The 72,089-nt window shown below is 38.8% G+C and overlaps 2 protein-coding genes across 2 annotated transcripts in view; both read right to left on the reverse strand.

The window, feature by feature from the left end:
* Positions 1-535: 535 nt before the first annotated feature.
* On the reverse strand, positions 536-43,624 carry cdh1.L (cadherin 1, type 1 L homeolog). The gene is made up of 16 exons (XM_018257950.2): positions 43,353-43,624; positions 40,711-40,819; positions 14,220-14,431; positions 12,718-12,852; positions 12,276-12,431; positions 12,020-12,161; positions 11,741-11,916; positions 9,668-9,799; positions 9,035-9,217; positions 7,753-7,997; positions 6,931-7,073; positions 5,062-5,286; positions 3,987-4,208; positions 2,859-2,989; positions 2,598-2,738; positions 536-1,360 (listed from the first exon to the last, which is right to left on the reverse strand). The coding sequence occupies exons 1-16, from the start codon at positions 43,407-43,409 to the stop codon at positions 1,154-1,156; spliced, it is 2,616 nt and encodes an 871-aa protein (XP_018113439.1). The 5' UTR covers positions 43,410-43,624; the 3' UTR covers positions 536-1,153.
* A 13,731-nt stretch (positions 43,625-57,355) lies between these two features.
* Positions 57,356-72,089, reverse strand: part of cdh3.L (cadherin 3 L homeolog) — a 34,217-nt gene continuing 19,483 nt past the window's right edge. The window contains exons 4-16 of the mRNA XM_018256905.2: positions 69,756-69,902; positions 68,785-68,940; positions 68,525-68,669; positions 68,127-68,302; positions 67,392-67,520; positions 66,630-66,812; positions 64,116-64,360; positions 63,608-63,750; positions 63,221-63,445; positions 62,575-62,793; positions 60,868-60,998; positions 60,604-60,747; positions 57,356-58,639 (exon numbers count right to left, since the gene is read on the reverse strand). Coding sequence (XP_018112394.1) covers positions 58,421-58,639; positions 60,604-60,747; positions 60,868-60,998; positions 62,575-62,793; positions 63,221-63,445; positions 63,608-63,750; positions 64,116-64,360; positions 66,630-66,812; positions 67,392-67,520; positions 68,127-68,302; positions 68,525-68,669; positions 68,785-68,940; positions 69,756-69,902 — 2,262 coding nt within the window. The 3' untranslated portion in view covers positions 57,356-58,420. The remainder of the gene's footprint in view (positions 58,640-60,603; positions 60,748-60,867; positions 60,999-62,574; positions 62,794-63,220; positions 63,446-63,607; positions 63,751-64,115; positions 64,361-66,629; positions 66,813-67,391; positions 67,521-68,126; positions 68,303-68,524; positions 68,670-68,784; positions 68,941-69,755; positions 69,903-72,089) is intronic.

Consider the following 72,089-nt stretch of genomic DNA (forward strand, 5'->3'; position numbering starts at 1 on the left):
CAGCACCATCGGAATAACACTGAATACACAAGTGCTTTTAGGCCAAAATCTGCCCGTATACAGTGACAGAAAGATGTTTTTATCAAGTTTACAGTTTGTGGCATTCGTCAATGAATAAAATGAATGAATAAAATATCACGTTATATTGGCCTAAAGCAACGCAGTGCTTTTGCCAAATACTAGAAAATGTATTCCTTTGATGAAGCATTACAAAACTGGTAACGATCAAAATACAAAGTTAAACATTTTTTTCCAAGCCTACAACACTTTTCACAATATTACAGAATGGTTAACCCTTATATATCATGGAATATACTGTGCTTAGGGGGCTTGTTATATTTTATCTGAGACTGTACTAGGGCATAATCCACAGCAACCAATTAGACCCCTGTTTACATTTACTTTATATAGCTTGTAGTAGCCGAATGAAAGCAAATGCTGATTGGTAAGCAATGGAAAGAATGAGAACATATAAATAAGCCATATCAGATACATCTGGATAAAGCTACAGTGAAAACAACTAGCAGCACGTTTGTTGTATATTTAGGTATATATTTTATTACAAAAGTATACACGCCAAGTCAAATACAAGTGCAGAGATATCAAAATTGTGCCCCATTTAGCTCATAAGCTGATTTTTTTACCCCAGCTATAATACATTTATTCAGTTTGACCAGCAAGCTCTTAAAATTCCAAATGTTGACTGTACTCTGTGTGTGTGATCATATGTATATGTATGGAAAAAATGCAAATCGCACCATCGAAACCCCTCCTGAAAAAATATATTGCATTCTATTTTTTCATGGAATTTCCTTCCAAGGGTCATGTGTCTGTAAACCTTTTAGAAAGTATCAACACATTAAGATCATTCATACTGAATCATACCAGGCTTTTTATATTTAGAAATAAGCAGATAAAGATCCTCTTGCATTACAAACTGCAGGAATATTAAAACACAAATAGTGCAAAAAAATACGTTTTTTTTCCTATATACATATAGATAAAATATTTCCGAACAATTTCACAAAAGCAATAGGAGTAACTTGTGAGCAGGTCTTAGCTCTTTAAAAACAAAGTGAATGCCAAAGTCTGCATACACGGGTATGGTTTTTAGTTTACTGTTTACAATCAAAATGGCACTGCTTTGCACATTTTAATCCTCATTTCCTCCATACATGTCTGCCAGTTTGGTGAAACGAGGTCCCCAGTCATTCAAAGCGCTGTAATCTTGATCTAAATCAGAGTTGGACGAGTTCATGGAGTTGAGTGATGCGGCCTCGGAGCCACTGCCTTCATAATCGAACACAAGTAGAGAGTCGTATGGGGGAGCAGTGGGGTCATTGTCAGCTGCATGCAAATTCTAAGTAAAAGAAGTGGGTTATTAACATTGGAAAGCGATTTCAAGTAACCATATCAATCATCTGCACTCAATATGGATTAGGCAAAAAACACTTTACTAAAATGCTGTGAACACCAAATACTTGCAGGGGCATTTTCAATCAAACGTATCCTTTTTCGTATAGATTTTAAAAGCACATGTTTTATTTAGCATTAGAGATTCAGATCTGTTATCCAGAAAACTTTTCTTCAGAAAGCTCAGAAGTACAGTACAGCAATTGCTAGCAGTGTCCTCATTATTTTTTTAAGGATCCATACAAAAATAACCATGCTTTCAGATATAATCATTTGGTCTCTGTGCTGGAATGATTAGTTCCAGTATGGCAAAAAACTGCCTGAATCATTAATAGCCACTTAAAGTTTCCCATGGAGACAAATTATTCCGAGGGGTGTTACAGACTGGTGCTTAAAGCAGTAAAAAAAACATCCTGCTGAACTGACATATTCACATGCATCTATAAATATGTTTACTTCTTAACACTTTCCTGTCGCCAAAACACTTTTGCAAGTCAGAATATGTTGTATAAATGTTTTAAAATCTGAACTGCTAAGATTCCTTTAAATTGTTACTGTTTAAATTTTAGTACAACAAAATTGTTTACAAAGTGTTCTTGCACTTGGTGTGCCAAATGTTAGGCACCCACAAGTTATTGTATTGACTTACCTGAAACCCCGGGCTGGTGCTCCTATCAGCAGAAAACTGCACCGGCCCGGGGTTATACCAGTGAGCACCACGGATCGATCTTCTTCCGTCTTCCTTATCGTGGCTGCACATGCGCAGTAGAGCAAAAAGTCGGCTATTTAGTTCTACTGCGCATGCGTCTGCCCCGGGAGGAGGATCGCTCCGTGGTGCTCGCTGGAATAACCCAGGGCCGGTGCAGTTTTCTGCTGATAGGAGCACCGGCCCGGGGTATCAGGTAAGTAAATACAATCACTTGGGGGTGCCTAACATTTGGCACACCCAAGTGCAAAAAGACTTTCCTTCTCCTTTAAGACCTGTTATAGAGAGAGAGAAAGACCTATAACCTTCAATGGAACCTGGAAAGAAAGTATCTACAGGGTTTGGCAATTTGCACCTTATCAGTCAGCAGCATATATTTTCTATGTGGCAGGTAAGCAGTTAATGGTATGTTGCAGTACATGAAGCTAGACTACTGTATATTAAAACTGATTAAAAACTCATTTAGGGCTCTATTTACCTCATCAATGAAATTTCCTATTTCATCTGGATTGGCAGGACGGGGTCGATACTGGGGGGCAGCTAAAATTGGAGCAACATCATTACGGATTACATCTGGACGAGCATCAAGGCCACGGTGAAGCTGGCTTAGATCATAATCCTTCAAGGAAAAATAAAGATACATCTGTCATTTGATGATGGCTACTGCTGCATTGCTGTAAATGTCTTAAGTCAGCAGCTGGCAAATTGCTTAAGTCCATATTTACACATAATTTATTACCTGGTCTTCCTCACCACCACCTTCTTCATCATAGAAAAACACATTGTCCCGAGTGTCGCCTTCTGGAGGTAGTAAAGGCTCTTTTACCACTTTCTTTCTACGTACAAACAGTAAGAGCAGCAACAACAATGCTACAAACAAAAAGAAATATTATTGTTAGGAACAAAGTTTACTGACACACACACACACACACACACACATGTGCATACATGTTTGACAGGAAGCACATATAATGACACATATTTGCACAATATTTTGTTACTTTTGCAGGTGATCCACAACAGTGTTGTGGGTCAACCTGCAGCCCCCGCTACAAAGCAAGCAGACCCTGGCTCCCTATGAGCAGGGTCTTCGTTCCCGACAGGCAAAGTAATTAGCCCCTATGTACAATAAGCTCCTTATCCTACCTGCGCCCAAAACCATTGCATTGGCCCAGGTGCTGCCACAGATTTCAGTACCCATATGCAAATTCTAATGTTCCGGTGCTGAAATCCACTGTGTGTGCCTACACCCAGGCCAAAACAATGTTTCCTGGTGCAGGCAAGATAAGATTGCTGCATAGGGGCTGCACATGCCAAGTTTCAGTCCTGTGTGGCATTAGCCTTAAAGTTACCAGAAGTGGCTCCCTGATCGATATCTGACCAAAAGTTGGGCAGATGTCGATCGGCTGGGCTTAATTATGTCGTTGGATTGAAGACAGCATTGGTTAGTTGATATGGCCCTCGATCCGACTGCCCGTTTTCTCCTTGTTATGATCAGTCAAACAAGCATGGATGGCGTATGCATGGCCAGCTTTAATGTCTTAGATTGCAATATTGCAATAGATTGCAATATCCTGCAATAGCCATCCAGTATGAAGCCAGAAGCAGCTTGTGGTCATTAGCTTACTTTATTAAAGGCAATGATTCTGTGTATTATTGCAAAGTAATTATTATGGCCTGTTTCATAGAAATGATTCAGAATGCTGCTAAAAACAAATGCTTCCTATGGTTGTAAGGGTAACATTGAGACAGGAACAGCATTCCTTTTTTTAGATGTATACATCTGAAATGTGACTAGATATAGGGCTGTGGACATGTTTTTTTTGTCAAACAAATCATTTATAAGAAACAAAGTACTATTACTTACCAAGAAGCGCTAGGATCCCTCCAAGGATTCCAACTATGGCTGATACACCAAAACTACCCGCTATAGCAGCCTTTTCCTCACACTGCATTTTGTTACCATCACACTGACAGATAGTGATCTGTAATTTTGTCACATTAGTTAGTCTCTGGCTGTCCAGCAGTGTGATCATCACATCGTATTGACCAATCTCCAGCTCCTTTTTAGGTCTCAGCTCAAGTACACCTGAAAGAATAAATAAGCAAGTGTTCATTACATTTTCTATGCAAGCAAAGCATGGGATTTATTCATGTCCTTGTATTTATATAATGCCGACACATTTCCGCAGCACTTTACAGAGATTATGCATCATTCTCATAAGTCGCTGCCACAGTGGAGCTTACAGTCTAAGGTCCATATAACATTCACACAGTACCGTCAGTTTTTTAGGAGCCAGAGGAAACCCAGACAGAGAGAACATTTTGGGGGTTATTTATTAAAGGTCGCATTGATTTTTACCCCAAAAAATTTGAGTTTGCAAGGGTGTTTTTCGGGTATAAAAAATTTAACTTTTTCTAGATTTATTGTACCCCGAACCTGGAAATAGCTACAATCCTGAGGACATGTCAATGGCAGAGGTTCCTTGAACCATTTGAAGATGGTCGGGTTTTTTTCCAGTGGATTTCATTAGAAAACTCAATTAATTAGAGTGATTCTAGTTTGTTTTTTTTGCCAAAAACTCGATTCTTCATGACTTTTCACGTTCTTCAACCCAAATTCACTGATTCGAGTTATTTCCATTCAAGTTTTTTTCTTAAATCAGAAAACATTTGAGTTGTGAGTTTATTTGAGGTATAAAAAACCTCACAAACCTTTGAGCGACTTTTGATAAATAACCCCCTAAAACGCCTTGCAGACAGTGCCCTGTCTGGAATTGAATTCAGGACTCCAGCGGAACCAGGGCTGCCGAGAAGCCAGCAAGATCCTGGCTCATTATTGTTCTATATATAGTAACTCACATTTTGAAGGCCTATGCAGATGTATTTTTTTTTTTTAGAAATCTATGCTCTGTAATGAAGAATTCTTATGAGGGACTTACTCTGTTCAGCCACTGTAGCAGTCCAGTTTTCATTGGTTTCACCTGTCAGCTCTAATTTATATGGGTATGTGTTAGGGGAGAGATCTCTGTCAATGATAGTAAATACACGAAAGCCTGGATCCTTCTGGCAGAAACTATCTTGTTGGGGCTCCAAATATGGGCCATTATCATTAACATCGCTGAGAATAAGCACAAGGGTTCCAGTCCCTGTAGCTGTAGGAGAGCCTAGAAGTAAACAAAGTGTTTGTGTCAGTAGATTTTATAACAAACAGACATTCTTATATTTAAACCAGGTTGCCAGGTTGAATAGTTTCCTAGCAACCAGATAACGACTGAAATTCCAAACTACAGAGCTGCCGCAGAAAAGTTACAGAGAACAAGAAATAAAAATAAAGACCAGCTGCAAATTGTGTTAGAATATCACTATTTGCATCATACCAAAAGTTTCATTTTAAGTTGAACTAGCTATTTAATCCTTACTAAAGTTTATCAGACATTTGTGTGTAGAGGATTTCCCACTGCGGTGTAAGTGGAAGAATGGTGGATGTGACTGTTATTTAATAGCTGGCAACTATAGGAGAATGTTTCATGCCTCCCTTACAGAAGCAGGTTTCCACTATTTTGTTTGAGGAGTATACTTATAGGCTGTATCACAGCAGAGAGTTTTCTAATCAATTAAAATAATATACAACTGTATGCACTGCCTTTTTATAACAAATGGAATGTATATAGCAGTTGGACGTTATCCAAAAAAAGAAAACACCTGCTTTGGTTAGAAGTTCAGATGCAAGACAGAAGCAGTATTAGCACTGATGCTTCACCATGAAAACCCACTGGTTGCAACACTAACCCCCCATATGTAACAAAAGGCGCTAAGTTTGCCCAGTAACAGATGTTTGCTTTTAAACAAGTGACAGGTAAATTTGCCCTGCTGATTGGTTGCTATAGGTTACTGCTCCTGGGCAAACATTGTGCCTTTTATTACATCACCCCCTAAGTATTGTGCTGAAGTCAAACTCCAATTTGTGATATTGTATTTGGGTCAATTTTTTTTTTTAACTAATCACTGTGATTTTCATGTGGATCAGTTGAACCTAGAAAACAGCACCCGAAGTGTATTATGTTTGTCAAAGTGGATGAAATCGCATGATCGCCATCTCTCACTAATTGCAATTTCTTGATTTTGCTTTAGCTGAGAGGTGTGAAGTTGTTATACATGGTGGCTCACATTGTGTTCTCCATAATCTATTTTTTGCTCATGTATCCCATTAATCACATGTCCCCCTACTGAATATCTGTCATCCAGTTGACTTTATGCTACAACAAAGGCACTACAAAGGCACTTTGGAGCTTATTTATCAAACAGTTTAATAGAGTTCACCATACTTCACCCATGGTTTTATAGCAATTATTTGGGGAATGATTATCAAAAGGCAAAACGAGAGTTTCCTCTGTTTTCATCGTTGATAGATATGCATCTAAAAATCCCAAAAAATTTCCTCTCAAATCTTCTTTGGATAAATGAACTACACTAGACAAGCTTTTTAACATATCTGAAACTCTGTCCATTCAAGTAACTCGTAGCTGTAAATGTGTCAGATATTTTTATATTAGGTTAATGTCACCAAAGGCAGTTTGTCTGGATTTTGTTATGAGATGTTCCATGCTTGTGGTGGTTAAGGCTCGCAATGGGAAGCGTCTGGCAACGTTGCCTAATGTTTAATTTATGATATTCCTCTGGAGAAAAGGTGCAGCTAACAATACGATGACTGTCACATGTGGAATTGCCCTCAGCGAAGTTAAAGCCTTGTTTCAATCAACAGGTGTATACTAGATGCAGAAGGTGGCAAATAACAGCTAAATCTTTACCATTGTCAACAGCCAGGATTATGACTTTGTAGGTGTTGTTCATCACAAAATTTGATTCCCGATCCAAATTTCCATTTCCCGTGACAATCCCATTATCTGGGTTGACAGACAGCCACCCTGCTGGGTCATTTCCAATTAAGTAACTGCAAAGAGCAAAGAGATAAGATGTCTCGAAGTATTACATTATTTAAATACATTTATAGTGTTTCATGTGATTTAGTGGATGTGAAAAACCATATCCTGTTTCCAAATAAACATCAATAGTTCAAAGTAGTCAGCACAAACTCTGAATATTGTATTAAAGTCCTGATGCAAGATTATACAAAATATGTGAACAGAAGGGATGGGCCACATCTCCCTCCCAAACTGAACATAATTTGGGCCACTTAAAGGAACAGTAACATCAAAAAAATGTAAGTGTTTTAAAGTAATTAAAATATAATGCGTTGTTGCCCTGCATCGGTAAAACGGATGTGTTCGCTTCAGAAACACTACTATTGTTTATATAAATAAGATGCTGTGTAGCAATGGGGACAGCCATTCAAAGGAGAAAAGACTTAGGTTACAAAGCAGATAGCAGATAAGCTCTGTAGAACATAATGGTGTTATCTGTTATCCACTATTTAGGGTTAGTTCACACGAGGAGATTCAGGGAGATTTTGTCGCCTGGCGACTAACCGCCTCTTCTTCTGGGCGACAATCTCCCCGAACTGCCTCCGCATGTCTTCCCATCTGCTATCATAATAATAATAAGCACACGCGGCACTTCGGTTTTTCGGTTGCCTCACGAGGATATCCTATGAATAAAGAGGTTCCACTTACGTTATCTTCTGGTTCTGTTCCTTGTCTGGATCCTGTGCAGTATAGGAAGCAACAACTTGGCCACTGGGCAGATCCTCTGACACAGGCACTTCTTTCTCCTTTGGTTGAAATACTGGGGCCTCATTTACATCTATGACAAGTACAGTGACCGTCGCAGTTGAAGTTTGCAGTGGAACAGAAAAGTTAGCTTTGTTTGTCACAACGACTGAGAGAATATACTGCTTCTTCAACTCATAGTCCAAACCCTGCAACAGAAATAAGAAGGTTTACATAAGTCATTTTATATGAATTCATTTTATAAGCAAGATGAATACATGTAATTCAAATATTACTCCTATAAATGCAAGGACTGTGATTCTATAAATATTAAATTATAGGGTTAGCTTTATGCTTCATAAGAATAATACAAAACAATGTTCCTAAAACAAAATAGTTCTTCCGGCTGCAAAACCCCCAAGCACCCACTCACTTACCCACCAACATGCCCATTGTTACACCGACTTTACAAGCGAAATTTTCAAACAGCTATGCACAATATGACGGCTCTCTAAATATACATGTTATTAATAATAATAATAAAAATAATAATAATATAGATAGTTAAATGGTTTCTGTAGAGTCCCAGCTCCTCTGCTGCCGCTGCCCAGCCACAAGTGAGCATGGGGAGACGGTTGGCAAATGGCTGTGGGTATGAGCCAATCCGGCCCTAATGTGGTGAGGCCTGGATTTTTTTACTGCATTTCTGTTACAGAAAGAAACCATACATTTTTCAGGCAAATACTTCTCAATTTACAAATAAAAGTGGATTGTTTATTTGTTATTTTTTTTTTACAAATTATTTTATCTCTTAATAAAATAACATTTTGTGACTCATTGAATTACGCTAAAATATCCTTCCTGTCGGAAAAAACAAAATAGGTGTTAAATAGAGTCGGTTGTGACCTGCTGATTTACATGGGCTGTAATGCAAAAGATAAAAAAAAACAAAATGTACCAAATACAGTAGTCAATTACTTTTGGTTATTCAAGTGCTTTTTAACACCAATGTCATTATTAAATAATCAACTGCAGACATGTCATCCATAAAAATGTTGGTTTATCCTCCAAAAATTTACATTTTGGCTTTGTGCCCATCTCAGCAACTTTATCTTGTATCCTCTTGCAATATATAAGGAATCTTATATAATAACGTATAATAAGAACTGTATAGGCCAGAAATGTACCAAATCCTCACCATCTCGATGAAACAGCAAATTTCAGCATTTCTGCAAACCAAACCCACCTTTACTGTCTTCAAAAGCCCAAAGTTGTTAGTGTCTGTTTGGATACTGAAATAGCCAGCCTCGTTTCCTTTAATGATCTTGTACACAGCATTCCAAGCATCTGTACCCTCAGTATCTGCATCTGTTACTGTAAGACGTGCAACCTCATAGCCAACTTCATTTTCAGGAACATCAGCATTGTACTGAAAAAAGAAAGGTTTCAGAAATGATATCCATAAAACATTTCCATTATTAGGGTACAGTATGGTAGACATCTGATGCTGCAGATTTCTAGCATGAAATCTTGTCCATACTTATGGCTCTGCACTATATGTTTTTGGCTGAGTTTATATGTTATGTGCATCTGTTGAATACATGTGTGTGTGGGTGTGTCACATGTGTTTCGAGTGTGTCTGCTTGGGTGTAGGTGTGTGGAAGCAATTACAATAAATGCTTCATAATTTAATTGCAGGGTGTTGCAAATCCTTCTTTTACAATTGTACCTAAATAAAGAAGAAGAAATTACTGCTTCACAATGGTCTAGGGAGTGAATCCCTTCATTGTGCATTCATAAAATGGATGCATATACATAATCAGATACATTTAATTCTAAATGCTTAAGTGCCATTACAATGAGTATATGCTTTTCTTACTTGTATGGGGGAAAACACTGGAGGATTATCATTAGTGTCTGTCACAACGATCACAGCTGTAGCAGTTGTTGTGCGATCTTTTCCAAATTCTCCATCTGCGGCTTGAATTGTCAGTGTGTACACTGGGTTTTTCTGGGGTAAAAAAAGTTATGTTATCTCTCTTAGGTAAAAACACATGTATCTGATAACATCTGATGAAGAAGTTTAGTATGAAATAAAACAGGATTTTTATATTTTTAAAAGTGCTTAAAATTAAAACGTACTGCCGTATTTGCTACAACCCAGACTAAAGTCTGCCATATTTGGGGCAACTGGGTACAATGATCAACCCACAGTGTGAAAGGACAGACAGACACACATTCTATGGTTGCCTTCCGATTGTAGGCAGTGAAGTGGAGCTGTGGTTCCTTTTCACATCCCCGTCTGCCCATGCACTGTGAACTGTCAATCATTAGTAAATGAAATGTTAAAACCTGCCCTGTTCCCGAACTGACAGATATCCATAGTACATTTATATTGTGAGGGTCAGTGTGCCATCATAGTAATAATCTTACATACCAATATCATTTGTAACTGTATGGCTAAGCTTTAGGAAGTAAAAAGGGGTACCTAGGGTATCAACTGCTCCATACATACATTTAATCCATTAGCATGCTTGTGGCTACCTAACCTAATGGTTATTAGGTCAAGAATATCCACTAGGCAATGGGTTCTCAAAGTTTTTACCATGTTTATCAAAATCACTACCATGTGTTGCCAGTTCATTTAGGGTTTGCAAGGTTTGCAACTGATACAATATCACATTTCCACCACAGAAAAAGCACACTGGAATGCAATGTTCTATTATAGAAGTACAGGTATGTCTGGGATACCTTATTTGCATTCAGAAAGCTCTGAATTACAGAAAGGTCATATCTTCCATTTTAATACATTTTTTCTAAAAAAAGCCCAACCCTTGTGGGTCCTTCTGAACCAGACCCTCTACCTGCCTGAGATCTGCTTGCCTTCTGACAACTACCCCAGGCCCTGATCGCAGCCACAAAGATAGAAGGTATACTTTGTGTATCTGTGTATGTGCGTGTGTGTGTGTGGGGGGGGTAGATAGTTCTGGAGGGGGTTTGTGGCTGGGCAGCAGGGGGGGGTTTGAAGAAGCCTGGTGGGCCTCAGACCCCACGTCCAACACTGTATTGTCTGATTACATGTTGACAAAAACAATACTGAGAATTTGTATCCACGACTAAACGCTGGCGACAAGTAGCATTGTGTGTCATTGCCCTTGGTGTTCACTTCGTTTTTAGGGCATGTAGTTGCATGACGAGATGTCCTTGGAGTAGTGCATACATGTAAAACTAATTGTGTGCAACACGCAGTGGCATTGATATATTTCATCTGAAAAAGTATCATCCCCCAGTAGCTGTCCCACCTACTCAACCCTAAAAATGGGCCTGGGCTTAGGACGTTTACATTTTAAATTCAATAAAGAGGGTTGCAACCTTGTTTAGCTGAAGTGGCCACACACTGGTTGGTTGTCTGTGGTAGGGTATGTGATCTGTTTTCTGGAAATCTGTTATCCAGAAAGCTCCAAATTATGGGAAGGTCATCTCCCATAGACTCCATTTAAATCAAATAATTGTAATCTTTAAAAACGATTTCCCTTTCCTCTGTAATAAGACCTTGTAATTATATAAGATATAATTAATCCTTACTGAAGGCAGAACAATCCTATTGGATTTATGTAAAGTCTAAATGATTTTTTTTGGAGATTTAAGGTATGGTGATCCAAATTACTGAAAGATCCCTTATCTGGAAAATCCCAGGTCTGGAGCAATCTGGATAACAGGTCCTATCCTGTATCTGACAGATTACCCTGGGGTCAAATGGATTTTTACAATATCAGTGCCCGTATATATGTGTATGACCACCTTCCAGTGGTCCAATCTATTAGCTCAAACAATCACAAGTGCAGATTAAATAATCAAAATAAATGACTGATTGGGTATTATATTTCTGGGACTCTTTTCTACAATACACATTAACCACTATACAGACTTCTTTTTTAGGAGATAAACCAACCTCTCTGTCTAATCCAGTTGAAACAACGCTGATCAGTCCATTTTGGGAATCGATAGTGAACATTTGATTAGTGGGCTCTTTGGGCTCTTGGTTGAGAATAGAATAAGTAATCAAACCATTGTACATGTCCACACGATCATCGGCATCTGTTGCAGATACTTTCATAACGGACGTACCTGAAATGATAGACATATGCCTGTTTTAATAGGTTTCTGTTTCAAATGGTGTGTGTGTTTTCAAATAAGACAGAGAACAGGTCATTTAAGATTCACAACATACCTGGTTTAGACCCTTCAGGCACAAAGCCTTCAAACTCCTTCTGTGTGAAAACTGGGTCATTATCATTCTGATCTGTCACTTTAATTAGGATTTTCATGGGAACTTCCACATCTGTCCCATTTGACACAGCACGGGAAAGAAGCTAAAATAAAATAACATTACAAAAAGTTTCATCTTTGAAATTGAAATTACATTATTGAGATTGAGATTAAATTAAAAAATACATACAATACGTTATTGCCTCTTAGTTACTTACAGTGTAATTATCAATGCTTTCTCTGTCCAAAGGTCGTGTCACATTTATCCATCCATCCTTCAATCCAATAGTGAACACTCCTTCTGGAGGGGTATCAGCACCCTGGCCTGTGATACTGTAATTAAGATTGATTTCTCTTGCATTACTGGATTTAATCTGAAATTAAAATGAATATTTTTAAAACTCTTCCCAGTCACCTAAATGGCTAATTACAAACTGTATTAATAAATAAAGCGCTTTGCCTCATATTTCTGAAATGCTCTACAAAGCATGGTTGCAGTACTGAAAAATACTTTTATTTTGTAATTAGCTTATCATGATATAAAGCGGAAAAGGTCAGTCCTTGAGTATCTTTTCACTGCTCCATAACGCTTCAAGTCCAGTAATTCTCTATTATGCCTTACAAACTCTATTTCTCCATGTGAAAGATAACAGAACATACCTGCACAAGCCTTTTGGGAAATGGGCCCTTTTCATTCTCAGACGTTATGATCGGTGGAATGACCCAGTCTCTTTTCTGTCTTTTCAAACCAGTCCCAGATTCGGGGTGGTGGGAATGTTTCACATAAGAAATGTCCTAAAATAAGGAATGAAGAATACTGTACAATAATCCATATTCATATCAAAACAGACTTTCAAAAGTCCCTGTACACTTATTTAGCAATCAACAAGTGCAGTGAACACCTTCATCTATTAGGGCTTTAATCGCTCTTTAAAGGGGCTGTTCCCCTTCCCAACGCTTTTTCAGTTCAATTGTTTTCAGATTGTTCTCCAGAAATAAAGACTTTTTTCAATTGCTTTCCATTTTTTATTTTTTATTGTTTTTCCAAAATCTAAATTTAAAGTTTAATGAGACTTAAACTTCAATATTAGAAAAACGGCCACACCTACAAAATAGAAAGTAATTGGAAAAAGTCTTTATTCCTGGTGAACTAAAACCCTTTGAGATAACTTTAAGTTTGATGTAGAGAGTGATATTTTAAGACAAGTTGCAATTAGTTTTGATTTTTTAATTATTTAAGGTTTTTTTATTCAGCAGCTCTTCAATTTACATTTTAACTAATCTGGTAGTTAGGGTTCACATTACCCTAGCAACCATGTATTCTTTTGAATAAGAGGCTGGAATATGAACAGAAGAGGCCTGATTAGAAAGATGAATAGAAAGATGAATAGTACAAATTTGCAATAACATTACATTTGTAGCCTTACACAGCATTTGCTTTTTAGAAGGGGTCAGTGACGCCCAAAGCTGCAAAGAGTCAGAATAAAAAGACAAATAATTATAAAACTAAAAAAAAAAAACCCCAATGAAACCCAATTGAAAAGCTGCGTAGAATTGGCCATTCTACAACATTTTAAAAGTTACCTTAAAGGTGAGTTTTTTAACTAGAAAATTCAAATATTTAGAGGGAAAAAAACTAGAATTTTTTGAGATTAATTATACCCTGATACTGCAAAAAGCCTGAATCTGAAAATCTGCAATCTCAGACCAGTCAAGGTCCTGTATAAGTCAGTGGGAGAGGCACCTATCTCAATTTCAAGTTTTTGTGGTCTGCTCTGGGTTTAGCCTGAAAATCCGACTTTTTCAGGGTTTTCAGGCAAAAACTTGAAAAATTCAAAATTGGGAAAAAGCCCAATAATTCGAGCAATTCGGGTTTTCGTAGTTAAGCTAAAATAGGGCATGGAAGTTTGTTTTTTTAAAATAAAATATGAGATCAATTTGGATTTTAGTAAATAAACCCCTTGCCTTTATCTTTGCATTTACAGCCTGTTTCTTTCACCTCAATTCCCAGCAAAAATACATCAAATTCAGGGCTAATATAAATGGGTTTCAAAAGAAATTAAGTTGAATCTTCTCGATATCAATGCTACAAAATCACTAGTATCTACATGCCAAGATGTTCTCCTAATGATCAGTGTTATAGCGCATAGCAGCAAACTCACCTGCTTATGGTGATGCCCTTCCTTTTTCAAGGTTATATTGGCAGAGTATAGTTGGCCTTTAGTCTCCCAAGCCAGGACACAGAATGTTTTTTTATTGTCTTTCATCTTGGACGGATTCTTAATATAAACTGTGCCATCTTTGTGAATTTCAAAATTAGGATCTTTAGAAGCAAACTGAATTCTCACTGGTCCTTCACAGCTGTTAAAGATCACTGCAAAGAGAAATAAAAAGGAGTCATGTGAAACAGGGTGCCAACTGTGTGTGGATTGTGCTGTTTGCATGAGAGATTTATAAAAATGCATAAACTGACACAGATTCAATAAACATCTAAAATAAAATAATAATGCAAGTGATGTGGGGTCATTTTGAGGAAAAGCGTATAACAAAGAAAATAAATGCAAATATACATTAGCAGGCCTCCTTTTATATCAACATAATATTACAGTGAAAAGCAAAGACATTTTTGATATGCTGGTGTTTCTTGTATACTTGTATTGCATTTCTAGGGTTATTTACTAAACTCTGAATGCAAAAATCATGAAAAAAATCTTGATTTTTTTTTAATAAAATTGGACTTTTAAAAAAATCAAAAAATTTTCGGGGATTTATTAAACCCCAAGGATGGAAAAGTCAGAATCAGAATATCCGGCATCTACAGGTTGCATATAAGTCAATGGGAGAAGTCCCAATGATTTTTTGATGTGCGCTGGATTTCATGCAATACCCCGGTTTTTGGTCAAAAAACATAAGAAATCTGAGTTTTCGGGTAAAAAAAATCTGAAAAATCATGAAAATAGGAAAATAGAAAATGTAATAATAAATATAAATCAGAGTTTGTATCAGAAAATGTTGAGATAAAGACTTTGATAAATAACCCCCTACATTTTCTCTCAACTTGAAAAGCATTTCACTTTGGCTGGCTGAGGAGACTTGCAAGATTTGAGCAACAGGATTGAATGATTTTCAAAAAACAATTCGAATCTTAATGAACCCGCCCTTCAATGTCTCTGATAGTTAAGTTGACTAGCCAGAGGAGTCTATCTGCAATACGCACTTGTACACTTTATGGCTATGGCAAACACTTTTGTTCTGCTACTGTGCCAAATAATAGTGGCAGAAAAAACACTCCTGTCCACTTGTCACCGATCCTGATAGAAATATATGAAAAGCATTGTATAAGATGCACATGGAGCAGCGAGAGGCCACCTCAGTGACAAAATCATAAAAACTTTAAATTCTATGATGTTCAAAGATCAGTTTCAATTTATAACATCCCAGTTTTGATTATTAACGCCAAATAAACCCCTCCAGCTACTGCACTGCTGTTGGGTGTTTTTTAGTACAAAAACTAAACTACAGTAGTAAAGATAATTGTTGTAATACTGATTCCTGCCAGCAGATGTCACTCTAAAAAAAAGGAATTATGTCCGACGCAACGTTAATACAAATGCACAAAACAAGCAAGCTGGGACTTTTAAAAAAAGTTTCAGTAGGGATACACCGAATTCAGGATAGCCAAGTCTGGATATCAGCACTTTTTGCAGAATTTGGATTAGATCCTTAACATTGAAATGACTTGATGTCAACCCTTGACGAGTCTGTATTGAATCTACTGAAGTTGACATTATTTCCGTATAATGCTATATTTCGGCAATTGTTTATAATCTGAATATTCACATTAGAGTTTGGAGTCAGGATATTTTCATTGTGCTGGTTTCTTGATATGGAATTATTTAAAGGCATGTACATTCAATCTGAGAATTCACCATACCCTGAAAGTAGACGCAGAAACCTGTGTGTGTATATAGGCTGAATAATTAGCCTTTCTATAGTGATACCAAACAATTGTTTGCCAACCAACAGGTCATCTTTTATATTTTGTTTAAAGCACACAAAATGGATTAATCTAGGGCCCCTAGGGCCATTGGTAATAACTGACGAAAAATCCAAAAAAAAGAAATCTCCCACCCCGTCTCTGTGTATTGTCTTTATTTCTGAACTTATTTTGAAATATGTAAATGAGGTATTTGAACTCAGAGTAGGCTTGCTTGTTTCCCCCCCCCCCAGGGCAACTAGGTGCATTACTCATCCTTTTTGTAATAATCTTTGTTATCGGAAATAATTTCTCTTGTCCCTTCAAAGCATTTACACAACATATTTTGTGTAACTAAATGAGGCAGTGGGGATAGAATTACTCAGAACTACAGGATCATGGGACATTTGCAGTTGAAAGCCACACAGTCATGGGGGAAACTATTTATACTGTTTACAGTATGGTCAGACCAGGTTGTTTCTCTGTCTGTGGAAAAAAGCTTGACTTCTCACCTCTGCTCCATATTATTTCTGCACAGGGAGCCGCTGGATTAGTGCAGACACAATTTCGTTGCCAAAATGCATACTCTTACATTATAGCGTCTGTGTGAGTAGAGCCCCCTTGACAATAATTGAGTGCGTTTACTTCTGTGTTCCCCTGCGGCTGAACGGAAGAAAGCAGAACGCAGGGGAGCGCAGCAAAAAACGCCCGTGTGTAAGAGCCCTTAATAAAGTTTTAGAAAAAGTGTATCTTCTTCAGGTGTCAGTGCAGGAGATCAAAGAGAAACTTGGGACATTTCAGTAAGAATCCGGGACTGCTGGCTAAACCATCAAAATCTGGACTGTCACGTGAAAAACAGGACAGTTGGGAGAACATGGAGAACAGTTTTGAATTTGTTTACTTCAGTGACAAATCTGCAACATCAATATTCAAACACCCCATTCCAAATTCAGAGGCTGTAGGATAGGAATGCAAATAGTGATAGGAAGCTGTCTCCAGTTCAAAAATGTACTATGTGGCCCCTGGGTTTCTGGCAACACTACTGGTGGACTCTTACTGAAACTATTTCGGCTTCAGGTAAAACACACAGCCCCAGGATATAGTAGACTAGTCTAATAATGACTTTTGTATAAATGTCTCCATAGACGCAACCACTGTGTAAGGGTAAGGTCACACTGGGAAATTCGGGGAGATTTAGTCGCCCGGCGACTAATCGCCTCTTCTTTGGGGTGACTAATCTCTCCGAACTGCTTCCCCCTGTTTTCCGCCTGCTAGAATGAAAAATCACCTGCGGCATGGCACTCAGCTGTAAGTTTCATTTCTCCCAAGAGACCTGCTTATCTTATTACCGTATATACTCGAGTATAAGCCGAGTTTTTCAGCATCCAAAATGTGCTGAAAAAGTCTACCTCGGTTTATACTCGAGTCAGTGGGCAGTAGCTGAGATTGCAGTCACTTTTAATCATTCCTATACCAACAGTTAGCTTGGGGAGAGACTGCAATATCACACAGCGCCCTCTGTTGGTTACATGAAAGAATAACAGTGCGCCCTCTGTTGGTTATATGAAAGAATAACAGTGACTGCAATATCACACAGCACCATCTGTTGGTTATATGAGAGAACAACAGTGACTGCACTATCACACAGCACCCTCTGTTGGTTATATGAAAGAATAACAGTGCGCCCTCTGTTGGTTATATGAAAGATTAACAGTGACTGCAATGTAACACAGCGCCCTCTGTTGGTTATATGAAAGAATAACAGTGACTGCTATCACACAGCGCCCTCTGTTGGTTATATGAAAGATTAACAGTGACTGCAATATCACACAGCGCCCTCTGTTGGTTATATGAAAGATTAACAGTGATGGCAATAGCACACAGCACCCTCTGTTGGTTATACGAAAGATTAACAGTGAAGGCAATATCACACAGCACCCTCTGCACATGGCAGTGGGACAGTGGGACAATGCACACAGTAATCCGTTTGGCAATTCTCTGTCACCATCAACTTTGCAAAGAAGTCCGGTTGATTGCTGGGGGGTCGCTTTGGCGGAATGTGTGCTGCTGGGAGACAGGGCTGTAGTTGTGTCTAGGCTTATACTCGAGTCAATAAGTTTTCCCAGTTTTCGTAGGTAAAATTAGGTACCTCAGTTTATACTCGGGTCGGCTTATACTCGAGTATATACAGTAGTTACTATTGTATCTTTTCTTATCTTACTAGTTACAATTGTATCTAAGTTCAGGTGATGAGTATTCTGGGCACTCTGCCAAAAGCCTCTTATTTAATGAAGATTTAGAAAAATGGTATCTTTTTCTGGTGTCCGTGCAGGAGATCAAAGGGCAATGCAGGACATTTCAGTAACAATCCGGGACTGTGGGCTGAGCTGTCAAAACTGGGACTGACCCGCAGAAAATGGGACAGTTAGGAGGTATGTTATTATAGGGCTCATACACAGGCATATGAGCTGCCAAATTGGTCTGAAGGGGACAAATTGGCAACTAAAACCTGCCCGTGTGGCCATACACTTAAGATTGCATCAATACTCCTTAATTAAAGTGCTTTTTACCTTAACCATTTGCTGCAAATCCCTGAAATGTGCATCTTATTCTGAATCATAATAATAATATCGCACACTGGCAATATTATGCCACCCCACACTGTGATGACCCAGTGCAGGGTGTAGCAGAACTAGAATAATTCACAAAGATGCCAGACTGCACTCCTGGCTGTTATCGCCACACACTCTGCCCCTCCCCCTTCACTTCCCTTTCCTGTGTCCATTACCTTTCTCATTACTGCACCCAGTGCTAAGCTGCTAATGCATACTAAAATAAACATTTAACACTCTTACAGTAATGGACAGAACAACATTACAACCACTCTGTAATTACTAGCCGCAACCTGATCCACCATAATGTGTAAGATTGCTGGACAGATCTTATATGTTTTTAGTAAATAGTGTTTGAATTCTTATGTCACTGTGTACTCATCAACAAACATATTTAAAATTAGAACTTTAAATATTCCTTCCCCTGAATCTCATGCAGAGACCAAACACCAACGCAGGATTCCTGAGAGTAACAACAAACAGTTTACTTACAACATGGCAATTGTTTGGGGATTTTGTCAAATTCAGCAGCATTAAATGGGATGTTCTCCAAGAATGAAACATAATGCAGATAGGCAGAGCGTCCCCTGATAAAAAATGTCTATATACACACAAACATACCCTTGTGTTATTAGCTTTGGGGAGTAAGCAGAGCGTGGCATATTGTAACAATAGATGTCAGGTGTGTTGGGATGGAAAGCAGCAAAATCTCCTCCGTCACAAACTTTGGTTGTATGTTCTTTATTGGTCAATGTACTGTTTAGTACTAAAGATATTTTTATCAGCCTCTCCTCAGTACAAACAAAATGAATGACATCAAATAGTGTGAATTACAGATTTCAAAAGTTCCAGTTCAGAAACAGCTAGCCATACAGAGGATTGCGATCAAGTGAAAATATACCATATCTATAATATTTCCTTCCAATTCTATATATTTTCCCTGCAAAGAAACTAGGCTCATGAGTCATGTCACATAAGTGATTACTGTGGTACTCAGAGACAATGGTGACAAATTAAAAAAAAAACAATGTGCATGCATTTTCAAGATACAGTAGAAGTATAAAGCATTAAAGCAACAGTAACACCAAAATGAAACTCTTTTTAAGTAATTAAACTGTGCTGTTGCCCTACATTTGGTAAAAATGATTGGTTTGCTTCAGAAACACTGCAACTTTGTACGTATCTATAAACAAGCTTCTGTGTAGCAATGGAGGCAATTTAAAAATGGCTAAATGGCACAGGTAAAATAGCAGATAACAGAAAAGCTCTGAAGAACATCATTATATCCTGCAGAACTTATCCACTATGTAAACTGAGCCTTTTCTCCTTTGAATGGCTGCCCCAGTGGCTAAATAGCAGTGTGCCTCTGAAGCAAATACACCAGTTTTACCAGTGCAGTGCAAAACTAACCTATATTTCATTTTTTTGGTATTACTGGTCCTTTAAGCTAAGATCCATATTGACAAATTGTAAGTAAGATTTCCAGATCTTTAGCTATAAAGGTGAGGGACAAGCTGAGTCTGAAAATAAAACCAAGGCTATGGCACAAAATGATTCTTTACCCTAGTATCTTTAACCCTGGAAATAATCAAGAGGGATGCAATGACCTTATCGTGCAAGGACACTTTAAAGCATAGGAAGCACCGCATAGCAGATGTTTTTGCACTTATGCTCCAAAAATAATACCAGTTTTGCTCACTCATGTATATTAGATGATTCTGTTATACATTAAGACAGCAATGCTAAATAGGCAGCCCTTAAGTGCTTAGCTGCAGGCCACATACTAATATCACCCACCAGCAACTTGGATTGTACTGTACGGTCCTTTTAAACAGTCGGGGAAATGTCAGGCCCCTTGTTGCCACTTCATCCCGACCAGATATTGAATCCAGGCCTGTGTACAGTGGCGGAACTACCGGGGGAGCAGGGGGTGCAAGTGGGCCAGGGCCTGTGCGCCACTGAAAATGCGGCCGTACGGAGGGGGGTGAGGCCCGGCTGTGCGTCACGCACCAGGGCCCAACCCCCTCTAGTGACGCTACTGCCTGTGTAAATAATTAGCAATTAATTTAGCATGCATCTAAATTAATCGCTAACTAGCCATGCAGGATGTGGATTCAATATGTGGCCCGTATTAAAGGTGTAAGATGAGGTGAAGGTAAATGGGGGGTGCAGAAAGATGTACACAGATTGAGAGATATAGGGCTGATTGTGCCATGAATTGTCCCCCCAGTCATTCCACGTAGTGAATAATGCTATTGTACATCATGCACATCAGTCACAGGCTGGACTGCTAAGGGCAAACAAACTCTGCTACCTTTCTGGAAAAAAAACAGGCCTCCCTATGACTGTTGTAGTTCTTCCCTATTAACAGTAGCATCAAGTCATATTTTTACTGACCTGGTGGCAACTCTAGACTTTTGCAGCCATGAAGAGCATGGTGTATTTCAGAGGAACCAATATATGGAAGATTTGGATGTCAATTCACATGGCAGAGCACCATATCCATAGGGAAACTTACCATCCTATATATCGATTATCAGTTATAAAATGACAGAGTATACATTTTACCATATGTTTAAAGCACTTACATTTTCAAGTCTAAGCCAGTGTTTGCTAAGCCTGTGCTATGTCCCACTAATTGCTCTTATCATAATGATATGTACACAAGAGCTCAGCTATATAAATCAGTAGCACAGGTGTATATTTTAGAATTACCAAGCTGCCGACTGCTATGCTTAGGATCAAGCAGCAATGAATGCAAATGCAGTGTTTATTTTATTAAACATAGCTTCACTAAATGAAACATACAGAATTCTGCCAAGTTATAATTAAAGAAAAAACTGCTGGGGCCATGAAGTACCTCTAAAAAACATTACAGTATAATAACAATAGAATGTTTCCTGAATAGTAATCATCTGGACCTGGCTTATGCAGTTGTGTGTCAGGCAATGACCTGATGACCATTAGCCTTAAAAAAAATATAATTTCTTGAGTGAAGCTGATTCACAGCTAATTTCTCCCAAGGTCAATGGATCTAAATATATCTTATCATGTACGTGTATATAAATTTAACAAAAAATTGTTTAGAAGAGTGCTGCTCTTTCATATGATTGCAACATCGACAGATACTGTTATTGTGCAGCAAAGTAGCTCTAATGACCACCTCTCTATATGTATAAGATCAAAAAGGGGAAAATGTAATAAAAGTCATAAACTGGAAAAGAAAATTGCACAAATTTTTACTCAGTTTTTACATACACTGTAAATTGTAAATTGCGCTTTGTATAATTTTTTAAGACGTGTATAAAAGTTTAAAATATTATTGGCAGAGTTATAGCAACTTTTTTCAGTAAAAAAAATTAAATAAATTGTTGTGAACTATCGTGTTTGCAATTGATGCGGGTGATTTGTGGGTCGGGTTTTCCCCAAACAATAACCCGCCCTCCCTCAGCCAGCGCCCGCCCACATCCGACTTTCTTTTATAGACCCGCCCGCCTGATGACATCAAAAAATGGGCGGGGTGAGCAGGCGCGCAGCTACAAAGCCGGAAGTCGGAAGCCAGCATTTAAAGGTGGTCCGCCACCTGCGAAGAGGAGTGTGAGGTCGGCCCGAATCCCGCCCAACCTGCGGGTATCGGGCCGGATGCACATCACTATTTACAATCTACCACTTACCATTGATGGATTAGTTGCTATTTTTGGAAAAGGAAAGCTGTAAGTAAAACCTTACTCTTCACTGTCTGTTACAATGTGAATAAACCTAAAGTAACACCAGTCACATTTTGCCCATCTACATTCTGGCAAAACCATTCTCAAAAAACTGTTTAAAATCATGTATACACATGACTCTGCTTGACAGTAAGCTTTAGTAAATGAGTATTTCTCTTCCCCCCACACAGGCACGAGTAGTTGCCTGAAATGCAAACAAAGAAAGAAACCAGTTTGTTCTCTGTCTGAAATGATAATGAATACACATCCCTACATCAGACTCACCCAGAAGCTGAGTCCACAGCTGTACCTGTGCCTAGTATCTCTTTACCGTCTATAAAACATCATGATGTGCTTTGTTCTTTTAATCTTTCAGGACATTATTGAAATAGAGAGGGTACAGAGAAGGGCAACTAAGAGATAAAAGGTATGGAAAATCTCAGCTATGAGAAAAGACTGGCTAAGTTTAGGTTGTTCCACTGGAGAAGATATATGATAACTATGTAGAAATATGTAAGGGGATCATATAATAATCTCTATAATGCTTTATTTGCCAGTAGCTCTTTCCAGCTGATACGAGGCCACCCATTCCGATTAGAAGAAAGGAGTAAATATTCGGAAGGGGTTCTGAGAGCTGTGAAGATGTGGAATTCTCTCCCTGAATCAGTTGTATAGGCTGATATACATTAGATAGCTTAGATAGCTTAGCATTAGAAGTGTTGGGTGGCTTTTTAGCAAGTGAGGGAATACAGGGTTATGGAAGATAGCTCATAGTACAAGTTGATCCACGGACTGGTCCGATTGACATCTTGGCTTCAGGAAGGAATTTTTCTCCCCATCTGAGGTAAATTGGAGAGGCTTCAAATTAGGGTTTTGCTTTTCTTTAAAAGGTTAAACTTGATGGACGTGTGTATTTTTTCACAATCAGCAAGCAGACAGCACCACACATGAATATTATCTTAAAAGGCCTTTATTGCAAAAGGGCTTTTCTTTGGACAGAAATACAATAGCGACGTTTCAGGCTCACAATCGCCTTTCCACAAGCTGTGTATTTTTTCAACCTAACTTACTATGTGTGTATGTTTAATATATATATATATATATATATATATATATATATATATATATATATATATATCTATATATAAAAAATTTTGTTAAGCATCCACACTCTGCTTTAGTAATCTTCGGGGTGTGCGGTCAATTCTTAGACATATACTTCAGTTAGGAATAATTCATCCCTGGACCAGCACTTCCCTTTGTGAAATTGTAGATTTTCATTTAAATACACATGTTAGGGGCCGATTCACTAAGGGTCGAATATCGAGGGTTAGTTAACCCTCGATATTCGACTAGGAATTAAAATCCTTCGACTTCGATATTCGATTTAGCGCAGAACGATTCGAAGGATTTTAATTCAACGATCGAAAGAATATCCTTAGATCAAAAAAAGTTAGGCAAGCCTATGGGGACCTTCCCCATAGGCTAACATTGACTTCGGTAGCTTTTAGATGGCGAACTAGGGGGTCAAAGTTTTTTTAAAGAGACAGTACTTCGACTATCGAATGGTCGAATAGTCGAACGATTTTTACTACGAATCCTTTGATTAGAAGTAGTAGTCGAAGTCGCCCATTCGATGGTCGAAGTAGCCCAAAAAAAACTTCGAAATTCAAAGTTTTTTACCTTCGAATCCTTCACTCGAAGTTAGTGAATCGGCCCCTTAGTGTTCCAATGTTTCGGTCCCCTTGAAAAAGGTCATATTTGCACCTAATCCATAGCAAATTTTTGCTTTGATAAAGCTGGGGGGGGGGGGCTAATGGCTGATTGGTTGCTATTTTTCTGGATCAGTATCTCCAGCAAAACATATTTGTTTAAACCTAAGGGAGTGTGAATAATTTATTATTTAAAGAAAGCACATTTCTTTCTTTCACTACTCATACTTTGGAATTGTTAACTAGTATAATACATTTTGATGGAAGCTGCCTTTCTGTGGTCTACTCTGCTGAACACACTAATACAAAATAAGTCTCTGCGGGGAAGTGCATTAAGGATACTATTGTAGCCTTAATTTGTTAAAAAATATTGTGCTCACACAAATTGGAAAACTCACAGATCATTGTTCAATTAAATCAGCAATATTATCTTTCATGGATAAGAATCAGTGGCAATATTGCTGTTTAATTGTACAACAATCTACCCAGCACATTTGATGTTTTAAAGGGGTAGTGTCCCTTTTCAGGCATGAAAGGACTTGTAAATGACCCCCTACACTCTTAATTTGCTCTGTGTGAAACTTATAGATCTTATAGAGGTGGTGGTAAAGGAAGGGAGAGGCTTTTCCGATATAAGGACATAGCCAGAGGAGCTTTTTGAATCCTCTGCTTGTTGTTCCGGGATGTTTGTTTTCTCTTAAAATTACTCTCTGACTGACATAGAGAAAGAGTGACATCATGGTTAGTAACTAATACTGAAATCAGAACAAAGGTGACTCTCTGGAGCCAGAAACACTGGCTGAAGATGACATCTAAGGTTATAAACTCAGAGGAATCATTTTTGTGTTTTTAGCACTTTCTCTTAATTATCATGTCACTGCATCCCTTTTTCATATCATGTCAGTGTTGAGTGAAAGAATGCTATTGGGGCATTTATTGATATTGCTGTTAAAATATCAATCGCAGAATCACAAATGATAGCACTGCTAAATGATTTAACTGGATAAGATAAACAAAATATTAAAATGAATGCAAAACTAAAGCATGCAATCAAGCAGAATCCAATCAGGCCAAATACACATTACCCAGCATGCTTACAGTTTCTCCCAACTGGAACTAACAGATACCCTAATTCTTAGTCTAGGGGTACATGTAGGGTTGCCACCTGTTCGGTTTTGACCCGAACAGTTTGGTTTTTCTGAGGCTTGCTCGGTTCTCAAGTTTCTGTTCGGTTTCCAGCCTTGTGAAAACCGAACAATAATCTGTCCAATAAAGGAGTTATCAAGTGAGGTTCATTTCTTATTACAGAAACAAAAAACCAAATCAATCAAAAATAAAAAATAGTTTTTCTAAATTAGAATTGATATCTTTCAGAGCTTTCTGGATTTCTGTATAATAGATCCCATGCCAATATCTAAAGGATTGGGCCTACTCAACAGGCAGAATATAGATAAGATATAGGGTTGCCACCAGCGTGGTCAAAACTTTCTGTCCAGTTTACAACATTGAAAGTGATGCGATAACCCACCCTGGGGACATAACTCCACCTACTTCATTGTGCTTGCCTCTTATGTCATCACTGCTCCACCCCCAATGCTATCTGCCCTGCCCCCTGTGTTCGGGTTTAGGTGCTGGCAAAGGTGGCAACCCTAGGCACATGGGGTAGACAACCCACTTTTCTCATTGATGGCTTTTTTCTGCTTCTGGTAATGTGCCGGGTGCTGCTACCAGTGTAAAATTCTTACCTTGACCCGTGGTAGCAATGTCCCTTATCAAAATGCCCAATTAATCATTTTCCTATTAAGTTCAGCATAGTCTGAAATTTGTAACTATTGCTCAAAAGCATATTTGTATTGGAAAATATTTATATTTTGCTTGGCAGGGCTTATGAGGCAGTTTATGAGTGTAAGAAAAGGTTCCACCGAACAAAACAGACAGGGTGGGGTTATGTTAAGACAAGATGGTTGAACACAGAAGAATTGATAGCAGCACGCTCCAATAAAAAACAGAAAGTATAAGGGCCAGTATACCATCACGTTTATCTTCATTTTAAGTTTTACCTTATATCAAAACACGACTATACTTTTAGCTTCAATATGCTTTATTTTTCTATAGACTGCGTATGTGCTTTTCGGTGGCTTTGCTTACAGTTTTTGCTTTGCCTAAGCAATCTCTGTCTCACTACAACTTGCCACAATCACCTCAAAGGGGAACCAAGGATCCCAATAAATTTACATATATAGAAAGTGCTTTGATGAGCAGTTTTTCACTTAAAATTAAAAAAAATAACAAAAGGCTTTACACCTTCTGCAGCTATCAGCGATCACTACAAGGAGGGCGGATCAGGACATAATCTCCATTAGAAGACTGACCATAGATGCAAAGATTTGATTGTACTAATCTCCGTTTCGGTAGATTTTCGGCCTGTGTGTGGAGTATCTCGACATTTTTCATGCCATGGCTGTCAATCGTTCAGATGATTGGACAGGTTCGAAAATTTCTGTTGGCTACCAGTAATATCTCTGCATGTATTGGCGATCTGACGATATCAGTGGGAGTGTCACCAGCTTTTGTCGGACATAACATTCGTATGATTGCTGTCAGGGGCAGAACGTCTGATCTGTTCTTTTACTACTTTATTTGATCTGAATGGTTAGTGGCAGGTCGGGAGATGGCACAGAACGATTGTTCGTCCAATATGAAGGTAAATCTGCACGTCTATGGCCACCTTAAATTGCACTAGAATCTGGTGGGACAGAGAAGCATCAAACCAGACCACTAAGTCTATGCTAGCATAGTTATTCCTCTGCACTCAAAAACAATTCTCCTATAAGATTACATGCACAACATAAAAAATAAACAGAGCAAAAATAAATGTTGGTGTTGCTGGTATGACAACAATCTGAACTTTTTGTTTTGCAGTGATCTTCAAACTAAAAGTGTTTGACTTACAGAGGGCGTTGGGAGTTGTAGTTCAGTCACACAGCTGTACGTATTACACCATATGTGTACCTCTGAATGTAGCAGGAACTGGGTGGACTCACAATGTTGCATAACTATAGGTTTACCTTGCACGACAGGCTTTACCAGAACAAATCAATTTACCTTGCATAACATGCTTTAAAAATACAGAACAAATCAATCCTTTATGGTAATGCTGGGTTCATAGTGAATCACCTATAATTATATGCCAGTCTTTGTCCGAGTGATACACATTTTAGAATGCTACTGAGAACATCTAAATGCCAAATATCTTTAGCTTTCCATGAGCTCTCAAAGTAAAGGAATGAATACATTGGATTGTTTTGCAACTGAAATTTTGCTTCCCTCTACAGTCGGTTTGATATAATTATGAGGCCCTTGGCCAATGAGTATATCCCATGATGGGTGCATGGAGACCCTTCAGTTAAGAATTATACCCAATAAACCATACCGAGCATTTAGACTGTAAGCCCTATGGGGCAGGGACCTCCTTTCTATTGTCTCTGACCACATGGACTATTTCCAGAAAAACAATATATCCATATTATTGTAAGACCCCTTTTTGTAAATGAATGTAGTAAGTGCTACCTAACTTGCAAGCACTCTATAGATAAAGATGACGACGATAACTCTAAAAAATCTATAAAGGTGCAGTCCAAAAGATAGGGTTGTGCAGCTAACTTGTATATACCAAGTTATATAAGGTACATACACTGCATAATAGATACCATTCCCATTTTTGAAAGTAAATGATGGTTATCCTGAAGCACACAAACCATAGTGTTCCTCTTTCCCCCTTCTCTCCTGTTGCGACTGCCCGGTGTTGGTTAGAGATGTCGGCACCTCTCCCACTCTGTATTCAGAAATCGTCCGACGAAGGGGTACGACCCTGAAACGTTACATCACTAACGCAAATAAACATGCAGGGATTCACCCCGCTACACTAGCCCTATTGTGTTTGGTATCAATTCCTGTATACTGAAGCACATACATTTGTAGCTATAAACAAGCTGGAATATAATGCAGCAATCCAAAATACATGACTGGTTGGTTCCTTTTTTCTTTTTGGAATATAAGCTATTTCGGAGCTTAGTTTCTTGTGTCGAACATCCAGTGACTGAAAGCCAAAAACTGTAGGTCTGTAACCTCTAGTAAAATACACCTTAAATTTGGTACAAGGATAATCCTCAGTCACAGCTGTTGGAAGTGTATCAATACAGTACTTAGGAACTAGTGTATTATAGTTAACACAATATGCTGAGTGGAGATGAAAACAATCCTACTAACTGCTGCATCTGATTGATTACAGTGTCTGTCCAACAAAGACTTTTTGCACAAATAAACCTCATAATTTTCTGGCAGTGAAATAAGGACAAGGCAGACTACAATCAAATTGAATGCATACTTCATGACTAATTAAACAGTATGGATACTACACATTTTAATTATATTGCAAAATACATGAACATTTCTCTTTATCTACTGTTAATGTTCACCCAGCCTATTAACAAACACCAAAGCCCTCAGAATAAGTTTAGGAATATTGATTTCTCCAGGGACACACTAATGATTAAAGAGGGACCTCCCACCAAATTATGCTAAATATAATTAATAATTTCCATTATATGAAATAATCAGGATTAAAATAGCATGTATCTTTCCCTTTTTTATTTTTAAAAGCAGGTGTCAGGTGAATAACAGACTGCTGAAGAGTCATTCAAAGGGTAATGAGGGAAGTGCAGTCTTGCTACATTGCATCAGGAATCAGAACAAACAAACAGTTTAAAAAAGAAACAACTACTGCTATTATAAATAATCATAAAACCACTGAACTTTTTTAAATGACAAGGTTGCTTAGCTTTACATTTTCTTTCACTTAGTTGGGAAGATGCCTTTTAAGGAAGGTTTTTCTTGCTGCACAAAGTAGATGCATCTTCACTGTGCTGCCCATCCTATATTTTCTGTGTCTATTACTACTGGTATTGCCACTGTTATTCATGTTTCTCAAGTCACCACACTGTACACTAGGGGCCAAAGAAGTGAATTTCATTTGAACTGATAATAAATCTCCCATGTGTCATACACTTCTCACAGAGTATTATGGGACTAACCAATGTTACATAAAAATAAGTCTTGCAAAGATAGTAAAGACCACCAAATGAAGCTATAAATCATATCCTAATAAATAAATATACAATATTGTAACATGTAAGAGGTCATTCGGATGATAACAATTGAAAAGAAGCATTTTGTATATACTGTATGGTCTGTAGATTATTTTTTTTCCCATCATCTGTGGGATTAGAGGCCATAAAGCTGTACTTTTTCTCTCCCAGAGTAACATTTGCTTATTAAATATTTAGAATCTGGACTGGCACTGCCCCAAGCAGGGATAAACACAAATCTAATTGTAAAATTACTAATAGGTCCAAACAAAGCACATATGTGCATCTGTTTGTACAGGTAAAGGTGCCTACATCTAAATTACTGATCAATGTCACTGTGGGCTGCCAGCAAGAAATAATAGATACAATAAATATCATGTACTAGGAAGAAAAGCCCTATCATAAATTATTCATTCAGCCCAGATGTAGAGAATAACAAGTTACTTGCGGCCTAAACTTGTGTCCCACAGGTGTGAAATATAAGCACGTGTCAGCTGATACACAAGCTTGTGAAAAGACAAATGCACTGTTTTAGACACTGACGGCAGGGATGAAAATGTTGCTGCTTTTCCCAGATCACTTAGCATTCATATGAATTGGAAGCATGTTAGTCACATGGCTCACCAGGCAGTAGAAAAGGGAGTTACCCCATTTATTGTGGCAGAGGTACAAATACAATGGTTCATGGTGGCATTCCAGCCTTCCTTTATGAAGGATGTTTAGCTACAGACCCCATCCCTTCCAGATTGTGATAGGTTCCTCTAATAGAAAATGGCCATTGTGTAGGATAGTGGTCTACTATGCTGAGGGAGAGGTAAAGGCGAGCCAGAATGTAAGCAGAGAATTGAACAGAGGTTCTATAACTGAAAACACTGCTTATCCCAAATAATGTGACATGTGTCAATATATAAAGGTCCTCATACAAAAATGTTATGTGTAATCTACATGGAAGATTTGCCATCCAATGCAAGCCTGTAGGAAGGGAACTAAAGTCAACAGGCAGACGGCACTTCTGGGATAAGGTTTATTGGAGTTACTGCGTTTCGGGAGTATATCCCTTAGTCATAGGTTAACAGTTCATTACCAACAGCTGTGTTTTTATACAAAAAGCCCCTAGTGGGCTCTCAATAAAACTACACCTTTATTTAAATACATTAAAAACTGCAATAAAGTAGAGCTGTTAAAAAGGTTAAAAACCAAACAAACTGTAAACATCTATGTTTTAACGGGGGTAATCCTAATACATTATATTAATTCTTTTAGTAACAGAATTTGTTCTAAAGGGTTACTTAAATAATACATGCCACCTAAACCTTTCTTGGTAAGTCACTCTTCCCCTGAAGTTCCATATACGCTTATATCTAGTGTAGATAACTTATGTCATGTCTGTAATTTAGACCAATTGGGATTCTGGTGTCAAATTTAAGGATCCAGAAAGCCTCTCTAAGGTTTAATCTATGAATAACATCGCCCCCTCTAATGGGCACCCTTACTTTTTCAATTACTTTAACTTTTAGGTCTTTAATCCCATTGGGTGAGCATGTTTTAAAATGTTTGCCAACCGGGGTAGTCTCTTCCTTGTTAGTTATGCTCCTAATATGCTCCCTTATTCTCTCTTTCAACATGCGGGATGTGCGGCCAACATACTGTTTATTACAGTGGCTACACTCTGGGAGATATACTACATTTCTGGTATTGCAATTATAGAACCCTGTATTCTTGAAAACTTGTCCTGACACATTGGATTTAAAATCGGGACCAATTAGGATTACTTGGCATGTTTTACAGTTTTTTGCTCCACACCTATATGTACCTTTCGCCAATTTTCTGCAACATTCTGTGGAACCAATAAAAACTTGACTGGGGGCCAACATTTTTCCTAGTGTGGGAACTTTTCTTGGGACGCATTTAACCTCAGTTTGGGCCAAAATTTCAGACATTTTAGTATCCCCATCTAATATTGGTAAGTATTTTTTAATGATCTTACAAATTTGCCCATACTCCTCACTGTATTCGGTGACAAAAAACATTTTTGTTTACCTATCTCCATGCCGTCTGTTTTTTTCTGGGTCACCCTTCATTTTTCTTTCCCCAATATAGGTGCTGCTTTAGCTTTCTCATATGCACTTCTATCTTGCAGTCTATCTCCTAACTGTTTTGATTGAAGATCAAATGACACATCCTGACTGCAATTTCTACGGAACCTGACAAACTGGCTATAAGGGATACAATTCAGGGTGTGTTTGGGGTGGCAACTATTATATTTTAAAATTGTGTTGCCTGCCGTGGGTTTCCTGAAAATTTCCGTGTCAATAGTTTTGGTACATAGATTCCCTTTTAAAGTGAGATCTAGAAAACTAATTTTCTAATTGTGGTGTTCAAGTGATAATTGAAGATTGTAGTGGTTAATTTTCAGGTATTGATGGAATTCATCAATTGAACTCAAAGGGCCATTCCAGACGAACAGCAGGTCATCGAAATAGCTTCCATACCACACAATGTGATTACGAAAGGGGTTAGCACATCCATAGACATGGCACTGCTCCCACCGGCCCATATAAAGGTTTGCGTATGAGGGGGCAAATGATGCCCCCATGGCAGTGCCACGTCTCTGGAGGTAGTAGCCCCCGTCGAAGTGAAAAAAATTGTGAGTTAATAAAAATTCTAGAACCAATAAATTAAAGTGAATGAAGTCTTGTGTGTAATTCCTTAAAAGTGTCTGAAATCGCTTGTATACCCGTGTTATGTGGGATCATGGAGTATAAGGATTTAACATCCATGGAAATCCAGTGATATGTGTCCAGCCATGTAAGGGTGGATAATTTCTCAATGACTTGTCCTGTGTCTCTTATGTATGAGCCCAAAAGTGGGAGTAAAGGTCTTAAATTTAAATCAAGCCAATCTGAAAGTCCCTCATTCACAGATCCAATGCTGGCTACTATAGGTCTACCCTCTGGTGTTTGGATCGATTTGTGTATCTTTGGGAGATGGTGGAAAATTGAGATGGTTGGAGTCCACCTAACCAAATAATCCCAGTCACTTGTATCCACCACTCCCAAAGATATGCCATAGGACACCAGTTGTTCAATAGCTTTCAAAAATGTATCTTGTGGATTGAAAGAAAGGGCGGAATAGGTTTCTGTATCATTCAACTGTCGCTTTGCTTCTGCTATATAATCAATGGTATTCATAACCACAACAGTATGAAGGGAATTCTGCATGATGTCTTCATCTGACGAGTTAAAATCTGATGGTGTCTGACAAACTTTTTTTTTTCATTGAAATACATTAAATAGCGGGTGTAGATGCATGAACAAACCACACCAGCTGACTTCTGACTAGGGTTGCCACCTGACCGGTGTTTTACCAGCCTAGCTGGTAAAACACCTGCTACGACCAGGGCCATTATAACAAAGTTACCGGCAATGTAGTTGCCAGTAAATTTGTAATATCCTTAAAAAAAGCCCTTGGCCTGCCCCCAATCCACCTGAAACTTACTTTTTCTCTGCCAGGATGGCTCCTCAACTCGTCTTGGCTCCGCCCCCTTTTAAGGCACAACCCGCCCCTTTTATGGCACGGCCTGACCCCTTTTGTTCCTTTCCCACGGCTGGTAGAAATTTTATCAAAAGATGGCAACCCTACTTGTCAACTAAACTCGTGATTTTAAGGATTTGATTTGGTTTGGCCAGGCACATGGATCTGAATCCTGCTGTAAAAAGCTTGGATTCAGCCTACTTCCAAACATTTTTTGGGATTTGGTCTTTTCCTACTAGCAACCAGTCAGCAATTAACCCTTTTCACTGCAATTCTATTGAAATTACATGGCTTTTCTGCACACCTGAAAGTATTATGTGCAGTAAAACACACAAAAAAATCAGCGGCAGTTATAGAACAGAACATATGTTTTAATGCTGTAGAAAGCTATCTAGCAGGCAATGTAAACCATGTTAAAATACATTAAAGCCACAAGAGAACTCCATACTCCATTCTCTAAAATGAAACCTTGAAAGTGAGACTGGTTTATCAGTGAGGCAGGAATAATAAAATGTACTTTGCAAAGAGGCAAAATGAATGTTTAACTAGGGTTCAACATTATGTTTAAATAAAGCCCATAGACATAGGAGGCATCCTTATCTGAATGGGGTCTACTGGCAGAGAAACTAAAAGGTACAAAGTACACAGAATTCAGTAGTTGTGCACACAAGCCACTTAGAAACCAGAATTCTCAGAAGGGACCTGTGGTGCATAACTGCATTAGTACATTAGAGTAGCCAGTGGTTATCAGCAAGTCTCTAAATTAAATTTGTCTATATAGTACCCATATGCGAAACCCAGTCTTTGAACTGTTTAGCTCTGGTACAACCTGTTTCTTCCACTGTGATAATTGCACGGGAGTGGCATTAAGGCAAACCCTATGATCTTTAATGTGGGATAGCTTGGCTTAAAGAGTATATTTGGCTGAAGGCACAAATCATAAATATTTATTGTACACGTTTCTGGAATAAACTGTGATTTCTTTGTGCTGGCATGTCCTTTTCTTGTAAGCATTGCCAATTTAAGGAGTCAATGGGCCAAGGGCAACATCTTATTGGTGGCACCCATGTGCCACCCCAATAAATTTGCGATAGCGCTACCCTCAAGCGTAGGAACAAGAATAACGCAGGCAATAAATGAATGGTCTCTCTTTACCAAAGTAGAAGTAGGATCCAGCTTTAATGCTCACACCAACAGTCATGGGATCAGTTAGACCAGTGCTGTCCAACTTCTATGGTACAGAGGGCCAGAATTTTTCTAATCTACATGGTGGAGGGCCGATAACGGAAGCCAATGTTAGCCACTCCCTGTTTTTAGACCACACCCACTTTAAACCACACCCATGTTACCGCAAGACCATGTCCACATTAATAGCACACCAAAAAACCAAATGGTTGGTGCTCACTGCAGGGATCAGGGCCGGAACTAGGGGTAGGCAGATTATGCGGCTGTCTAGGGCGCCATCATTGAGGGGCGCGCTTTAAAGGGGATTTTTTTTCATTTTTTTCAAGCATTTATTTAGTAATTTGTTTCAGTAATCATGGTCATCCAGTTGAGTGGAATCCATCTCCTTCACCTTCTCCCTCTTGCCGGCAAGTAATAGCTCCTTCTGTGCGGTGCAGCGCGACGTGTGTACACGCGTCAATGATGTCACTGATGTGTTGGGTGATAGAGAGAGGCAGAGAGCTGGCGGGCTGCTTGGTGTGGCTCTCGCTGCTCTCAGCCTTGCACAGTTGCACTGAACTGAAGACTTTCTTTCTATTACTGTAAAGTGTGAAGCTTCCTGCTGGCACAGCCAGGTACAGATTTGGGGGCCATATGTTTGCTGTTGCTGTTGGGCTGGGCGCTGGCACAGGTACATAAATACTTGGAAGCAATATGATGTGATCATATTTATTTTTGGCTGCTGCTGGCACAGGTAAAGATTGGGGGCAATATGATGGCTGCAGGAGGGCTGTATGATGAATGGCTGCTGAGCTTGCTGGTACAGGTACGGGTGGGGTGTATTATGGATGGCTGCTGGGCTTGCTGGTACAGGTACGGGCGGGGTGTATTATGGATGGCTGCTAAGCTTGCTGGTACCGGTATATGGAGCATTAATATAAATGAGAAAATGTTGTACACTTTCTTGCTCTCTTTATTTAAAAACCATCATAGTAAGGAGGGAAATGGTAATGCAGGACCGGGGGGCGCTGAGTAAAGCTCTTGCCTAGGGTGCCAAACTACCTTGTGCCTGTCCTGGCAAGGATGTCACTCATATGTGAAAAAAGCTAAGTCATATTAAGACATACCCATAAATCCATATGCCTCCTCCTCCCCTGTGTAAAATACAGTACCACAGCACATGATTAAACACCTTAGGGGTCACTAACAATAATTTTCAATTGCTAACAAACCCCCAGAACAAATACCAAAGTATGACACACAGGGAGCATATGGAAGGCAGAACAGAGCAGGAGACAGGCCAGTTGGACAGCCCTGGGTTAGACAGCCCTGGGTTAGTTAATTAAAAAATGGGGAAACAAAATTCATGTTATGTTGTAGTGCTCTTCCAGTTGATTAAAATGATGGTACCTAGGACCATTTATTAAAACAGCCCTGCCTGTGTGCCTACCTACATTGTTATATGTGGTGATTTGTGCCCTCTCGCTAAAGGTCTGAGGCCGCGCACCTGGATCCCACGGGTTTTTCCAGTGATAAATTTAGCATTTTACATATTTATCTCAATTGGGAATATAATTCTTTGCATGTTAACAAGCAACTACATTAATATTAACTTTAATTTTCTATAAATGCTTAGTAAAATGTATCAGCATGAGCATTAAGATCCTAATCTATATGTGAATTTATTTATGAACTTCCATGTCTGGGGGTTGAACTGAAAACTATGTGTCCTCCTACACAAGGGCCAAACAAATTTATGGGGGTTGTGGGCCAAACTTAAATCATGGGTCTCTCTCATCAAAACTTCAGCGTGCACTGTTTTCTCTGGCATTCCATCTTGAAAATACTATGTGGGTATATAAAGAAAATGGTTCACCGGGTTGAGTGCAGGTCTACTTTTTGTTGATCCACACATGATGATGGCTACGTTATTGCTCTTCAGAGCATATCAAATTGGGCAGATGGAAAAATTGAGATTATAATAAAAAAGATGCATAAGGCGCTCTGTAAAGCTAAATTAGGTATGTACAAATTTTTTGATTTTCAGGACTGCTCGTGATAAGTTTTAACTTGCTAATGGGCCGTGTTTTCTATGCATTCAGCCTGTGGAAAGCACCCAAATTTACTCCTGCTTTCTTTCAGCTTAAAAATCCTCATATGATTATGAATATGATATAGGGTACACTGTTCATTCTCTAAGTCAATTGATCTTCTGTTAAATTTGGGCGTATATTACCTAAAGTGTATTTAAAAGTGTGCTTTTTTAAAGGTGAGTGTTAGTGAATATGCTAGTATTTATAAAGCCACAATAAAGACTCCCGCCCATGCAGATCCACACCTACTCTTCAGTAATGAGAGTCTTAGTTTATGGCTCATTTACTGGGAAGCGTGATGCAACAGCTGCACAGTGTCTCTCGGCTATTGTCACTCTACAGATATTGCTGTATCTTTGTGCATTGGTGACTGCTACTGTGCCAGACTACTTGGTGATATTTAGAACACAAAAAGCCCTCATACATTAACTGATCAGACAGATATTGTAGCATTTGATCTTCCATGATGAAACACAAAAGAAAAAGACACTGCTTACTAGCCTGGAACAAACTTTTGCTGATGTTAAGAAAAGGAAATTACTGGGCCAGCAAATAGCTCTGTTATGTCTTGGTGTAAAATATGTAACTCTTCAGTCTCACAAAAAGTGACAAAAGACATTGAAAGAAATAAAAGTGAAATGAGTACTAATTCCTGCATCAGTACCGAATAGCACCCAAGTTTAAACATGACATGCAACCAAGCCTCTTTGTGGATCCAAATATTTCTTTCAGATATCATCCTCTTAACTCTTTCTCAGTTTAACTGTTGCTAGAAAACAAAATTGTGTGGTTTGTTGCCACAGTTACAGCTACAAATTTACAAATGCGTCACAGAGGCAGATTTTCTAATATTCAGCTAAGAAACCCCTGATGGATTCCCAACAGTTACGATGATAGCATTTACTGACATTTACTGAGGGAAATTGTTAAAGACACATTTATCAATGCAGTTACGTGTTTCAACCTGTCAGGTTGTGGTTGACTGCTCTGTTCAGTGGGGTGTTAGAGCCCAACAGTAGCGTTGAATTCCAACATCTGAATAATTACCTACCTATATCACTGCCTCTTTGTAAATATTTACTAATGAAGCTTACTGATTTCTTACTTTCAATTTTCCTGAAATATCAGTTGAAATGTAAACTGCACTAACACCGAAACCAAAGTGCTTTAAAACCGATGGGCAGCTTTTAGCTCATGTGATACTGTATAATATAGGAAATTAAATTAAGGACCAGTTATGCACCTTGCATTAATACAAACAACCTTACATTTATGTGCTACAAACTTACTAATGAATTACATAAATGAAACGGCTTGATTTATAGTCACACCATAATGTGCCAAAACTGGTTGCTGGTAGATCTTTTTTTTGCTGACTGGGGATAGGCAAAAGAGGCCCATGCCTAGAAAACAACAAAGGGGGGTGCTAGGCACCTACCTCATCTACTTACACCTAGTTCGGCTTTCTATAATTTTAACTCCCCAGATGGCAAAAGCAAACAGCAATGCAATGGTGATACAGAGGTCCCAGAGGCTTGACACCCTCATCAACAAACTGGAGGGGGGGTTGATCGCAGGCTGGGGAGGCTTACCTAGGGCTCTCCTTAGCTTTTGCCCATTGCTGGTGTCAAACCTTTGGATTTGGGGACCCACTAAACCATTCAATTTACCACTCGTCTACAGGATTTTTTGAAAAACATCTGTTCATGATGCCAATGTTAGGCTGAGGGCACATGGAGTGTTGGCTCTGCTACTCTCAGCCTGTGTTTTTTGATGGCTTTTGATGGCTTTCTTCCCCAGCTCTTCTGATCCACACAGCTGCAGCGTAGGTTGCCCAAAAACCAAAAATCAGGCTGCACACAAGGAAGCTGTGCAGATCACTTAGCCTGCAAAGAAACCCGCAGGCGAACGTTTGCGTGCGCTTAGCCTAGGTCACACATGTCACTGTGGCACTATCTATGATAGGACCACAAACATTCATGCAGTTAATACATTTCCATGTTTTAAATACAATGACTTGTCATGAGTGCCAATCACAAATGTGACAAATTATAGGGTGTGATTAAGTTTATATCATTCAAGCCTTTAATCACGGCAGTTAGAAGCTTTCCTCCTAATGAAAGAGGAAATGCAGCATTCCTACATGCAAATTACCAAATCTCTGAACAAAAGAGGAACTCCCATTGTGACTTTTCTAGAAAAAAAAGCAAGATTTGCCTATTGCGTGCAAGAAGATATGGCTCATTTATGCTGTACATACGAATGGGAACTTTCATATAGTTTTGTAGACAACACCATTGATTTGGTCAAATAGGGGAAAACATTTTCTTTCAGTTGTCTTCTAAGCAAATTTCGGCAACTCATAATGTGATATATCACAGTATTCTATAATACATTCTTGGCAATGAGGCAAATAAACATTATCCTCGTAAGAGAAGTCCTACAGTCTGGACTACCTTTGTATTGGTCCAGGACCACGCACTCTTTCATGGATAAAATTAAAGGAAAACTATACCCCCCAAACAATGTAGGTCTCTATTAAAAGATACTGAGTAAAACAGCTCATGTGTAAAACCCTGCTTCATGTAAATGAACCATTATCATAATAATATACTTTTTTAGTAGTATGTGCCATTGGGTAATCATAAATAGAAAATTGCCATTTTAAAAAATAAGGGCCGCCCCCTGAGATCGTAAGATTCACTGTGTACACATACAAACCACATGTTAGGTCACATGAGCCAATTAACAGACAGAGTTCTGCCTTTTGCTTCCTCACTTCTTCCTGTTACAGTTAGAGTTGTAGTATTTCTGGTCAGGTGATCTCTGAGGCAGCACAGATAGAGTCACGAAATGGTGGTTCAAGGCAAGAGATGTAAAAGGGCAATATTTATGTAAATATATATTCCAGTTTGGTAAGATTCTTTAATATGTCATTCAATTTGATATAAACTATCTGTTGCTTAAGTATTCATTTGGTGGTTAAAGTTTTCCTTTAAGGGCAATGACACGTGGACATTTAGTCACCTTCCATTAATCTCGGCTACAGTGGGGCCAAAACTTTGGGCAACTTTATGTCATGTATGTTTCCCCAATGGTGTTTCACATGTTAGCTGATGGAAAGGAAACAAGGAACTATTTTTGCCCGTTGTAGCCGAGATTAATCTCGGGTGACAAAATGTTTCGTCACTAAAGTCAAAACTTGCCTGTTTCCCGAAGTACAAAATTCTTGGAAGTCTCCGAAGAACCCAGAAAACAGCACATTTTTATAAAGTTCCAAACAGAGGTCCTCAAAATGTGACACTAAACACTAAGAAGCCAAAAGCAGTTGTTAAATCTTTCAGGATCATGTTTGAAGTCAGCCCTAAATTACTGTTATTGATACTCTTACAATGAACCACTTTACCATTTGGTAATTTGCCAAAATATGTATGTAGTATACATTCTACATACTCAAAATACACTGTATGTTTTGTAAAGCACAAATAAAGTCACTGCAAAAAAAAAGTCTCTGTACAGCATAACTATTTCTTTTGTTGCTCAGGGAATGAAAATGCTACAAAACAGTTTTTCTCTTTCTCCCAACAAAACTTGGCGGTGGCGGGCTTGTGATAATAAGACCAAGTCAAGCTTTGCTTACAGTGGTAAGAAAACAAAAGGGCCTGAGAGACAAAGGTTATAAAGGTCAAATATGCAGGCCGCTCACCTATCCTCACCTATCACCTGTGGAGGTGAGGCAAAGCCAGCAATCTACTGAAGGACAAGCTCTTTAGGAGAGAATATTCTTCCAATACCACATTACTGCCCATTCATACAATGTTATAAGGTAGCAAGTTTTTAAGGTTACTATACCATATTCAAAAGCAAATCATTTTTTCCCAGCACAACACTACTCAATATTCAATCAATAATCAAGTCATCTATATTACACTGTTCCTTTAAAAAAAACCACACCCTCTTTTTTCCCCCTTTGTTGGTGGTTTGCATATCAGATTGATATTTTTTAACTCCTAGATTAACAATATTTCTTAAAAATATAACGCTTTAATCTGTTTTTTTTTTGTAAACAAAGGAGGTTTTGTTGACATTGATTCATAAATGAAATGTAACAGTAGCCCTTTTATATTTTTTTAACAATTTATTTTTCTATTCTGCAAAAAAGTATAGTTTCGATGATAGGTTAGGGATACTTGTTGCGTCTATAGGGTGTGTAATTAGAAATATGCCTTTGTACTGCCTTTATGCACAAGTCAATGTAACATCTATATGCACTTGCATATTTTATTGCAATGCAATACTAAACTATTATAATAATTATAACTATGTTTATCCATCATAGTGGATCCATTTTATATTGTAATTTAGTTAAAAGCAGATAGACAGGAAAGTGATACATATATATGCTTTTTGTTGCGACTAAATACTATGTTTAAAGGCGTATACCATGATATTGTGAAACTGATCACGGAAAATGCAAATTTTTTAGAGATAACATTTTGAAATCAGCAAAAAAGATCAGAGGCCCTAAAAAACTAATTCTGTACATGAACGTGCTGAACCATTTACTTTAAGGACAATTAGGCCTTTTCCAAAATGATTATCTCAATGGCAAGTGGTTTCAAAGAGTTTTATCTTTCCCTGTTATGCAGAATTATCTAAAATGCACAAAGAATATGCAAACGAACAGTGAATAGGAGACATTTCTTACCTCTACCCAGGGATGTGTCTGTCTCCAAGTTCTTATGTATGAAAAAGCTGTACCTGTCCTTGGAAAACCCCATTCGACACTGTGTCCATTCTGCCAGTCCTCCCTGTACCTGCCATAGCGAAATGCCAGCCATTTGAATAGTGTTCATCAAAAATACCAAATCAAAATCTTATACATTTACAGCTGTTCTGTTATACCTCTGAAATAATGTGCCAATGCCCTATAATATATCTCCTCATTAGGACAGCACCCTGCTGATGACGTGTTACCTGGGTGCAAGGTAAAAATTGTAGATACTCAAAGGAAGACCAGCAACACCAGGATTTCAGTGTAACAAAGCAAAGTGTATTCAAATATACATGAAAAGCCGACGTGACGTTTCGGTCCACGCAGGGACCTTCCTCATGGCAACCATGCTCATAATCCACATTCCCATAAATACCCAAGAAAAGGAAGTGACATCAATAGCAATTAGTGACTGCTGTGCATCTTCAAAAAAATTTTTTAAGATCAATGATAAAAGGTGATCTTTAAAACAGCCCGGCAAATGCCAATAGTGTATTCAAAATGTTACTTAGTGAAATATCATGTGTACCAAATATTTCATATAAATGCATAAAACATTAAATATGTGCATGAACTATATGTTCATTAAAATTATATCTGTGTTTAGAAGGTAACGAAGTGTCAGAATATTCAATGTGTAATGGCTAAAAGTTATATGCTTAAAAACAATTACATATGCCTCTGACAGTATATGAGCACCGTTAAAGTTAAATACTATTCATACAATCAAATAAAGAAGAAAAGATCGTGGGAACTATTCCCATTCTATTCATTTACTTATGGGGGCTCTAATCTAAATCTAATTTTTTGCCTCGGATTTAGATTAGAGCCCCCATAAGTAAATGAATAGAATGGGAATAGTTCCCACGATCTTTTCTTCTTTATTTGATTGTATGAATAGTATTTAACTTTAACGGTGCTCATATACTGTCAGAGGCATATGTAATTGTTTTTAAGCATATAACTTTTAGCCATTACACATTGAATATTCTGACACTTCGTTACCTTCTAAACACAGATATAATTTTAATGAACATATAGTTCATGCACATATTTAATGTTTTATGCATTTATATGAAATATTTGGTACACATGATATTTCACTAAGTAACATTTTGAATACACTATTGGCATTTGCCGGGCTGTTTTAAAGATCACCTTTTATCATTGATCTTAAAAAATTTTTTTGAAGATGCACAGCAGTCACTAATTGCTATTGATGTCACTTCCTTTTCTTGGGTATTTATGGGAATGTGGATTATGAGCATGGTTGCCATGAGGAAGGTCCCTGCGTGGACCGAAACGTCACGTCGGCTTTTCATGTATATTTGAATACACTTTGCTTTGTTACACTGAAATCCTGGTGTTGCTGGTCTTCCTTTGAGTATATATATATATATATATATATATATATGTCCAAGGTACCTGCACTCCAACCACTTAGAAGCTTTCACGGGTGCTTGGTCAAAGTAATGTTGTATAGTCATCAAAGGATGGACCAGCACTCCAGTTCAAATAAATAATCGTGCTTTTATTTAAATATCACCGTGCGTCCACCGTCCAGGACGCACGGTGATATTTAAATAAAAGCACAATTATTTATTTGAACTGGAGTGCTGGTCCATCCTTTGATGACTATATATATATATATATATATATATATAGAGGTAACAAGAAGAGCCCGCACACACAGGACTTGAGTGAAGCAAAAAATTAATCGTTTATTCAACGTCCTGTATATTTCGGATACAATAAACCTGCTATCGTTTATTCTTCATTGTTGTTCCTAATTATTTAACTCGGAGTGCTGTCACTATTGGATCGATACTATATATATATATATATATATATATATATATATATATATATATATATATATATGTGCTGTTTAAAGTGTCAGTGCTATATACATTAATGAATAATAATAAAAGTACTAGCAGACAGGTCAAACACAAGCTTAGTAAAAAGAGAGCAAAGGGGTGATAAATTTAGTGTAAGAACACACTTGAATGTTTAATTGGCGCAACTTAAGCAAAAAAGCACAAGGAGGCATTTTTGTGCAATTACCACTGTAATTCACTCTAATACAAAGGTATTTTCGGATGTTTTGTCGCCTGCACTGGAGGTGATTTATGCTTGGGAAAAAGTAGAAAGCACATGGCTATGTAATTTGAGATTGCCTATTGAAGATCTATTAACAGCAGGTATACGTTTTATCTGTAGGGTGTATGGACACTGTGACAAAGCAGAAAGATATTTACCTGCCTAAAAAGTGAAAGAGATAGAACCTTGGGTAGGCAGTTAGGAAATACAGGAATGATCTAATATTAAGACATACAGGAATGAGCTAATATTATAATCAGAATTCCCCCAGTAATTACAGGGTCCCCTCTCTCTATTGCTCTATAGTTGTTCTGGACAAAAGGAGACCATTTAGTTGTAGGTATAAAAGTTCCGATTATTTGGTTTCTGAAAACAGCTTCATGAAGTTTTATAACCCAAATAGGAAAATAATTGGGTTTAATAAAAGCTTAGGTGGTGTAAAATATCCATAGGAAAGTTATTCATTCACTCACCTGAATGAGTATCAGCAGCACCACAGCACCAAGTGACCAGGGCCTCTTTAACCCCATTGGGGACTTTTGGAAGTATCGAGGGATCAGGAATGTATAGTTTTCTTCTAGTTTGCTCAGTTCTTTGAGTGCTGCACAGAACTGTACTTCCCTTCTCTGAGATGCTCCCCTCTACTCAATGTCTCTGCCTGTTACTGTGCTGTAAAGGGGAGTGGCCATACAGGTGTGCCGGAGCTCATTGGTCAGTGTATGCTGTATTGTAGCAAGTTCTCCTGTCTGGAAAAAAGTATCGGGAAATGAGTGTGTAGCAGTGCAGTAGTGACACGGCGAGTCTCACATGTATTACTGATAAAGTGAAACCAATGGAGAAACGAGGCACCTTCTCTTCATGACGTAATTTTTTGCATAAATTACTGTATATCAATCAAGGTAAAATGCTTTCGTGGGCCCTGAAGCTTGCCATCTAATAGTTATTGTGTAGGCTAACAAAATAACATCGCTTAAAGCTCGCTCACAAATGTGATGAAAGATAGATATTTAAATACTATCTTTATATTGATCTATGTGATATCTATCATCTCATCTATCTATCTCTATTATATAGCATCTATCTACCTATTGGACTGAGAATTAAAATAGGCCCTGCCATTTCAGGTCTTTCTGTCTATCTATCTCTCTTTCTATCTATCTATCTATCTATCTATCTATCTATCTATCTATCTATCTATCTATCTATTTATCATCTATCTATCTATCTATCTATCATCTATCTATCTATCTATCTATCTATCTATCTATCATCTATCTATCTATCTATCTATCTATCATCTATCTATCTATCCCTCTATCTATCTATCTATCTATCTATCTATCTATCTATCTATCATCTATCTATCTATCTATCTATCTATCTATCTATCTATCTACCTATCTATCATCTATCTATCTCTCTATCTCGCTATCTCTCTTTCTATGTTCTCTATCTATCTATCTATCTATCTATCTCTATCTCTCTTTCTATCTTCTCTCTCTCTCTCTCTCTCTCTCTCTCTCTCTCTCTATCTCTCTTTCTATCGTCTATCTATCTATCTATCTATCTATCTATCTATCTATCTATCTATCTTTTGTCTATCTATTATCTATCTATCTATCTATCTATCTATCTATCTATCTATCTATCTATCTATCTATCTATCTATCTATCCAGGGCCGGATTTACATAGTGGGCTCCTAGGCCCACTGCCGTTTGTCGCCCCTGTCCCCTCCCCTTTATTCGTGCAAATTTTCATAATCTGAACCAGAGCAATGGGGATTTAAAAAATGATTGTATCTCCAGCGCATCCCCAGTGTTTTTGAACCAATGTGGGTGTGGTTGGGCAGCATGCCACCCCTCTAAAATCCTGCTGCCCTAGGCCCGGGCCTAGGTGGCCTTTCCACAAATCCGGGCCTGTATCTATCTATCTATCTATCTATCTATCTACCTAATCTATCGATTTATCATCTTGATCTATCGATTTATCATCTCTATCTATCTATCACCTATCTAGGGTCAGATTGGTCCTGCCCTTGGGGCTCCTGCCCGCCCGCCGCCCAGGCCGCTCTCTTCCCATCCCAATTGGGCGCTTCATACTAGCCACAACCATTTGAATATAATGTACAGCAATGTCATATGCACAGTGTAGGCTGGCAGACTGGGGTGGGGGGCCCCTGAGGTGGCAGCCCCAGTGGGCCCTGGACGTCCCAGTTCGACACTGCATCTATCAATAAGGAATAGTTTACAAAGACTTAGGACAGATATGATGACTACACTGGCACATTTCATCTGTCACATTTTGCTGTGGAAATGTGTGAGTATGCATTTTGCCACCATTCCATTCCGTTCTATGTGCACAGGCCAGGGTAATTCTGAATTGCATTGCCTTAATGTTACTTTGTGAAGCAGAATAGGGACAGGATGCATTTCTGCTCAAGAATGATTTTTATTAAGTCTTAAATTGTGAAAAATATATAATTACTTTATTAGCAAAAACAATGTCATGTTCAGAATTCAGTATGTGACAGAATATGTGTTAATAAATGTGTTATCTGAACAAACATATAAGAAAGCTCATTCAATTGAAGCAACAAAGAGTAGCTTACCTTGCAATATACTTGTAGTTTGATGTAGACAGTGATATTCTGAGACAATTTGTAATTGGTCCTCATGTTTATTTTTTGTAATTTTTTAATTATTTAGCTTTTTGTTTAGCAGCTCTCTCATTTCAAATTTCATCAGCTATCTGATTGCTAAGGTCCAATTTAACCTATCAACCAAGTTGTTTGAATGAAATAGTGAAGATGCTTAAGGGGAGAAATATTTTTTTAAAATTTTAATTATTTATTTAAAATGGAGTCTATGGGACACATCCTTCCTGTAATTTTTGGAGCTTTCTGGATAATGGGTTTTCGGATAACGGATCCCATACCTGTTATAAAAGTCTCCCATGTTGCCAATTTCTTTTAAGTACTGTGCCTATATTGTTCCTTAGCTAGAAAGGGGGAGGCCATGGGACAAATTTGATGGCCATTGGCTAATGTGGAAGGCAAGGGGAGAATAAAAATGATGATTTCATTTTTATGGCACAACAGGACTATTTATTTATTTTGCAAAGCGGACCGTATGGTGAAATTCTAGTGCAGGTTCATGAAAAATGTTGCCACTAGTGAAACAATGTGTTTCCCAGTGAAACCTTTGGGGGTGAAATTGTTCACTCATCCGTAATACGAGAGTCTAAAGGTGGTGGTGCATCACCCTGCGATAAATCTTCGCTACTGTGAGTGACTAATCTCCCAGAAATGCCTTCTTAATGGCAAGAATGTGAATCGCCAGCGGTATGGCATACGAATCGTTTTGGTTTTCCGAAGTTGCCCGAAGAAAACTTCGCAGAGCCGGGCCAAGTCGTGCAGGCGCCCTAGGCAGCTGGTCTGGTCTGTTTGCACGGATGCACACAAGCTAGATGTTCGCGTGTGTACAAATAGGCGATTATGCACATGTGCGAAAAGACACTTCTGCGCATGCGTGAAAAGATGCTTCAGCGCATGTGTGAAAAGACGCTTCAGTGCATGCGCAAATAGATGCTCGTACGCATGCGCCCTCGCACAGATGGGAAGTGGGCGGTCACCACAGACGGGACCGGATTAGGGGTAGGAGTAAGTACGTGCCTGGCGCCCCTCCACTTTTGCGCCCTAGGCACGTGCCTGCTCTGCCTACCCCTAGTTCCGTCCCTGAAACTTTGGGCATCTTCGGAAAACAGAAGTGACGATTATGCCAGCCTGCTGGCGAATGACATTCTTGCCAGTGGGAAGGCATTTCAGGGAGATGAGTTGCTTGCAGTAGCGAAGATTTAAACAAACTTATTCTGTTTCAAAATGTGCTGAACCATTTACTTTAAATGCAATTAGGTTTTCAGCAAAGCAATTGTCAGTGTCAAGTGGTTTCAATGAGATGTATCTTTCCTTACTATACAGAATTACCCGCAAACCCATAACCTGCACCCAACCCTAACCAACAAAATGTTTCCATTGTAGGACCTGCACCCAGCCTGCACACACAGATCAGTGGTGCAAGTCACAACTATTCATATCTCAGAAATACAGCCACTACAGTATCGTAATACCCTAGTGTTACCAGCACCTGCCATGGATGGCCAAAATTTAGCCTGAACCCACCCAACCTGCGGGTCCTGCAGGTATTGGGTCAGCTCCCTCATTATTACTGGGCTATATTAGGGTACAACTGAGTTTCCTTGGGAAATATCTTGCACAAGGCTCAAAGCCCACTATCCCAGCTTTTGTAAATGGCCCATACATCTCTGGTGTCATCAGTTTCAGAGAGGCAACCTCCCATTTTAGTTAAAATTATTATAGTAGTTTGGTACACTACATTGAGGACTATCCTTGAGGAAAAGGTTATGTGTGTGACTTTTGCTCTCCTCTGATGTTGGAGGGGAGGGGTCACTGTGACATTTGTTTATGGGAGTCACTGTATAAATGCACCTTGCAAACAGGAGCAAACAGGCCTGGATTTGTGGAAAGGCCACCTAGGCCCAGGCCTAGGGCGGCAAGATTTTAGGGGGGTGGCATGCTGCCCAACCACACCCACATTGGTTCAAATGCGCTGGAGATACAATCATTTTTTAAATTTCCCATGCACCAATCACCATTGCTCTTGTCCAGATGATGAAAATTTGCACGAAGAAAGGAAAGGGGGCAGGGGCGACGAACGCCAGTGGGCCTAGGGGCGCCCAAAATGTAAATCCAGCCTTGGGAGCAAAAGCAAGGAGTTTTTGTCTAGTCAGAGACATTTGGATTTAAATGCAGTACTAATATGTGCTGGAATGGGAATAGTCCTCCAAAGAAGGCATGGCCTACAAAAATTTTAATAAAATGTCAGGCTTACTTTTGTATATGAATTTAAAAGAAGGCAGAGTTAATCTCTCCTTTTTTAGGCCCCACTGATAAAAGATAGGAATAGTAAAAATAGGAAAGGTAAAATCACTGGGTGGTGCTGCAGTACACCAAGCAGAATGGTTGATAAAAAGATTATAGCATTGAATTTATATCCCAATGTGAGATTAAAGCTCACCACAAAAAATATTTCACTCACTTTCTATTCATTCCTATGGGATTTTTAGAAGCGTAGTCATGTACTGGTTGACAAAAAGTCACATTACAAAGAGGGTAGGATGGAGCAGGCATGCACCCATAAATCCAGGCTGCCAGAGGTGGAAGTGGGGCATAGTAAGGTCATGGGCTGGGAGGGTGGAAGGAAGAATTAGGGAAAAGAATATGTAGAAACCCTCATGTTTGTGACCAGCCCATACATCACTATTGGGAAGCTAATAGTAACCTTGCTCACGAGAACTTTATACAAAAAAATTCACCTCGTAATTTTCCTATTATTTCTGTGTTTTGCTGTCTTTAGAGCTCTGTAAACATTTTTCTTTTGCACTACCCTCAAAAAAGGGTATAAACTCCCATTTTAAGGCTCTTTCTTTGGAATTTTACTCACAGTCTTCAAAGTCTTTCTTCACAACCTGTCTGAGGATGTGCTGTATAGATCCAACTTTGCTTTCATTTGGAGCCCATTTACCCAGAAACTGTCATTCACTGTTAAACATACACACATCAGTAAAGTATAATCTAATTTATTGATGTATTTTGTAATGATGCTGTGGTAAACTGTTCTGCTTCTTAGCCTCATACCTAATACTTCTAGAGAGCTCAGTCTTTTATCTGAAGGAACCCAAATTATGGTGCAGAGTCAGCTTGGAGGGATCACAGAGACCCAAGATAAACAGCTTGAGGATCCATTTTCGGGTTCTCACACATAGGTTAAAGAAATTCTCTCTTGGGGAAACATGTATTTTTTTAACCCACTGTACCCAAATCTGTTTTTCAAAAGGTCAAATTTTTCAATACTTAATTCTGAAATTCAATATAAGGCAAGCCATTGTCTCAAAGGGGTTGCTCACCTTTGAGATAACTGTTGGTATGATGTAGAGAGTGATATTCTGAGACAATTTGCAATTGGTTTTCATTTTTTATTAATGAAGGTTTTTGAGTTATTTAGCTTTTTATTCAGCAGCTCTTCAATTTGCATCTTAACCGATCTGGTAACTAGGGCCCAAATTACCCTAGCAACCATGCATTGATTTGAATAAGAGACTGGAATATGAATAGGAGAGGCCTGAATAGAAGGATCAGTAATAAAAAGTAACAATAACAATACATTTGTAGCCTTACAGAGCATTTGTTTTTAAGAAGGGAGTCAGCGACGCCCATTTTAAAGCTGCAAGAGTCAGAATAAAAAGGAAAATAACTATAAAAAAATAAATAATAAAAACCAATTGAAAAATTGCTTACAATTGGCCGTTCTATAACAATAAAAGTTACTTTAAAGGTGAACCACCCCTTTAAGGTAGCCTTAGATGCACAGATAATATCGTACTAAACAAATTTTCAAACAATATTTGGTGCGTGTATGGTGGGAAAAGAGCCGACCAATATTGGGAGAAGACTTGGATATTGGTTAGCTCGTCGATCAGGCTGGACAGAAAATTTTGATTGGGTGCCTTAAAGGCACCCAAACATCGCCCATTATTAGTGCTGAACTGTTAGATACAGGTAGAATTCTATTGTTTGGCGATTCGGTATGCGGCAGAGCAGCTAAAAATGTTGGCAACTCGGAAGTGATGTAGGGGGGGGGAAGTCACATCATACACATGTGCACAATGTCTCCTGAAGCCACCGGTTTTGCTCTGCGCATGCACACATTTCTCCACTGACCACTGAAATGTTCTGCTCAGACTGGTTTTTGCCCGAAAATCATACAAAATCGTGGAAAATCGTCAGAAATCAGGGGAATAAAAGTGACCAGGGACAGAGTCCAAAATCCGGTAACTCCCGAAAAAACTAGACCACTCCTCACTCTATAAACCCTAGACAAGGCCGATTTAATAAATAGGCAAAAGGGGCATTTGCCAGGGTACCCACCATCAGACCTTTCATCTGATATAACTTTTGACTGCAGTATCCCCCTAAAATTTGCTTTAGAGTCACCATGAGACAACCCTCATGTAGGCCATAAACCATTTTGTCGAACTTTTCTGCAGTTTGTAGAATTACCAAATACTACGATACTGTGAGCTAAGGAATGTTTATTACTTTTATTACTATTCTGTAGGGTTATGTAAAAAATGAAGTAACCCAAGGGGTGGAGAAATGAAGTGTGATTAGAACACATTTGCTGCCCTCATCAGACAGGAATTAGAACCGCAATATGCAAATTGGAGAAGACCTGAAAGATCATTTCTTGATTTGTCAGAATTTTTTTTTAAAAAAAGATTGCTTACGCTATTTACATACATGGGGCCTGTGATTAGGGATCATATTTTCTATACAGACTTGGATGCCTATATAGGGCAAAAAAGCATTTCAAAAAAGAGAAATAGATAAATTCCCCCAAAGCCACAATGAGACACTTGCAGCTAAATCTGACAGTGGGGCATGGGGAAGAGGGTAACTTTTTCTTCCATGGTCAGCATGTAACGGGGCCACTCGTGGCTGCTGAACAACCATTAACGGTGGAAGTGTGTGGACGGCCTTTACTGTAGGAAGCAGGTATACTCACAAAGTTCAGATGAACAACTGCACTCTTTATTAACAGATTATATTAGTTACACAATACTTCTGCAGATTACCTCTCTCTTTATACTTTTCTCACACACACTCACAGGCTGTGTTGCCATCAGGACATTTGTCCTGTATTTCAAGTTTAAAGTTGAGCAGGCATTGAAGTAGTCAAATCTGCTGAAGAAAGCTGAATTTGCACAAAGCCATCGAAGAGAGCCAAAGCTGACAACAAACTGCCATTAGGGGTTGGCACCACCTGCTTGCTGAATTAGAATATTGCTCAAACTAAATTAATTTACTTCTTTATAGGCAAATAAATGCATGTATCAGGGCTGTATTTTCTATATACTGTAGATGTGCATAGTTTGGTGGCTTAAAAGGGGTGTTCCCTGCTTAAAAGGGGTGCGGCTTTATCCCAAGGTCAATATGTATTCAAAGACTGTCCTGGGTATGAACTAATTGAGGAGAGTGCTAGTGGGGGGACGTGCCTAGTGCATGTAGCCAAAAATGTGTCTGGAATGTAAAATCAAGGTTTAAATGTGGTGGGACTGCAAAGAAATTGTGTAAAATGCTGTTAAGTGAAATTGAGTTTTGACTGTATAATTGAGATGGAGGGAACTGCCAAGAGTATAGTACATGGGTTCAAGACAGATTGAAGTGAAACAAGATGTAAAAGCTAGAATGTCATCAGAGAGAAAGTCTGGAGAGACCTAATGAGATCTGTGTTTTATGTTCTATTTACTCTAATTTACATGAGAAAGCACAGAGGTACATTTTTTTCTTACAGTGCTACATGACAACAGTTACATATGACAGGGCTCATTGCATTTGTAGTAGTCAGAACTTCTGCAAACGCATACTGTATAAAAGCAGGCATGCAAAAGCCTTTAGATTTACTGTATCTCATTTACTGGCTCACTGGCCTTGAAGCGAGGGAAGATTACACAAGTTGCCTTTAGGAAACTGACTCTAGAACTAGTCAGATGGGAACTTCAGAGTGCCAAGCAAAACAAAGAGCCAGGGGGTGCAGGTACTTCCCACACATCTGAATTCTTGCTCAAAATACTTCTTATTTTACAGACCTATTTCCGCTGATGAGTCTGTAAGGAACTGATACTGGCACCATCCCAATGATTAAATAGCTTCTTATAAAATGATTCTGTCATGATTTTTATGGTTTACTTTTAATTTTCTAAATTACACTGTTTACAAATAATTCATTCTACCATTTAAAAGGTTATTCTTGAACCAACAAATGTATTTTTTGAATCTGTAATATTGGTGTGGAGGCAGCCATCTCAGTGTTGTGTGCCTGATTCTGGGCTTTGAGAAGGAGCCAGCACTTCAGGATGAAATTGCTTTGAGACAGCTATTGTTTCTCCCCTTCTCATTGTATTTAACCACAACCCCAGTCGTGTTACCTAGACATGGTGGTAGTCATGAGAATAGCACCCAAGCAGGAACAAGCAAAGTTTTCCTGTTTGGGTGCTATTATCATGTCTACAACTAGGGCTAGCAATGCAAACAAATCTTTCACCAGAGTTGTCGGGGATCTGCTTATCTGGTTAGCTGCCTATTGTTCTGAGTAGCAGTAAAGATTGAGAAGTTTATCAGAGCCCAAGTCATATGGTTGGGGGGACCTGGGAAATGTGCATATATAGCCCAATGCTACACTTAAAGGGATTTTGTCATTATTTTATGGTGTAGTTTTTATTGATATTGTTTACACTGTAAATAAGTCACTCTGCCATATAAAATTACATTTCTGACTCAACAAGTGTATTTTTTTTTGTTGTAATATTGATTTGTAGGCAGCCATCTCAGGTCATTTTGCCTGATCATGTGCTTTCAGAAAGTGCTAGCACTTCACGATGGAACTGCTTTCAGACAGGTTGCTGTTTCTCCTGCTCAATGTAACTGAAGGAGTGGGACTTGGATTTTTACTATTGAGTGCTGTTCTTATATCTACCAGGGAATAGTCACTCATTACAGCTGTGCTGCAAGTTGGAGTGATATTACCCCCCTCTCTTTCCCCCAGCAGAACAATGGGAAGGTAACCAGATAACAGCTCCCTGACACCTGTACTACTAAAAATGCTCCAATGACATAGTGGTAGATATGAGAATAGCACTCACTAGTATAAATTCAAGTCCTGCAGTTACATTGAGTAGGAGACACAATAGCTTATCTGAAAGCAGATTCATAATGAAGTGTTGGCTATTTCTGAAAGCACAGGATAAGGCACAGTGAAAGTTGAACTTGTAATATAATACAAACAGGAGTCAACAACTCCAGTAGCACAGAAAGCATACTGTGCCAGGTTCTCAGGCAGAACATATGCTTCTATCAGCCATAGAGTGTTGTCAATTTAAAAAAGAAATGGTTCCAATGATTGGGAATGTGTTGTTGTAAAATGGTAAACATTTTACTCCAATTTAATGTCAAATCTGCCTTAGCAACACTTTTGTTTATTCCCTGCATAGGTCTACCAGGGAAAAATAAATCAGTTTAATTAATTACTTACAGGTGCCAACAAAGAGTTGCACAGCATCAAACATGTTTTAACTCCGCCATTTATTTCAACAACTGCAGGGTATTCAGTTAAACTGAGCAACCAAGCCTTCTAATCAAAGCCAATGCAAAGGGCATCTTGCGTCTAGCATATAACAGGAATGACTCACCTTTATAGGACAAGTTGGGTCCGTAATCCCTTAAACTTGTGCACACTTGCCCAGCAATGTCATGGTTTTCTCCCAAGGGCTGTGGAACACGGCCATCCATATGTTTGTCTGCATGTTATTTCTATAAACTTAGTTGTGGCTATATGCCTTTAATAGGGTTTAGAAATTATGATATGCTTTATCACATCTCTATATTTAGTTGGCATATTGCAAGAACAAAGAGATAATATGAACAGCAAGAATAACTGGATCTGTACTGGTGGAAACTCATCTGGCCCTAAGTTGCCCAGAACATAACCAGGATAAGCAGGGTAGTGGAGCCATTGATTGCTTATTTTAAATAAAGCTACCAACTTGATTTATTCCTTATATTATTTATATATTGTTCCCTATATAATTCCCTATATAATACCATTTAAAGGAGAAGGAAAGGTTAAAACTAAGTAAGCCTTATCAGAAAGGTCCATCTAAATATACCAGTAAACCCCCAAAGAAGTGCTGCTCTGAGTCCCCTGTCAAAAGAAACACTGCATTTCTTTCCTTCTATTGTGTACACATGGGCTTCTGTATAAGACTTCCTGCCTTCAACTTAAACCTCATTGCCCTGGGCAAGAGCATGCTCAGTTTGCTCCTCTTTCTCCCCCCCTCCCTTCTCTGCTGTAATCTGAGCCCAGAGCAGGGAGAGACTCAGGCAGGAAGTGATGTCACACCATGTTAATACTGTAGCTCCTATCCTAAACAAACAGAGAGTTTCTAGAGCTTTTTACTCAGGTATGGTAAAACATTCTACAGAATAAATATAGCATTCTAGCTTGTGCTATTGCAGCTAATCTATTGGCAATAAAACACCTCTGTAGCTTTCCTTCTCCTTTATAGCAGGGGTGCCAGAAAGGTAGATCGGTAGTAGGCCTTGTGGTGATCAATAGATCTCAAGACACTTACAACAAACAGCTTATCACCCTCCTATTTCATGATTTCAATTCAGATATTTATTATGTTGTGGTTACATAAGAAATAGTTGTTTGTTAAAGATAGAAATACACATTTTCTTATTAATCAATATAATATTTTCTATGGAACAGAATGCTAACAATGATTTTTTGGATGTAAATCATAATGGGACAACATCACTAAAAGTAGACCTCGCTTTAGTAAAGTAAGGGCACTTCCAAGTATATAGGGTAATTAATCACTAACATGACATGAGAAAGATCATTTGATATATGGAAGCAAATAAAAAAAAAAAATGAAGGCCAATTGAAAAGATGCTTAGAATTAGCCTAAAAAGTTAACTTAAAGGTGAACTACCTCTTTATCCAGAGAGGCTGAGCTACTATGGAATATTGTGACAAACAAAAGTCCTTCATTTTTTTAATGCATCTAAATGTACCATGTGTGTATTCCACAGTATAGACCAGTTGCACAAATATGGAATCTGCCATCAAGAAAGCTGTGAAACATGGCAAAACCCTTTCCCACAACTTCCTAGTTAACCTTTAATTTTCATTTGCTTTTTCCATGTAATAGGACAGTATCTTGTATCTAATAGTAATTAAGCTAGCATACATTATACATTTGTAGCACCTTAAAGCATGATACTTTTAAATATGAAAAGAGACTCACAAATAAAAGAGGGTAATTTGCAAACTAGAGGGTGGGGGTGCAAAGTGCAAAAACTTGAAGCAAACTGACGTATTTTTTGCATTTTTTCACCCTGCACTTTGCAATAGGAGCTTATGACTTTTGAGTTGTATTCATGAAGGGCAGGCTCGGGGAGGCATTTAGACACACACCTTCTCACCTGCTGCCTTGCACCAAACAATGCTGTGCTCTGCACCCAGCACCAGTTTTTTTTGCCAGAATTCCGGCTAGAGGCAGAGTGCAGATATGCCCCACACCCAAGTTTTTGTTGAATAAGCACTAAGGGGGATTTTTGCTCTTTCACATCTGTTTGGGGCATTAATTAATTACTTAGTCCCTATCATTACAGATAAAGGGTCCCTTACTCTAATATAAACCTGAATTGAATGCTTGATCATGATATAAAAGAAAACAAACATCACACTAGCATCTAGTGAATTCTCCATAACTGAATAAAAATAAATGGTGTTGCAGTTTAGCACTTTAGGGCACTGGTCCCTGGTGATGGGATGTTTACAAACCTTATACTGTTATGGGTAAACTGCAGATAATGCCCAAGGACTTGTCTTACTCTTATCAGGGCATTTAACCCATAGAAGGATTTCACACTTCATTTGTGTTTTCTGTCAGCAGTCATTCTAAGCATTTATTTCTCTCTGAGGTATTTTCTGGGAGGATTTTTAGCCTACTTAATGGTTATATATTTTTTTTCAGGGAAACAAGCTTTCTCAATCTGAATGAAACTGTGTAAATCCATGTAACAAGATAGGACACTATACACAGCATAAAAAATTAACTATTTATAAACAAACGTAACAGAAATATAGTTTGTTAATGTTAACACACAATGCTGAATAACTAACTTTACATATACATAGACATGAGTGCATAGAACTGCTTCCACATTAGTCTTATATTTTGTCTTGTTTTTTTGGCCTCATTAATTCTACAAATTAAAAATTGTTGGGGGTGTCCAGTTTGAACAATTGGTTTTAACTGGGTATTTAAGGATTAACTTCCCTTAACTATCCTCAGGCAACTTCTACAATGTCATTCCCCCCCCCCCCCCAGCGCTTGGATACAGCAACAAACAGTTTCCAGGCAATTGTTTCCGCAAGTATTCCTGAGCCTACGCAGCGAGTTGTACTACAGAATGGTGTGTTTTAATGCATGGCCCAAAGATCACGACCATCCAATATTGGCTTTTTGCATTGTCTCTTTTGTAGAGATTTCTCCAGATTCTCTATGTTTTTGATATTATGGACTGTACATGATAAAATCCCTAACCACTTTGCATTTTTAAAGAAAATTATTTAATCCGTGCAATATTTGTTCATGCAATATACTAATTCTTATCTTTAATTCTAAGAAACCCAGGCTCTCTGGGATCCACTTAGAATTACACCACTTTTTTTGTCACACTGTTCCAGCTTTTCTGCAGTGTTGCTGGCATCAAATTATTTTTTTTTTCAGAAAGAAATATTTTACAACATTTGATATATCTTTGTACGATCTGCAAAAAAAAAAACAAAAAAAAAAAAAAACCACAAAACACACAAATGGTTGTTGTAGTTAAGCCCTACAGAGTGAACAAAAAATTGTTCCGTTACCTTTAGGTTTAGATTTTGAAGCCACAGGATTGATAAAATGTTTGAAGAATCAGTTATAGGTTAGTGATCTATTATCCAGATAGCTCAGACATATTGCAATATAATTTCCCATAGTGTTTTATTTAAAACATATTTTGACTAATAAGACAGTCCAGTGTACTCCATACATGACAACCAATCCTATTAGTTTTTGATCCTCTGGTCCCAGGCATTTCAGAAACCTGTACAGCAAACGATGCAGATCTTTGCCATTGCTTCTCCTTTGCTCTCAATGTGCCGACACCCGATAACATGGCCTTGGCTCGAGGTGCAGTCAGATGTGGCAGATTTCTGTGCAAAATCTTGCATTTCAGCACATACATCAACCTCATCTGTGTGCATGCAAGCAAAGGCAAAGTATTTGGGTGTAGGCGCAGAGATGGCTAGTATTGTGAACAAAACTCCCATGCATGGCCAATAGCAGTGTGATATCTATTAGTGCAGTGATCCCCAACCAATAGCTCGTGAGCAACATGTTACTCTCCAACCCCTTGGATGTTGCTCTCAGTGTCCACAAAGCAGGAGCTTATTTTTGAATTTTAGGCTTGAAAGCTAATTTTAATTGCATAAAAACTAAGTATAGTGCCATGGAGAGCCTCTTGTAGGCTGCCAGTCCACTTAGGGGCTACCAAATAGCCAATCACAGCCCTTATTTGGCACCCCAAGGGACTTTTTCATGCTTGTGTTGCTCCCCAACTCTTTTTACATTTGAATGTGTGGCTCATGGGTAAAAAAGGTTGGGGACCCCTGTATTAGAGCATGGGACCAGAGCCTTCATGAAAGGATTCTTATTTGAGCTGAAATGCCCTCTCAAAGTGCACAATATCTACCCCATACTGTTATGCCCAAGTCAAATACTATATTCTGAACACAAACAAAAAGCCTTTAATAAAAATGTCAGGTATTTTACAGCTGCTTTTTTTCTTGTGATTGAAGTACAAAACTATTTCTCATAAATATTATGGAACATAATACAGTGAAATGAATAAAATGACTGCTAGATTCAAACAGAAAAAATGACTGCTATATTCAAACAGAAAAAAAAAAACTTGTAAGAAGCATAAGGAAATTTGACAGTGCCACAGATTTAGTTCGAATATGGAAATTTATTCAGGCTGACCCCACCCCTCCCAAGGCAAATACTAGCCCCTCATTTTACAATAAATGCGGATGTAGACAGCAAAGAGACATTTTGCTAACCCACGTATTACTCCACAATTTATCGGTGGTCCACATCACTCAGCATAAAACTACATAAGCTCAGATGTAGAAGATACAATGATTTTCACATAAGCAGAAATAGCCATGCAGAGTTTGTAGAAAGGCATATTTAATGTGGCAATATGCTTCAACTACACTTTAAAGTCCCCAGTGAATTAACACAAACCAGTATGGCTGTTAAAGTCCAGTGTTTTAAAAAGTAGTCCATAAGTGTAAAAACAAAAACAATTGTTTATAGCCATCCTCTGAGCCAAACAGTTGTAAATGAACTGAATTTTGCAGGGGGGGGGGTAAAGAGTTAAAAAAAAAAAAAAAAAAAAAAATATTTGGGGGCCATGGAATTTATGAAGTACACCCGGTAATGGGACAGGACAGGGGTCCACAATCCAAGATGACAGTGTTTGTTAGATTGTACAGCACACCAAAAAAGGCACTGTGATAGTATCTTGTCTTGAGAGATGACATCAGAACATGGTCATAAAGGCGTGCGTGGGTTCTGTTCTTGCAAAACCTCTGTAGCCCTTCCATGGCTTTATTTGGCTTTTATATGATCTTTGCCATCCAGAAATTGAATTTTATAAGCCGCAGCAGTCCCACAGAAATTTGAGAATGCCTGCAATTACTGAACTTTAAACAGATTTCAGCAAAGGTTAAGTGTGGCATCAGGTCCACTCAGAGGGACCAAAAGTTCCATTTGATTCCCAATCTACTCTTCATCATCATCATCATCTCCACCATACATATCTGCTAACTTTCTAAAGCGGGGGCCCCAGTCATTCAGATAGTTGTAATCATGCTCATTATTCGAGTTGGAAGAGTTCAGAGAGCTGAGCGATGCGGCCTCAGAGCCACTGCCTTCGTAATCAAACACTAAAAGAGAGTCGTATGGGGGAGCAGTGGGGTCATTGTCAGCTGCATCCAAGTTCTGAAAAAGAAAGAATTATTAGAAAAAGATTCTAGCATCTTCATTGAACATAGAAATAAGCCACCACAATGATTAGAGACCTACTTAATTCTAGGGGCAATCTGGTTAGCACGAGTTCCACCAGCAACCAAATGGTTAAAAATTAAGCAGCATTAATTTCTACTTTTCAAACTGAACCGTTTCTACAGGGATAATATTGGCTTTTAACAATGTAGAGAATCCATTAAAAGCAGTTTCCAGTCATGAGCAAAGCTGAACAGCTCACTAATGTCCACTAACAGGAAATTGGCCTGTTGAAAATACAACTTTCCCATACCCCATGTAAATGCATAAAGTACATCCCAAATGAGGCAAGAGTTGAAGAAAGTGCTAATGTGATATGCAGAGCTTTTAAAACCCCAAAAATAGTACAAATCAGCATTTTAATTTAATCTCAGTCACATCCTTGTACATGATTACTTATTAATGGGGAAGACAGCTCTTCGAAATAAGCCATCTTTGTTAAATTTCCTTTTAGCAGGCCATTAATGATTGGAATAGGCCAGTTGGTCTTTAGAATGAAATAGCCAGCTACCTCCAAGTATAAATATATCTTCATGTTTTAATTTGTAATAAGTCACTTCAGTCTAAAAATCCTGCAAAGTGTGAAACATGATATAATCACCCACAACACTTATTTCATGCTTATTTCAGGTGCTATTGAAGACTTAAAATGTTCCCTACTGAAGTACCCACCTAAATTTAGAGATGAAGAATGTCTTGGTAACTGGCCAATGGCACAGGAACAAGGAATATCAATCAAAAAAGGTAAAACTGGGGTCAAAATTCACTACTACAAGCATGGGACCAGTTATCTGGAATGCTCGGTACCTGGTGTTTTCTGGATAATTGATACTTTTCGTAATTGATCTTTTTCATAACTTGAAACTTCATACCGCAAGTCTACTAGAAAATCATGTAAACATGAAATAAACCCAATAGGCTAATTTTGCTTCCAATAAGGATGAATTCCATCTCAGCTTGGATTGAGTACAACATACAGAGAACATTAGAGAAAGGAAATTTTTAAAAATCGGGATAAAATGGAATCTATGGGAGACAGTCTTGCCATAATGCAGAGGTTTCTTGGTTTACGGGTTTCCAGATAACTTATCCCGTACCTGTATTACCTTTTTAGAGGTGCATTTATCAGAGGGTGATCTCACTTTCATCCTTTGATAAATGTGCTAAAAAATATTCAAGTGAACATACAGTGGGGGCATATTTATTAAAGCTTGAAACTAGAGCTTGCCAGTTTTGAAACACCACCACAGGTGTCAGTGTAGTCTAGCCTAAATATTAGAATATAATTATAATTTCTGGAGGTCCCTTCAGTAGATAAGGCTTTCTGAGATTTTAGTATTATAGCTGCAGTCAGTGTCTGACTGGCCCACAGGGATACCAGGAAAACTCCCGGTGGGCCCAGGTGTCAGTGGGCCCTCTTGCTTCAAAACATTTTGCATATTTCATGGCCATTACCTATTTCTATGAGAACAAAGACTAAATAGATTGAATTATAGATTATAGCATGTAAAGAAAACAGACTGAATAGAGGTTGCGTGAGGAGAGGAATTATAATACTGAGAGTGGGCCCCTGATCTAAGGTCTTTTGGTGGGCCCCTGGTCTTAAGATTTTTGGGTGGGCCCCTGGTGTCCCAGTCCGACACTGGCTGCAGTGCAATTTATGCAGGGGAAAATGAAAAATGATTTACTAACTGGCTGAAAACCTAGTTACACAACCATGAGACTAGCAAGGAATACTGTGAAATCCTGGTACCACACCTTGCAGAAGGACCTGTAGCTGCTTGTGTAACTCCAAAAATCGATAAAAAGGAGGTGGTTGCATAGTGTAAAATGTCATTTAAATGCAGCAAATTTAGTTTTAGGTTCAGTAGACACTTATGGAGGTTATAGTGAGCTCATACCTCATCAATGAAGTTACCAATTTCATCTGGGTTTGAAGGCCGAGGTCTGTAGTGCGGGACAGACATCAGGGTGGGGACCACATCATTCCTCATTATGTCTGGACGAGCATCTAGGCCTCTATGCAGCTGGCTCAAGTCATAATCCTACACAATGGCATATTCATAATTAATTTAATACTAGAGGAAATACTTCACTTCCATTTTAGATTTCTTCTATTCAAAAAGCACAGATTTCCGAATTCAAACTTTGATTTATGCACTCACCTGGTCCTCTTCACCTCCACCTTCCTCTCCATAATAGAAGATATTATCCCTGGTATCATCCTCTGGCAAAAGTAGTGGCTCTTTCACAACCTTCTTCCTCTTCAGAAACAGGAGCAGCAGCAAGGATAAGACTTCAAAGAAAAAGCAAGCAATTAAATTCTAAGCATCCAAGAACAGGTTGTGTGTGCCAGGCAATTAAATCTATACAAATATAAAGAAAATACACTGTTGGGTGGACAGTGCATAGTAGCTGTGTCTGGCATACAAAGGTCTTCTTCCAACGACTATTTGGGGTTTACCCGGCACACTAAACCATCAAAATTAGATTTGGAACCTGTCCTATAGAACAGCAGATCTACACAGGTCATCACATTTTTACTGGTGTTTTTGGGGATAGAGCAGCCACAACTTAAATCACTATGGGGCACCAGTAGACATCCTAGAAAGAGTCATGCTTGGAATTCAAATAACTTTACATAAAAATAGATAGCCAGTACAGGTATGGTATCCATTATCCTGAAGCCAATTGTTCAGAAAACTCCAATAATGGGAAGGCTCCCATAAACTCCATGTTAATAGTTTTGAAAAGGTACTAAAACATGTAAAGTATCTTGTACTTCATCCAGACTAAGCTGCATGAACCCTCATCGGTAATAAAACCCACTGGGTTTATTTAATGCTTCAACAAATTTTTTTAAGCAGAATTCAGATAAGGTGGTGCAAATTATGGAAATATCCCTAATCTTAAAAGCGCCAGGTCCAGAGCATTCCGGAAAATAGACCTAATACCTGTATTAGGGTTCCTGGGGATGACACTACACAGATTTTCAATATGCCTGTAAAAAGATGGTTTACCCCTAAGATATAATTACGACTAGTAATGCACTGAATCCAGGATTCGGTTCAGGATTTTTCAGCAGGATTCGGCTGAATCCTTCAGCCCGGCCGAACCGAATCCTAATTTGCATATGCAAGTTAGGGGTGGGGAGGGAAAGTGCGCGACTGTCACAAAACAAGTAAAAAAAAAATTCCCTTCCCATCCTTAATTTGCATATGCAAATTAGGGTTCTGTTAAGGTGGCCATACACGGGCCGATAAAAGCTGCCGACAGACCGAGTCGGCAGCTTATTGGCCCGTGTATGGGGGCCCCCGACGGGCTTCCCCGATCGAGATCTGGCCGAAAGTCGGCCAGATCTCGATCGGATGGGTTTAAAAATCCCGTCGGATCGCAGCCGCATCTGTTCTTTGATGCGGTCCCGCGATCCGACCGCCCGTTTGGCGAACGCTAGGATCCGATCGTTGGGCCCCAGTGGGCATATCGGAGGGAGATCCGCTTGTTTGGCGACATCGCCAAACGAGCGGATCTATCCGTGTATGGCCACCTTTAGGCAGAATCTTTCGCGAAGGATTTGGGGGTTCGGCCGAGTCCAAAATAACGGATTCGGTGCATCCCTAATTAAGATGGCGTAGGACAGTATTGTATAAACATTTTGTCAAGTGATTGTAATAAAAAAAAAATTAATTATACTTCAAAATGTTTTGTTCTGGAGGTCTCTGGGTTCAGATTAAGGTAACCCTTACCCAAACCTTGTTCCATCACTTCATGATGCAACAAGGTGAAGGAGGGGTTGCGTGACCGGGCCTACAATCCAACATTCACCCTATGGCAAGACTAGATATAGACAGACACACTATGAATATACTCACTCAGCAAAGCCAAGATTGAACCCAAGATCACAAGGATGATTGGCAAATCAAAACCAGCAACTAGTTTTTCCTGGCATTTTATTGCTTTTCCCTCACAGATGCACACAGTTGCGTTCACCACAGTCAGCTGCTGATTAGCTTGAGCATCAGCCAGAAGCACATAGATGCTGTAGTCTCCTTTCTTCAGCTGCTGTGTTGGACTGAGACGCATTGATGTTCCTGATCAAACGACAAAAAAACAAAACATGATTACAATTTATGCAGACTCCAAAGCAATTTTTTATTAGTAAAGTTTAAGGACCTGAAAATATTTTCTAAACAAAGACAAAAGTTAATGTGAACACACCTCAGCTAGGTGACACCATAGACATCCAAATCCATAGTTAATCTGGAGATTTTACATTTGCAAACCTCTAAAGATGTGAGAACTGCATGTAACATTGTAATTCCAATAGGGAATTAAGGATGTGTAATCACTGTATCGTGCTATAGATTAGAAATATATATAAACTACGGAGTTAGCCTCTAATAAAGGAACCCCCCAAAATAGACTGGACCAATATTTTATATTAATAGTGGCAGTCAAACCCCAAGTTCAAAATTAAGAGTTCATTTAGTGTCATGCTTATCTAGAGTCAAATGTTACCTTTGCTGTCAAGTTCAGCCTTCCATGTCAACTCTGAGCCATGTGAAAGTGAAACGCTGTATGGGTAGGTGTTTGGAGGGATGTCGGCATCAGTGATTGTTAATACTTGGGGCTCAGGGTTTTGATCACACATGGTGAAGACTCGAGGGCTGGGTACAGGACCATTGTCATTGATATCCAGCACATGCAGAATGAGTGTCCCGGTGCCAGTGCCAACAGGAACACCTGTTAAAGAAATAAAAATGTTTGTGAATACATATTAGTATCTACCAACTGGACAGAACTGGTTGTTCTTACTAAAATAGTATGTTTCCAAAAGATTGTAAAGGGTTTATGTACACCACATTTCATTCAGAAGAAGAAAAAAAAAAAGGAATATTTAATTACCGTCGTCTGTTACCAGCATGATGACTGTATATGTATTGTTCTTGACATACTCTGACTCCCGATCCAAGTTTCCATTTCCAGTGACAATGCCATTGTCCTTATTTATGGTAAGCCAGCGAGCTGGGTCATTGCCAATGAAGTAGCTGTAGTTAAACAATGAAATTAGTAAATGCTAGTATTGACTAGCAGCCGAGAGACATACTGATCCAGAACATCTAATTTACAAAATAGAGACAGCACAAGATTTTCAAATATATCTCCGCAAGAGGATTTCTGCTTGCAAGCGGTTTGGGTTAGACTGCTGAATTGTAGTTTCCAGTTAGTAAGCCTCAACTGGACCTATAGTGAACAAATAGACAGGACACTGCTTATATGTGACTTTTGCATGATGTCATGTGTGCAAATGTATTCCACTTCTATATGTTAAATGTTGGAGGGAAGGCAGAAGTTTGGACAACACTACAACCAACTGTACCCATCTTTATGAACTTTTTTTTTTGCAAATTACCTTAATTTTTGTATTTGTTGCTTATCAGGGTCCTGGGCTACAAGGGAAACTATTTTCTCGCCACGTGTAAGGTCCTCAGACACATCTACTCTGCTGACAACTGGTACAAAGACTGGGGCTTCATTGACATCCTCCACCGTCACAGTAACTGTAGCAGTAGAGGTTGGTAGTGGAACCGAGAAAGGTACAGCATTCTCTACAGTGATTTGTATCACATACTGCTTCCTTACTTCAAAATCCAGACCCTGTATTTAAGGAGTGAAGAGAAGAAATCATAAAGCTTCCTACAAACAATCAAAGAGCTGTTTTTCATTTTTCTTAGATAAAAGGGAGGGAATAACCCCAGTGCAGACAGCATCCTAGTTTCTATATAGCTTTATATTTCAAAATGAGACACCATAGGAATAGTTCTAATAAGTGTCATTTCTTCAGTCCTAAAATGAGAATGTCTGGTTAAAAGGGCCAGTTAAACATTTTATTTGCATTTAAAATGGATTAATAAAACTGTTTTGCCAGCAATAGTAGTTTGTTGTTGAAAGTTTCATCCTATCGGTGTGTAAAGAGACATGAACAATTAAACACAGAAGTTACATTTGAGTAAACTGCTTATTATAAATCTACAAAAGCAACAGTGCAGAGCAACAAGAAACAAAACCCTATATTCTTTGCAGTTGTGCTGGTGCTTACATGCACACAATAAGCTATACTTCATTACGTTATTTTTCGTTAAAGGAGACATAAAATACAAGAATGTGCCCGTGTGTTAAATTTTAAAGCACATTCCTTCCATATCAAAGTTTGTTACCTTATTGAAAATTTCTGCAAAACCATACTAGTCCCACCTACTGCTGCCTCTTTTCCCAGGCTGTGCAGGGGAGCTGGCAGCACTCAGCACTATAGGAAAGGAACCAATCAGCAGCTAGGCTGACCCAGAAATGGTCTTGTGCGACTGCAAGGCTGCAATTGGCTGTCCCCCTCCTACTGCGCTTTTGGTAGGTACCATTAGGACAAGCCCACCCTTTATTTGAAAAAACCGACAGGGACCAGTGAACATCTTTAGGGAGCTCCAGTAAAGGGTCCATTTTCAAAGACAATATTAATTTACCAAAAAAGTAAAACCAGCACCATATAGTATACATCATTGCCTACAAATTTTTTTTTTAAATTTATTCTATAAGTCGCCTTTAAAATCTCCATATTAAATTCATAATAATTTATAAGTGACAGGGGAGCACCAAGGGCATAGTAAAAAGTATCCTATCTGGTAGTAATGAAGACCTAGCAGAAGCTAAATTATACCCAAAATATGAGTGAGAACAGTGTGCAATATTTTGATATTGCCATCTTTTCAGGCTGGTCCTCAGAAATGCAAGCCTGACTGAGAAAGCTCCTAAGCAGCTACATTTTTAAATCAAAAGATCAACGTGCCGAGCTATAAAGTGCTTTTTAAATAGATCGGTCATCTACCAGATCCCTGTACTTAAAATGAGGCAATCCCCATGTGTTTCCATTCTAGAATGCAAACAAGAGGCAGCAATTGAAACTTGCAGGCTGTATAGAAAGCTTCTTGGCTTTTACAGTAAATCTCTACTATAAAGGGAGATTTTATAACAGCTAAAAAGGAAATGTCTGTTCATTGGTTGTTATAGGAGATTTGATAGTGTGGCAAATGTTGCAGGGGAAATGTAATAAGTCGCAAAAAGAGCAAAACAGTTAGCACAAATTAGAATAAAAAGCCCCATTTCGCAATGTTATACTCTTCCTTAAACTGTTATTACATTACGAATTTTAATTGCGCATTGCCCACTTTAAGAAGTGCTTGAAGGTGTCAATCTTTTGTAGCAAACATCTTTTTCAGTAAGACATTTTATTACATTCACTGTGCACAGGCGCCAACGGAAGTGGTCGCTAAACAGTTTCCGGGTTCGCAAAAGCTATTAAATTAAATTCGCACAAAGGCAAATTCGTTTGCACAGAGGCATAACTTTTCACATTGCGAATATTTTTACTGTTGCCGACTTTTATTACATTTCCCCAATAGAGTTTGCAGTTGCTCTTCTACTTTTGGCAGTTGGATACCTTTCAAAAATGAAGAGCAGTGTCAAATTGTTCAGTGATCACACCATACTAAAGGTTAGCTTTTTAAGCAGAATACCAGTTTAATAGTTCCTGCTCTGCACACGTTGCTAGGCATGATTTGTAATTTGCCCCCTAGCACATTATAGCCCAGTGTACAGGAAATTAACAGTGATAAATAGTGCACAGCAAGGTCAGGTCGTAACAGTCATGTGGGAGTCAGATGATACACTTGTCATGCGTGATACATTTTAACAAGTTTATCCTACTCAAAAGAAAATTAAACAATTCTGAAAAATAAAATAAAAAATAGAAAGTAATCAAAGAAAATATTACTTTACACTTGGAAATGAGAGTGACTATTAAATGTATGCTGTATCCATTTACAAATGTATAATATATACATACATATACACACACACAGAAGTCAAGCCTCACCTTAGCAGTTGTTAATATTCCTTGATTAGACTCTGGATCCGTGGTAATATTAAAAAACCCTCCCTCGTTAACCCTAATCTTGTAGACTGCCTGCCATGCAGCAGTACCAGGCATATCCAGGTCTGTAACAGACAGTCTCTGAACTTCAAAACCAACTTCATTCTCTGGGACCAGTGCTGTATACTGTAAGTGAAAAAAATCAAGCTAGGTTTACCATATGAATCTACAGGAATAAAACATTTGAGTCAAACAGGTGTGTAAAGGAAACATAAGCCAGTCATGCTTAGATAAACATTAAGCTGAAAGGGTTTGTTTGAGTATGATGTACAGAATGATATTCTGAGGCAATTTGCAATTGGTTTTCATTTTTTATTATTTAAGGTTTGAATTTAGCTTTTTATTCAGCAGCTCTTACATTTGCATTTTAAGCAACCTGGTAGCTAGGGTTCTAATTACCCTAGCAACCATGCATTGATTTGAATAAGAAGCTGGAATGTGAAAGCCGAGTAATAAAAATTAGCAACAACAATACATTTGTAGATTACAGAGCATTTGCTTTTTAGAAGGGGTCAGCGATGCCCATTTGAAAGCTGCAAAGAGTCAGAAGGAAAATGCAAATTACTATAAAACTAAAAATTAATAATGAAAACCATTTGAAAAGTTGCTTAGAATTGGCCATTCTATAACACACTAAAAGTTACCTTAAAGGTGAACCACCCCTTTAACATTATGAAATATTCAGCCTGGGAGCTCTGAACTTACAGTTTTTGAATCAAAAATTGGAGCATTGTCGTTTGCATCCGTGATCTCTATAACAGCTTTTCCCTCTGCAGTCAGTCCTGCACCATCCAGATCTGCAGCTTGCACAGTAAGTGTATATTCTGGAAATTTCTAAATACAAATTAAGGGAATTTAATGTGTCTGAGAAACACAAACATACATATTTTCATGAACTGACAACCGACAGAACACAACATGAATATTCCTAAGGTTGGGGCCTTTGTTTTGGACCTAAATACAAGTTAATAACCTTTTTAAAGTTTTTCTATTTTTTTTTTTAAAAATAAAAATGTATGGATTAGATTGAAAGCAGTGGCACATGGATGATCTGTAAGTTTCCAGATAACTGCAGGGATCAAACCATCTGCAATTGTTGCAAACTACACTGCATTGTAACATAAGAAACGAAGTGTGAATTTTTGTGGTCAATCTGATTAGGTGCTAGATTCCATGTGCCATTAGATTAAAATTTCTCAGATGAAGGGCTAAACTACATTGGAGGTTGTTGCAGAATGCAGTGTTCCATTCCAACAGTTCTCAGTCTCATATTTGGACCCATGCAACTGCATCAGACTTTTAGAATGTGATCTGTTGATTCTACAAAATCTCTTTTGTAGTCTATCTCCAAGACAGGGACATTTTCAACACTGATCTAGGGCTTGATGTGCTCTTGAAAAAGCAGTGAGCTATTTAAGTCAGATACAAGTTGTGCCTCACCTCTCTGTCCAAACCTGTCCCAATCAAGCTAATGACTCCAGTTTCTCGGTTTATCGTAAACAAGTTTGGTATTGGTTCCTCAGGATCCTGCTTCAGAATGGAATAGGCAATGACACCATTCAGGCTGTCTATGTTGTCATCATCATCTGTTGCAGATACAGACATCACCTTGGTGCCTGTGAAAGTAGAACATTCCTTAGACTCTACAGCCAAATTTGCTATTACAGCAAATGCCAGAGAGGCTGCGGCAAGCTGCCACTGACCAATGCTTTATAGAAGGCCTATGGGGGCCTGTTTGTGCCTAAGCCTTGAAATTCCAGAGTTTGCTTATAATTTCAGTCTATATGCTGAAAAAGGGCTAGTTAATGTGTTTTCTAAAAATAGTCTTAAGTGCTTACCTGGCTGCACACCCTCCCTGACAGATCCTCTGAACACAGGCTGTGTGAACTTGGGACGGTTATCATTCTGATCAATCACAGTGACTGTTATTTCCATCGGCTCCTCCACAGAAGCACCATTCTCAGAAACAGCATGAGAAAGCAGCTGAAGGAAAAAATTAGGAATGGTCAGCTCCTGCTAAGGTCAATTCTCAAGAGCTGCCGTAAAGGCTGCAAGCTACACATTCAAATTACATCATATTCCTTACACAGGAACTCACCACATATTTCTCATATTCTTCACGATCCAAAGGCCGGGTAACTTGCATCCATCCCGTCTCCTTCTCTATACGAAAAATGCCTTCAGGAGGGGTGTCTGCCCCTTGCCCAGTAATACTATAGAAAACCTTACTTAACTTCTCTTTGTTGGATTTAATCTGTTAGAAGAAAGGGGACAGAAAATGTAACATAACTTGGGAAGAAGACAATTTAAACCTCTGTATTCCAATGATTTCAGTCTATGGTGCACCGCCACTAAACTCTGCATCACTAATCACTTCCGACTGACAAAACCTGAGGTAAACCTCCAACCTAGAAATCATCAGACATGACCAATAATCATCCTCTACACTCGATCAATGAAATCAGTGTATCCAAATACACAGGACTTTTCCTTTGAACAGACAATGACTGACCTAAAACATTTTTAATCTGCACTAAATATTGTCTGCAAAACTTTAACGGTCCACACCTTTCAACTCAACCTCCTCACTAGCCCGTAAGGCCATGCAGACAAAGGTCAACCCTCAGTCATACCAGGAGGGCAGATAGCCCTGAGCAAAAGTCCACCAGTAAGATTACAGACAACTCATTTTAAAGATATCAATGCCTTGGCAGTAATGCATTCGACCAATCATTCTGCACATGACAAAAAAGGCAGAATTCTAGGTAGACAGCATTGTGGGTGGAGTTTGCATCCAGAAGGCAACTATAAACACTACAAATTTGTGGCCCGGGCACACCGTTTTAAACCACTTGTTACTGTGGAAATTTGTCTCAGTTGAGTAAATTGCATAGGGCTAGAGAGTACAGAGGGGCAATGTGTGTAACCAGTAGGTTATGTGGCAGGGACCCACAGCAACATGAAGTACATAGAAACAATGTCTGATGCTTTGGGTTCTTTAAGAGCAGGAATGTATGAACACAAGACAAAAGCATTTGACAATAAGATGCATAATTGAATTCAATTTACCTGCACAAGACGTTTGGGGAAAGGCCCACGTTCATTCTCAGAAACCTTGATAGGAGGGATGACCCAGTCTCTCTTCTTCCTTTTCAGGCCGGTGTGCTTCTCTGGAAAAGTCAGCACTGGTAGCTCTGAAGATCTTGAGCGAGCTTCCTGCACATATCATTTGTAACATTGTAATATAGTAAACACTACATAGGACGCAAAAAAATCCTCATTGTGTGTCCGTGCAAGTAGCTTGATGAAACATCTCGGTACAGCTTACGACTGCAAGGCTGAAATCATGCTCTGCCTGCTTTTTGGACACCACAAATTCTTCAGCCTAGAGATAGCTGGAAGTTTAAGCATTGTGTTGTATGTGGCATCATTGGCATTCATAGCAGCTGTTGACTAAAGGCAAATCAAAAATGCAGCCAATTGCAAAATACAAGATTGCTTGTTGTGTAGGCTGTTCCTACTTAAAAAGTCATTGCATATGCCTTAATACGGTGTTATTCAGTACACAGTCGTCTCAACACTACTCATGCCATTGGCCTCAAAACGGGCTACTTACCCCCAGATTAACTGAATGAAAAGCACAATGACATATCAGTCATATTTATTTAAGCCACTTAAAACAATATCTACAAATCTGTTTGGTCAGGGCTGTAACTTTGATATGAAGTGGATGCTGTAAGTTTTATATTTGCAGAGCTTGAAACCCACAAAATGTACTTAGTACATTCATTTATATTTAAGCCCATGCTGCACCTACATAGCACTTCAATTGAAGAGGACACTCGCACATCCGTGCTCGGTGCACAGTGATTGGAGGATATGGCAACCTCCCAGTGAACTGCATAGAAAAGAACCACACGAGACTTGTGTCTGCAGGGCAAGCCCTTGCAAGAGTTTTACTGCGGTCCACAGTAAAACTCTTGCAAGGGCCTGCCCTGAAGACACAAGTCTCGTGTGCTAGTGTGGTTCTTTCCTATGCAGCACCTACATAGCGTAACAATACATGGTAATTTCACGGTTTACAGTAAAGCAAGTAAGGCAGTATACCTCCCAAATGCTCCAGCATAAGTGCTAAAAAAAAATGCCCAAGATGTCAATGCATGCCCCTGTAGCACACACTGACATTTTTTTAGGGCTTTAAGCTGGCCAAATGTAAGCAGAGAGCTAAGCAGTATGGGAGTACTAGAAAAGAAGAACTTTGTTGATGGCATTCAATTTGTGCAAGTGTAGGAGAGATTAATGCTTTAAATGTATCCATTTCTGTACTTAAAGGAGAGTACATTGGCAATTTTTCAGTGAGCGTATTGGCTTGGTAGGGGTTAATAGAGTGCTCATTGGCCATTTCTACAGTGATCTTACTGGCATGTCTGGGGTTCATATGCTTGTTATCCATTTTCTTTAGTAACTATTGGACAGCAGTACATCTGGGGTGTGGTCACAGAGGGGGCATGGCTGTTAAGCCACACCCAGTGAGGCAGGTCTTTTTGTCCCTCTTACTATTTTTTCAAATGTTGGGAGATATGCAGTGTTGGACTTTGGACACCAGGGGCCCACCCAAAAACCTTAGACCAGGGGCCCACCAAAAGACCTTACATCAGGGGCCCACTCTCAGGACCAATATAATTCCTCTCCTCACGCAACCTCTATTCTGCTAGTCTTTTCTTTACATGATATCTTTTATCCAATCTATTTAATCGCTTTGTTCTCCTAGAAATAGGCAATGGCCATGAAATATGACATGTTTTGAAGCATGAGGGCCCACTGACACCTGGGCCCTCCGGGAGTTTTCCTGGTATCCCTGTGGGCCAGTCCAACACTGGAGGTATGATAATCCTAACAGATCCATAACCAACCACTCGATAGTCTGGCTAATGGGTAGGGTTGCCACCTGGCTGGTATTTCAACAGCCTGGCAAGTAAAAGTAATGCTTAAAGCCAATGTTCTGAATAGTGCATAGGATTATTATTAGGCTGGTATTTTCCAGAAAAAGTAGCAACCCTACTAATGGACCAGTGGCACTTCCCTCTACTGTGCCAAGCTGTAGCTACCAAGTATAATGTTATCGAGCAGGTCTGTCCAACTGGCATCCTGCGACCCCCCCCCCCACATAAAAGTATGACTGTTTACCTTGTATAAGCGTTAAAAAAGTTTTAGTATGGAGATTAACTGGCCCACTGCATTGCTTATGCCTCAAACTCCGACTGTAATACCACTGCAGTGTTCACAAACCTAAAGCCCTGTACTGGTCACACCCAAGACTGAAAGCACCTATATTGTTCACCTGATACAAACTACTGGAGGGGCACCAGAATTGTGTCACTGTATGTAGCACAGTATTAACTG

The sequence above is a fragment of the Xenopus laevis genome, chromosome 4L (genome assembly GCF_017654675.1).
Source record: "Xenopus laevis strain J_2021 chromosome 4L, Xenopus_laevis_v10.1, whole genome shotgun sequence".
NCBI lineage: Eukaryota > Metazoa > Chordata > Amphibia > Anura > Pipidae > Xenopus > Xenopus laevis.

Excerpts from the sequence above, each read along its gene's own strand:
- cdh1.L (XM_018257950.2), bottom strand. The coding sequence starts at position 43,409 with ATGGGGTTAAAGAGGCCCTGGTCACTTGGTGCTGTGGTGCTGCTGATA. Across the intron at positions 40,820-43,352 it reads TGCTGCTGATACTCATTCAG|GTACAGGGAGGACTGGCAGA; the intron begins GTGAGTGAATGA and ends TCGCTATGGCAG. Across the intron at positions 7,998-9,034 it reads GGCTTTTGAAGACAGTAAAG|GGTTTGGACTATGAGTTGAA; the intron begins GTGGGTTTGGTT and ends TTTCTGTTGCAG.